This window comes from Thamnophis sirtalis, unplaced genomic scaffold, assembly GCF_051295495.1.
Source record: "Thamnophis sirtalis isolate CommonGarterSnake01/CBP01778 unplaced genomic scaffold, rThaSir2_p1.2 scaffold_4, whole genome shotgun sequence".
Taxonomy (NCBI): domain Eukaryota; kingdom Metazoa; phylum Chordata; class Lepidosauria; order Squamata; family Natricidae; genus Thamnophis; species Thamnophis sirtalis.
Genome location: NW_028261384.1, coordinates 6,819,531 through 6,880,478, shown reverse-complemented (window position 1 = coordinate 6,880,478; position 60,948 = coordinate 6,819,531). Strand labels below are relative to the sequence as shown.

The window sequence follows — 60,948 nt, the reverse complement described above, 5'->3', positions numbered from 1 at the left end:
TATTTGAGCGATTTGTGCCCCATTTTTATGACGTTTCTTGCCATTGTTTTTAAGTGAATCACTGCAGCTGTAAGTTAGTAACCCGAGTGGTAAGTGAATCTGGCTTCCCGCTGAGTTTGGTTGTCAGGTCGCTAAAGGGGATCATATGACCCCAGGACCCTGAAACGGTCATAAATATGAGCCAGTTTTCCTTGCCTCTGAATTTTGATCACATGGCCATGGGGATGCAGCAAAGGCTGTAAATGTCAGTCACTTTTTTCCAGTGCCGTTGTAACTTCGGATGATCACTAAAGAAGTAGTTCTAAGTCAAAAACTACCTGCAATGAATAAAGTTTTGGCTAAGTCTGTACTTGGCAGCAACGTTGCAGTATTACCAATGAGCATTAAGCGTGGTTGAATATCATACAAATATTAGCAAAATTGCATGACAGACTTCAGAAAGCTTGATGGCCCGTGTTATGTAAATCAGCCTAGCTACCTTCTAAAGAAGATGGGTGATGTGTGAATGCAACAAATAATAAAATGCAATAAAAACACGCAGGCTTGTGTTCTTAAAACCGCTTTGTTAAGCTTAGAAGCACCTACAGACATACAATATTTCCAAACTTGTTCCCAGGAACAGACAAGAACAGGAGACAGAAAGCCACAAAAGCAAGCAAAGAACAATTATTCAGAAAAAGCAGGGAAAAATGTCACCTTGGTATTTCACCTGAGAATTCTGTTTTAATGCAGGACAACGCTAAGAGGCTCTGGCATGGAGAGTTAACATTTTTCTAAAAAGGCAGTCCTCAACTTACAATTGTTTATGGTTGTAAAATGAGTCACTGACCTGATTCTATGTCCTTTCTTCGCGTGCTAATCATTAGGTTAAAAACCCATTGTTTGCTAAAAAAAAACAAAGCAGCAGCAAAGTTTTCAGAAAGATCGCCATAAAGCTGTGGTCATGTGACTGCAGGATGCTGCAAATGGCTAATTTGGGCCGGTTGCTGAGCATCGACATGCGGCCATGTGACTGGAGGGCGGAGGGGTAGCTGTCAGAAATTCAGAACTAGATTGTAAATATTCCTGAGGGTCTGTTTTAATTTCAAATAACCAGTTAATCAGTTAAAAGCCAAGAAATATCTTCAGGTTGAGAAGCGAACTGATTTTATTTATTTTTTAATCCCTTAATTTTTTTTTTAACAAATAAGGTGGCAAACATACCCAACATACCTTCCTCTTATTTTCCCCACAACCACCACCTTGTGAGGCGAGTTAGACTGAGAGAGAGTGACTGGCCCAAGGTCAGCCCACCTGGCTTTCAAGGCTAAGATGGGACGTGAAGTCTTGATTCTACCTTTGTGTCTTAAGCACTAGACCAGGGGTCTCTAAACCCGATGGCTTTAAGACGAAGTTCAACTCCCATAATTCTCCTGCCAGCATGGCCAACTGAGGAATTCTGGGAGCTGCAGTCCACAAGTGGCCAAGTTTGGAGACCCCTGAACTAGAACAAACTGGTGGCCTCTTTTACACAGAAGAGACTTGACGTTAAAAGAACCTGGCATGTCTTAAGCCATTTTAATTGGGGTTATTGGGGATGGGAGTTAAAATCAGGCAGAGACCAGGGACTGGATAACCAGGGGGCCCTGGGTGTGCGGACAAAGCCATGTCAAATAAAACACATCATAAAACTTCTATTAACGCGGACAATTAAAAGTGGACTTCATGAGGAGGTTTCCTTCCCGGCATTAGCTTCAGACCTCCATCGCGTCCTTTCTCCCTGTCTCTTGACCCTCGAAGGGAGGGTACCTGGCCTCCACGTCAGCCCAAGTTATGTTGCCATTGGCCAGGTCGCCCACCAGGACTGGCAGCTTTGAGATCTAAAAGCAAGAACAGGTGAGATACTGATCAAGCCAGGATTGAGCGTCCATGTCCTTGAGATTCTTTCAGAATGCAGGGAAGTCATGCAAAGGGAATTGTCCAGTAGGGGGCGTTTCTCCACACCGAGCCAGACACAGCAAGGCAAACATACATATCAGAGAGAACACAACAGTGCTTTTCCAAAAGGCAACTGAGCTTTTGCCTTTGAAAACGTTTCGCTTCTGATCCAAGAAGCTTCTTCGCTTCCAACTTTGGTTCTTCAGTTAGAACTGAAGAAGCTTCTTGGATCAGAAGCGAAACATCTTCAAGGAAAAACAAAACAAGCCCAGTTGCCTTTTGGAAAAGCATCTTTGAGACCTGGATGATTGAGGGCAAGGGTGTATTTTTATTTTATGCAGATTTTACTCCCCCAACCCGTGCAAAAGCTGCCTCTTTTGTCTGTATTCCCCTTCCCTAGTTGAGTTGTGAGCCGCCCTGAGTCCCCTTCGGGGGAAAAGGGTGGCATATAAATGAAATAAACTGAACTGAACTCTTGCTGGCTGCCCACAGGCCGCCTTACCTCAGCCCGTATCTGCCGCATGGAGTCGCGATCTCTTAAGGTGGCTGTGTGGGGGTTCTTGTTGACGGTGTCAAAGTCAACTGTGATCCCGAACGCCACCCCGATTTCATCCGTCCTCGCATACCGCCGACCGATGGATCCAGAAGAATCATCCACTTTGTGGGAGACCCCATTCCTGGTCAGAGCTTCAGCTGGTTAAAAAAAAAACACGGTGTGGCAGGAGGAGGGGAAAGAAAGATTAATTCATTATTACATGCATAGGACCTTGCTGATTTGTCTAGTCTGAAAAAGCTTACAGGTAGTCCTTGACATATGACCATGTTTGAACCTAGAATTATGGGCTATCACATAATTATGCCTGGGCTAAGTGGGCTATCACATAATTATGCCTGATTTTTTTATATACATACATACATGCATGCATACATACATACATACATACTGGTAGTTAAGTGAATCGTTGCTCAGTGAATGCATGTTCTATAAGTGAATGCATTGTCCACAATGGGCAGTGTTTCCTAGAAATCATAAATAAATGCCAATTTGCAGCAAAAAAAATATATGTCATAAATCATGGCCACATTACCTGATTCTGCGAATAGCCATAAATGCAGGTCAGTTGCTGAGCAATCAATGATTGTGGGGGGACAGTAACCAGATCTTTAAAGTTACTGTAATAATTTTCTCCTAATTTTGAATTACTGCTAAACAACCGGTCATAAGTCAAGGTCTCTCTGTAAAGATGAATGCAGTACAAACCACTACATTACTGACTATGAATCTTAGCTTCTATAAGTTAAAGACAGTTTTATTTACAGGATGGTATCTTTAGAAAAACACAGCCCCTCTCGCGTCTCAAAAATACAGCATAAACTCTACACGATGTTTTAGAACTAAAATACGGAAAAATGAATTCCGCAAGGTCTCTCCAAATGGAAACCAAAATCGAAGCCCAAAATATCCTAAAAATCTATTTTGTATTTCTTGGCATCAAATGAAAGGACAGTTTAAGGACAGCTCCATTCAAGTTTTCGGTTTTCGGGGTGTGTTCAACTCTAGTGATTTTAATTGTGTTTAATTATGTTTATAATTATAATTCTATATAATATTTATAGCTATATATAATTCTAGACATTCCATATATTTTATTGCATCAGAAACCACCCGGAATCACTTTGGATAGCAAGATGGATGATATATAGGTTTAATGAATTCAAGATAACAATAAAATAAAATAATAAGAAATAAGAAATGAAGAGTTTTCAAAACAGTTTCCTCTCCTTCTCAATGAGGGAGAAGCTGGAAGAGCATAAAGAATTGGCCCACCTAATTTCCTATTCTTTGCAGGTCTCTAGTGTTGATAACACCATAATGCAGGTCAATACATCCAACGTGACTAATCTTTGTCAAAATCCAGACATACAATACTTCCATCCCCTTACAGGTAGTCCTCGACTTACAACCATTCATTTAATGACCATTCAAAGTTACAACGCCAATGAAAAAAGTGACTTATGACTCTTTCATCCTGACGACTGTGATCAAAATTCAGACACTTGGCAACTGACTATTTATGATGGTTGTAGTGTCCCGGGGTCACATGATCCCCTTTTGCGACCTGCTGTCAAGCCTAATTCACTTAACAACCGTGTTACTAACTTGACAACTACAGTGATTCACTTAACAACTTTGACCAGAAAGGTTGTGAAATGGGGGCAAAATTTTCTTAGCAAATGTCTTTCTTAGCAACCAAATTTTTTGGCTCAATTGTAACCGTAAGTCGAGGACTACGTGTAGGTCCCCTTTCCAGAAATAATTCATTCAAATAATATTTATTTACAGGGAAGCAGTTTACTTACAGAGTTCCTTCACAAACGGAATGAATTCCTGGTTCTGACTTAAAGGGAGAACTGAGCATTTGAAAGGAGCCACCACAGCAGGAAAGCTGAAGTACTGGTACAAATAGAAAACAACAATCAGGCATTCAGAAAACTGGAGCGTTCCGATTTAGGCCTGTGAGATCCACACAGTTTGAAACATTTTTCTTCAAGGAATGTTATTAAATTATATGATAAAACACAAATGAAAATAAAGATAAGGAAAAAAAAGGGGTGTAGGGGAAAAAACCCACAAAAGACAGTAACTTCCGATTCTTGTCAGTATGGTACAACAGTAAACAGCCTTAACTTTTTGCTCTGCATTTCTATACCATTTTGGTATAGTGGTTAAGATGCTGATTCAGAAACCTGAAGGCAGTGAGTTCTAGTCCTGCTTTAGGCATGAAAACCAACAGAGGGACTTTGACCCAATTCCCAGGAACAATGAGTTCTAATCCCACTTTAGCCTTGAAAGGCAGCTGGGTGACTTTGGGTCAATCACCAGGAGACAGGGAATTCTAACGTCGCCTTAGGAATGAAGCAGGCTAGGTGACTTTGGGCCAATCTGCCTCAGCCTAAGCCACCTCCCTGGACTACTGTGGGGAAATAGGAGGGGTAATAAGTATTTTCATTATTTTGACTCATTTATAAAGTAGTAAAAGCAGGGTAAAAATCTAATAAATGCAGGCAATCCCCAAATTACAACATTTCATTTAGTGATGGTTTGAAGTTACAGTGGCACTGAAAAATGTGACATGACCATTTTTCACACTTACGACTGTTGCAGCATCCCCATGATCACATGATCAAAATTCAGATGCTTGGCAACTGGTTCTTATTTATGACGGTTGCAGTGTCCCAGAATCATGTGATTCCCTTTTGCAACCTTCTGATCAAGCACTCAATGTGGAATACAGATTCACTCAGCGATCCTTAACAACTGCAAGGATTCACTTAATCACTTTTATGGCAAGAAAGGCCATAAAGTGTGATAAAATTCACTTAAAACTGTCTTACTTAGCAACAGAAACTTTGGGCTCATAATTTCTATTGCTAAATTGGGCTCAATTGTGGTCTTAAGTTAAGGACTAACTGTAATTCAGAGTTCCCTAGGTAAATGCCTTATGGATGCGAGAAATCCTACCGTTCGCTGTTCATCTCCTTCTCTGATGCGGAATGTATGCTCAAATATCGAATACATGATTCTTCCAAGCCCAAATGAAGGTTCAATCACGTTGGGGACAATCTCTTCCACTGGAAAACAAAAATCAAAGATCTAATGTTTGTGGGTCAGATTCAGTAAGTTTCCAAGTTTGAGACTGTTTTTATCATCAGCATCATTAGGAGGGGGGGGGGAGAGGGGGGAGGGGGAGAGAGGGGGGGGGAGGGAGGGAGAGAGAGAGAGAGAATTGTAACATTCTACTGCCCCCCCCCAAGGTGATTTTTGGCACTTCAGCTGAAGCAGCTCTATTTTTTGAACAGCTTTAGAGTGAAGATGACTTACCATGCAAGGTTTTCTGGAATCTTTTCACGCCGACCATGTCCTTTGTTACCTGGAAGGTTTTCCCTTCTGTCTCAATCGTAAATTCCCTGCCAAGGAGAGAAAGGGATGTCAAAAGGATGCTGAACTGTGGAGCTAAAGGGATATTTGGGAGCTACAAGTGGTACAAAACACAACAGTTCTGGAGGTCCCTTGAGTGGCTTGTGTGACACAGTGGTTGTGTGATTCGTACTGGTTGCTGATTTCCTTCCAGGTCCAATTAAAGGTGTTGGTTGGTTATCCCCTTGAAAGCCCTTTACGGCATGGGTCCAGGCTACCCGAGGAATGTCTCACCCCAATGGGATTGGCCCTGCCCCACCCGTGTCAGCAGAAGGGGCATGTCACGGTCCCTGTCAGTCAAGGAATTCTGGCCAGTGAATCCAGGAGCTTTTTCTCCCGTGGCTCCCATTCTCTGGGGCAGGGTCTCTTTTGTGGGGAGATCTGCCCCCACCTTTTTGGCCTGCCAAAGGAGCCTGGTTGCCAGTTGACTGGAGTCCTGATGGGCACATCCTACTCTGGAGTTTAGAAGATCCCGCCTCCATTCATGTTTTCATATTGGTCCCTTCTTGTCTAGGTTTTTGTTAATTTTAGTGCTTTAATTCTTATTGCAGAATTAAATTAAATATTAAATTTTAATATTGTTAATGTTTAGGGAAACTCTCAACCATTTAGCTCATAGTGGTCCCAAAGGTGCTTTTTACAAAAGGCACTTTGGACTTTGTTTTTTCTTTGAAAACATTTCGCTGTTCACTCAAGAAGCTTCTTCAATTCATTGATGAGGAGTGAAATGTTTTCAAAGGAGAAAAAAACTCAAGAAAGTCCAATTGTTTTTTGAGGGAAAAGCACCTTTGGGATGATGTTTTTATTGTTTTATTTATTTATGCTGCTATAAGTCACCCAGACTGGCTTGACAGCGAGATGGACAGATAGTTATTTAGTTAGTAAATTAGTAAATAAATAAACATGTAATAGGAAACTGGTGATGGAAGTTGCAATCCATGTATTTTAATGCTAAGAGGAAATTTTAGCTCTTCCAAAGCAAAGAGATTCCTATTAAAGATTGGCTGCACCAACAGACCCTCATTAGCTCTTAGGACTGTGCCTTGCACACCCGCCAGTTCACTTTTAGGTGGCTGCAAGTTTCTTTATAAGAAGATGCTCTTGCAAGTCACTTGGAAACTGCTGGTTATTGTTACTGGTTTAATTATCATTTCTCTGAAAGACAATCAGTCTTCTGAAGAAATTAGGCAGTTGGGTCTTCATCAATAAGTATTGTGAGATAAGAGAATGTTTTGTTTTTACAACCTCGTAATCCCTTGCATTGGGATGGAGTCGGGGCAACTTGAATGAAGCTTGAGCATTTACTGGCCAGATGCCCTTCCTGGCGCCTATATGGAGTTCACAGCAGATATTTTCTCCCTAACAGAGAAAAATATGTCTTGCTGCGTAAGATTGAACTTTCAACCTTCTGGGTGGAAGGCAAAAGTCTCTTGGCCAGTGATAAGATAATCAACTCCATAAAATCACACTGGATTTCCACATTAATTGGGTTGGGATGCTGGGTTTAAAAATCTTGACTCGCACGTCTCCCAAGGAGACCCAGTTCTGCCAGGCTCAGCTTACCCTTTTTCGTTCAGCTGCGTCTCCATCTCACTGATGTAACACTCGTCACAGATGGCGAGATACTCCATCACCAGCTTAGCATCCTTCTTGTACGCCTTCCCTATGGCTCCCTTGTTGGCTTCAAACTGAACAACATTGGCGATTCTGTACAGGTGGCACTAAGGAATCCAATTGCAAGTGTGTTTGTGCACATGTGATGCCACACATGGCAAGTAAATGCTTTTTAAAACTGGTCTTTCCCACCATTTTGGGGGGCATTTACAGGTAGTCCTTGACTTATGATCAAAATTGGGAGTAGAACTTCCGTTGCTAAGCAAGGAGGTTGCTAAGTGAGTCACACCCAATTTTACGACCTTTTCTTTACGCTTTTACAGGTAGCTTTCGATTAATGATGATAACTGGACCAGAATTTTCACTGCTAAGCAAGACAGTCATTAAGTGTGCTGCTTCAGTTTTAAGACCTTTTTCCATGGTTATTATGTGAATCACTGCAGTTGTTAAGAGAGTCATGCAGTTGTTAAGTGAATCCAGCTTCCCCCATTCTCAACTTTCGTGTTGGAACCCAGCTTGGAAGGTCACAAATGGTGATCATGATTCCAGGATGCTTCAACCATCATAAATACATGTCTGTTACCAGGCACCCAAATTTGGATCACGGGAGGACTAGTTGTAAATTAATTTTTCCACTACTGTTTTAAATATGAATGGTTGCTAAATGAATGGTCATAAGTGGAGGACTACCTCTTAAGATGCAAAACTTTGATTAGGGATTGTAACTTTCCTACTCAGGCCCTGGCTGTTCTGCAGCTATTCAGTGGTTTCACAAAAATTTAGCTTTCAAATCCTGAAGTAGCTGAAGCTGCCTCTTCTCTATGCAGTCTTTCAAAACATTTGACAATTTCAACTTAAAAGAACCGGATTAGCCTCTTAAAAGGCCACCGGAATTCAGGGAAGTGAGGCAAGAGCTAGCCGCAGCATAGGGCACAAACTAGTCCTCAACGTAAGACCAAAACTGACCCCGTAAGTTGTGATAATCATAAAGTGAGATACCACATGACCGTACCCAAATTTCAAAAACTTTTTTTGCAGTGGTCTTTGTTAGGAATATAATTTTAACGGTTGGATTGCCAATATATAAATCATATAACAATGTTGTACCTGTTTCTTTAAATCACACTGTAAAATGTGATTGGTTGCTGTTTTCCTCAATCGGCCATAAGAGGGAGCCAGAACGACTGCTAGTTCTCTCTCTGTTCGTTAGATGCTGATCTTATCTGAGTGTTTTTGGAAGCTGGCTGTTAGAAAGTGCCGTGAGCTATTGTAAGTTTTGCAACTGCTAGCAAACTTTGTGTACTGGACTGATTATATGATACTGGACTATGTTATTTGGATTATCCCTTAACTGAAAGAAGTTGATGACTGTCTTAACCGTGTATGACTTGGACTGTTTGATGGACTCTGATACCTCTATTTCCACGAAAGTAAAAGCCTATTTAAACTGCAGTGTCTCTGTATGCTGGTTTGTGTGTTCTCCAACACAACTCTCACAATGCTTCGCTGAACGTACTCGCTCTCCCAACGGGGAGCTTACTTAACACTCTTTAAGCAGTCGACAGATGTTAAGCGAAACCACTATGCACTATACAACTTTTTTTTGTTGCTGAAAACCAAAAGTAAGAAAAGTATTTTGCAGTCATGTAACCACAGGACGCTGCAGAAAATTTAGAGTGAGGGCCACATGCTGAGTGCCCAATATGCAGCCACATGATCTGAGGAGGCATAAACCATGAATCCTAGGTGTAAGCAAATTTTTCAGAGTGTGTTGTAATTTTGAATGGTCACTACAGAATTAGTTGTAAATCAAGGACTACCTGTATTGAGACAGTTGACATCTCATTTCTGGCATCACAGAACCCTTCCCCCACAAAACAGCTCTTAGCTCACAGCAGTTCCTTGATTTCATCCTAGTGGCCCCAAAGGCTTGTAAAGCTCATTCACACCAAAATGGATGGAACAGCCATGGTTTTCTTTCAGAAAAGGATATCGGCTCCTTCAAAAGCTTCTCAGCAACGAGAGGGACTTTAGTGGCTCTGGCGTGGCAGGAGAGGTCGTAGCAGGAGCGATCAGCGCAGCCAACAATTTCGATCCAGCCCTGGAAAAGTAAAAAAAAAAAAAAAAAATGAAGCCTTCACTTATAGACAAATCATGACATCCAAGCGATCCTGCACTGAGCCCAAATTCAATGCAGGACACCGCACCACAGCCAACTCGCCATGGGACAACTTAACAATTCAATTTAATTATTTAAAATAAACTTAAAATTGTTTTAATTTTTGTCATTCTCATTTCATTTTGTCCCTCCTTTTCAATCCTTTCTTTAATGATTCCATTCCATCATTTCTCTGATATTAGTGTAACTCTTGTCCTGCAGCGAGTTGTCCGGTGGTTGATTGGCTGTGTTGCTTTGTGGTGAGCTGGCCATAGAAAACTGGTGTAATGAGTTAGCCATGGTGAACTGTTATAAACCTGAGCCTAACCACAGAGAGCTGGGAGATAAGGACTGCATACAGGAAGGAGTTTAAAAGCGATTAGAAGCCATGTACTTCCTAAGGCAATCTGTTAAGAAGACCTACCTCCAGAATCTTTTATAAACACAATTTCAGAAGCATTTTAAAAGAGGAATTAGCAGATTTTCCTTTGGAGAGGCACCTCTTGACAATTCAACATCAGCTTTAATCACAAGATTCACCTTAAGATGTATGTGTGCATGCATGCACCTACACGCACACACCGAGTTGGGCTTTCCACTCAAGAACTCGAAAGCTTGGCATTTTGGTTGTGGCGCAGTGGTTAGAATGCAGTATTGCAGGCTAATTCCGCCATCTGCCAGCAGTTTGATCCTGACTGGTTCAAGGTTGACTCAGCTTTCCATCCATCTGAAGTCTATAAAATGAGGACCCAGATTGTTGGGGGGGGGGGGGAGGCTGACTCGGTCAACTGCTTAGAGAGGGCTATAAAGAACTGTGAGGAGACATATGCTACTGCTTACGTAGGAGGTTTTGGTCTCCGCATCCCAGCAGTCACAGGCGTAATGAGCCATCTCATTCTCCATGTGCTGCCGGAAACGAAGCTTCTCTGGAGAGATGCCAACTTTGATGAGGTAGAGGTAGATCCGGCCAATGAAGTATCCCAGGACGGAATTGTTGATCACACCCTGGGAAAGCAGAGAGAAGCAAAGAGGCTTTTCAAAGGAACAAAAACTGTAAGGAGGTATAAAGGAGCAGAAAACATTTCTCCAGAAAACTTCCCTTACTTGGCATCTCTAAGGATCCTGGCAATGCAATTCTGCAAATTCTTAGCCAGTACAATACAGAACAGAATAGGGAGGGATCTTGGAGGTCTTTTAGTCCAACACCCTGCTCAACAGGAGACCCTATATCCGGGATGGCGACCTATGGCATGCAGAGCCACTTGTCAGGGTATGCGGGGCGTTGCCCTATCAGCTGGCCAGCGCGCATGCGTGCAGTGGCCAGGTGAGTTCAGCCTTTTTTAAAGCCATTTTTCGCCCTCCGCAGGCCCCTGAGGCTTTATAGGAGCCTGGGGAAGGCGAAAAGACACCCCCCCCCCCACGAGGCCTCCAGAGGCTTTAGGAGCTTCCCTGAAGCCTCCAGAGCGCAAAAAAACGGCCCTATGGGCAAACCGGAAATTTGGGAACGGACACCGGAGGCTTCAGGGACCTTCAGGAGGCTTCCCTGAACCTGTGGAGGACTAAAAAGGACCCTACGAGCAAACCGGAAGTCACTTCTTGTTTGCTCGTAGGGTCGTTTTCAGTTCCACGGAAGCTTCCCTGAAACCTCCTGAAGGTCACTGAAGCCTCCGGAGGGCCTCCAGGGGGTGGGGTGGGGGAAGCTGTTTTCACCCTTCCCAGGCTCTTATAAAGCCTCTGAAGCCTGGGGAGAGCGAAAAAAGCATGCAAAAAATGGGGGAAGCGCCTCTCATGCACACATGCGCACTGGGGAGGGTCACACGTTGCATTATGGGTGTGGCATACCCGTGCGCGACCCCCCTGCGCTCCCCCCCTTAAGGCATGCGAGCCAAAATAGGTTCACCATCGCTGCCCTGTACCCTTTCAGACAAGTGGCTATCCAATCTCTTCTTAAAAACCTCCAATGTTGGAGCACCCACTCTAGTCAAGCCGTTCCACTGCTTAATTGTTCCTACTGCCCACTAAGAACATTCTACTTAGTTCTAGGTTGGTTGCCTCCTTAATTAGTTTTCATCCATTGCTTCTTGTCCTGTCTTCAGCTGCTTTGGACAATATGTGGATCCACTCTTCTCTGTGGCAGCCCCTCAAGTACTGGAAGATTAGCATCATGCCACTCCTAATCCTAGTCACCCCAACCTCCTCACCCTCCCCCCCCCCGGTTTCACTGGGAAGGGATTTCTGTATTTTCCCTCAACATTATGAAATCTTTTCGCAGATACATTTTATGTGGGCTCCTTAGGGCACGATGAGTATTCAATTATGACTATTTTACCCTCAGTGTTTCTCAACCGCCTGCTGCCAATTACCTCCAATAGACCCATTAGATCCCACAGAGTAGGCCTCCTCTGAATTCCATCCGCTGGCCAATGCCGACTGGCGACCACCCGGAGGAGAGCCTTCTCTGTGGCTGCTCCGGCCCTCTGGAACGAGCTCCCCGTGGAGATTCGAACCCTCACCACCCTCCAGGCCTTCCGCAAAGCCCTTAAAACCTGGCTGTTCCGACAGGCCTGGAGCTAATGAGCATTTGTCCACCCTCGAATGGTATGGTTGTTGTGTGCTTTTAAATTGTGGTATTGTTTTGTTCGTCTTTTTTATTCCTTATTTGTACCCGCCCCCCCTTGACTTGGGTTGTGAGCTGCCCTGAGTCCCCTTCGGGGAAAAGGGCAGCATAGAAATATAATACATTCAATTCAATTTAATTCAACCGAGGCAGCTTTGAGATGCGTGGACTCCAACTCCCAGAATTCCTCAGCCAGCCATGCTCTATCTTAAGCCTGCCAAGGAGCCTTCCCAGTGTGTTGCAGCCCAGGTTTCTCTGTACTTAAGTCCCAGTGGAAGATGGGTAGAGATTATGGGATTGGAAGTCCAACCCTCAGCAGGTACAGAGTTGAACCCAGCTGCTATAAATCAAACAGCTTGGCCGTTCCCATGAATTCAGGCGTTGTCTGTATCTGATTTCATTCTCCTTCCACACTGAATGTAACAAAGGGAGTCAAGAGGATTTCCTCTTGTTCACAAGAACGCCCCAGTCCTTACCTGCTCAACAGCATCCCCCAAACACATGACACGGGCTGGCTCCCCGCTGGTCTGGGCTTTGGAAGAATACAAGAGGATGCGGAGGTCGGCTACATTTTGAAACTTAGGATGACATTTTTCACTGGGGTCCACAAAATGTTCAATTTCTGCCATTGTGAATTCCCTGAAACATATAGAGAAATGTTTGAGATTGCAACTTCTCTCAATAAGTGAGCAAATCTTAGGGGGGGGGGGGTCTAAAGACAGTCCTCGATTTGCAACTCGCTGCTTAGCAACAGCTCAAAGTTATGACTTGTCTGAAAAAGTGGGCAAAGTGGATTTAAAATTTCAACAACCAACACATCTTTTGGTCATGTGACCACACTTCAGACGCTTGGCAACACAATCATTTGCAATTGTTTGCAGCAGCCTGTGGTCAAGTGATCGAGTTTTACAATGATTTTGAGGGGGGGGGGTGGGACTGGCAATTACTTCTGGGTTTTGGCAAAACCTTGCCTACCGTGGGCTTGCATTTATGAGCACATTCGCTTAATGAGCCGAGGTGGCGCAGTGGTTAGGGTGCAGTACTGCAGGCCACTTCAGCTGACTGTTATCTGCAGTTCAGCGGTTCAAATCTCACCGGCTCAAGATTGACTCAGCCTTCCATCCTTCCGAGGTGGGTGAAATGAGGACCCAGACTGTGGGGGCAATTTCCTGACTCAATTTGCTAAAAAATAATAATCTGTAAACTGCTTAGAGAGGGCTGAAAGCTCTATGAAGCGGTATATAAGTCTAATTAATAAATAATAAAATAATCATGGTGGTCACACAACCAACGCATTTTAGAATGCAGTATTAGGGGCTAACTGCCTCCTGCCCACTGCCAGGAGTTCAATCCTGACCAGCCGAAGGTTGACTCAGCCTTCCATACTTCCAAGGTAAGTAAAATGAGGAGCCAGATTCCTGAGGGCAATAAGTTGCCTCTGCTTAGAGAGGGGACTATGACGTTTGCCATGGCCAACTTGCTGTGAGAAAAGGGTTACACTAACATCGAACAAATAGTGGAATAGACTCATTAAAGAAAGAATGCAAAAGGAGGAAACAGAATAAAATGTGAATGGAAATAATTAAAATATTTTTTATTTATTTAAAAAAATTAAATAGAATTGTTAAATGGACGCCAGTTGTGCCACAGCTTTTTGGCTGTGGCAAGTTGTCCCATTCCATTAGAGAGGGCATTCTTTCTTTAATGAGTCTATTCCATTATTTGTGGAAGCGTTATGTAAATCTAAGTGCTACTGCTATCTGCTTAACGACCAGAAAAAAAAGTTGCGAAGTCGGGTCAATATGTGACCAACCTGTTTTACAAATGTTACGATTTATGAATAGGCAGGTTGTAACTCAAACACTATGTCTTCAAAGAGCCAAATATTCAGTGTCTTCTTTGTCACACACAAAAAAAGCCTCCCCAATGCTGCTATTCTCTGGGATGTATGATAACAAAATATTAAAAAACAAACTCGGCACCTGCCAAGACAGCTGAGAGTGGGGATTTTTATCACTGGAGGGGAACATGGGGAGATGCAGATTCAGGCTGATAGCAGGAAAAGTGGAATTGGATGCACAAGTGCATTCTGAGGAGAAGGAGGCATTTGTAACAAAGATTATCAGTTAGTCATGTTGATCTTTAAATCTTACAGTCTATGAATTACCAGGTAGACCACAGCTTTATAGGTAGTTAAGAGCTAGTCCTTGACTTACAACCATTCCTTTAGCAAATGTCCAAAGTCACAATGGCCTGGAAAAAGTGATTTATGATCAGTCCTCGTACTTTGCAGCGTTCCCCCATGATCATGTAATCAAACTTCAGAAGCTTGTGCAAGTAGCATATATTTATTTATTCTATTTATTTGCTGCTCATCTTGCTGCAAGGCTACTCTGGACAGCTTACAACAATAAAAGCAACAGAGGTAATCTTCAACTAACAACAGTTCACCTAGGGACAATTTGAAGCTACAGCAGCACAGGAAAAAAAGTGATTTATTATCACGGTTCACACTTAATGACCATCGTGGCAAGACAAGTCATAAAATGGGGCAAAGGTTTCTCGTCTGTTAGCAACAGAAATTTTCGAAGACTACTTGTATATTATTTTAGCTTTTGTTGTGTGCCACTAGAGTCCCTTGATTGTGAGACGGGTGGCTGTAGAAATAGGATGAACCAATAAAAACAAAATAAATACACCTATCAAATCCAGTGAGGACCATATTTCCCCCCCCCCCCCCCAATCTCAAATTTTCAGAGCCATTACCTGACCCTGATGAGACCTGAGCGAGGAGAGATTTCATTCCGGAAAGAATTGCCAATCTGAGCAGCAGCAAAAGGCAGTTTGCCTTGGTTGAATTCCAAAAGACGTTTGAAGTTCAGGAAGATTCCCTGGGCGGTTTCTGGCCTCAAATATCTATCAGAGGGGGTGGGATGTGGGAAACAATAATTGGGAGAAAGGAAGCAGGAACGCTTAGCAGCTGATAGCAAGACAAGACAGCCTAGCTTCCCAAATGTAGCCCTGTGAAAACCTCTCCTACCATGAGGAACTAAATAGTGGAACAGGTGGTCCTCAACTTACAAGCATTTGTTTAGTGACCACTCGAAGTTACAATGGCACTGAAAGTGACTTACAAGCACTTTTTGCACTTATGACCGTTGCAGCATCCCCATGATTACGTGATCAAAATTCAGGGGCTTTATTAGTGATGTTGCAGTGTCCTGGGGTTACGTGATTCTCTTTTGTGACCTTCTGACAAACTAAGTCAATGGGGAAGCCAGATTCACTGTTATAAACGTAACAACTGAAGTATTTCACTTAACAACTGTGGCAAAAAAGGTCGTATAATGGAGCAAAACTCACTCTACAGCTATCTTGTTTATACTCTATTGTGGTCTTAAGTCGAGGACTACCTGCAATAACAACTGCTCTGACAGAGCCCAGTAAATGATTCCCACTCTCACTTCGCTTTGCCCTGGGCCACTAAAGCAGAGTTCCTGAGACAAGTGGACTTCAACTCCCAGAATCCTCCTGACTATCTGAAATGTAAATCCCCTGGTATTAGCCTTGTTAGATCTTCCCAAAGCCCGAGGAAACTACAAGGCACAGTTTTGGAGGCTGTCCACTGGCACACCTTGCTGTTTCTTTCCTCTTTGGATGGATGGGCCATCCTGTCCACCAGAATGAAGCAACGATCCCCAGATTCTCCCTCAAATAAGGAAACTCAACCAGCTGGAATTACAAATGCAGGGACAAATTCAAATCCAGTAAAACCCAAGCACCCTCTTTCTCCCCCCCTCCACCCCATTTTCATATAGCCACATACCCAGCCATGTTTCCTCCTGGGCCAATAGAGGTCTTGAACATGAGATTGAAAGACACCGGAGCAGTGAGGTCATTTCCTGTTAGGGGGGACTTCACATTGTAATTGACAAACAGATCCGCAAGCTGTTCCTGATTGTAGTTGTCCAGCTAGCAAGAAAGAAAAGACCGTCTTATTTACCCAGGAACATACAATCCAGCCTAATAATGGTAGTCCTTGATTTAGAACAGTTCATTTAGTGACCATTCAAAGTTACAATGGGACTGAAAAAAGTGTCTTAGGACCAATTTTCCCCATGTGTGTCTGATGTAGAATCCCCATGGTCATGTGATCGAAATTCAGGCTCTCTTTGGCAAACTTCCGGTGGGCAAAGTCAATGGGGATTCAGATTAAGCCGGATTCGTTTAACAACCATGTGACTAAATTAACAACTGCAGTGATTCACTTAACAACAGTGGCAAAAAAGATAGTAGGAGTGGGAGAAAACTCACTTAAGAACTGTCTCGCTCAGCAAGAAATTTGGGGTTCAATTGTAATCATAAGTCAAGGACTACTTATGCTATTTATCCTTGTTCTCCTTTTTGGAAATCTATCTGTGCACCCCCCTCCCCCCACTTGGAAAGCAAGGGCCACTGAGGGCTTATTTAACTGACAGAAAAACCACATTACGCGGATGTTTTATAAAAGCCCTTTCGCAACAAAAAAAAAAACGTACGACCAGAAGCAGCTCCTGGGCTGTTTCAAAATATATGCTGTGCAGAGAGTCTCTCAGAGGTCCCTGGGATCACAACGTCTGGGCTACGAGAGAGCCATTTCTGCTTGCTGACTGACCTGCGTGATCACGCTCTCCATTTCCATCTTTTTCTCTGCGGTGCACTTCTTGTCTGACATCATCTTCTGTAAATGGGCTGCAAAAAGAGAGAAGGAAATAAGTCTCCATAAGTAATTTTTTCCCCCCTTTTAGTCAATCAATCGGAACAGAGCCAGAAGGGGACTCTGGAAGTCTTCTAGTCCAATCCCCTGCTCCAGCAGGAGAACATGTACAATAACTGGCTCTCTATAGGTTTTTTTAAAAAAAACTCCAGTGATGAAGCACCCACAACTTCTGAAGATAAGATGTTCCACTGGTTAATTGTTCTCACTATTAGAAATTTTTCCTTAGTTCCAGATTGCTTCTCCCCTTGATTAATTTCCATCCATTCCTTCTTGTCCTGCCTTCAAGTGCTTTGGGGAAGAAACAACAAATGGAAACTAATCAAGGAGAGAAGCAACCTGGAATTAAGGAGAAACTTCCTGACAGTAAGAACAATTAACCAGTGGAACGACACTGCAACAGGATAGTTAGAACTCGAACATTTACTGGCCGGATGCCACCTATGCAGAGTTCCCAGCAGAGATTACTCATTGCAGCCAGTGAGAGAACTATCTGAAGCCAGCTAGGATCAAACTCACAGCCTCCTGATTGCAAGACAAAAGCTCCACCTCTAAGCCACCATGATGCTCCCATAGGTAATCATGGAGCCTGCACAAATACTGAGAAGTGATATGCTTCTTAGACAAGTTTCTTAGATAAGAAATATCAGAGATGTTTTCTTCACAGGCCATTCTTCAACATACAGGTAGTCCTTGACTTACGACTAGAACTGAGCTCAAAATTCCCATTGCCAAGCAAGGCAGTAGTAAATTGGGGACTATGTGCTATCTTTTATCCCAAAGGTGCTTTTTCCCCCCCCAAAAGGCAACTGGATTGTTTTTTTCCCCTGAGGAAGAAGAAATTTTGCTTCTCATCCAGGAAGCTTCATTGGTTCTGGCAGGATGGTGAAGATTATGGATGGATTAGTTCTGACTGGACTGGGGATCGCATTTCTTTGCAGTCCTCTGGTCGTTAGTACTCTCCTCGAGAGCTCTTGAGGCCACTTGGGGCTTTATCTTTGCCCTCAGAATCACTTGAATCAGGATGCAACTAGAATTTTCTTAGGACTGCTGAAAGGGCTGCATTGTAAAGAGGAGACAGGTGGTGTCGTATCCCTCCTCCTGCTAACATAAATGGCTTCTTTCAAACCAGCAGTATTTTCTGTCCAGAACGTGGACTTTTTTGTCTTCGAAAGTATTCTTCCTCAAGGGGAAAAAAGCAAAGTCCCGTTTCCTCTTGAAAAAGCACCTTTGGAATGGTGATCTGGATGACTGAGACTCTCCAGACATTTTGCTGTCTTTTCATTCTTATCTGTAAGGTACCAACAGTTGCTGTGGAATGGAGTGGATGTTAGGACAACAAGAAGACACAGACAGATCCTAAACATCAATGTAAGCTGGTCTTATGATGGAATTAGACAGAGACAATGAAATAACACAAAGCATACCCTTCAGGAGGTGATCAGCTCGGAAGCATTCTCCACTTTTTACATCTTTCACCATGAAGTCTGCAAATTTGTCCACGTGTCCAGAGGTCCTGTGAGGAAAAATACCAATATTATCCAAAATAGAGTGAACACTAGTAACTTAAGACATTCATTCCCATGGCTTGTAGTCAAAATTCAGTCCCTTGGCAATCGGCATGTATTTATGATGGCTGCACTATCTTAGGGTCACATGACTTGTTTTCAAAAACACCAGCCCTAGGGCTTCTGGTTGGCAAAGTCAATGGGAGGAAGCTAGATTCACTTAACAACTGTTTGATTCACTTAATAACTGCAGTGGTTTTAAGAAGAGACAGGACAGCCACTTGTCTGAAATGGTATAGGGTCTCCTGCTTGAGCAGTAGGTTGGACTAGAAGATCTTCAAGGTCCCTTCCAGCTGTTATTCTGATTTGCTTAGCAATTGTGGCAAAAATGGTTGAAAAAGTGCCATGACTCATTTAACAACAGTCTTGCTTAGCAATAGAAATTCTGCTCCAACTGTGGTCGTTAAGTTGAGGACCACCTGAATTAAACTGTTTAACCAGGAGTTACTGATATTTCCTTGTACTTTAATAGCTACCGTGTTTCCCCGAAAATACCTGTCCTGAAACTAAGGCCTTGCCACATTTTTCACATGGGCAAAAATATAAGCCAGCCCCCGAAAATAAGCCCCCTGGACAACCCCTCCTCCGGCCAGGCAGAGCACCGCTCACCGACCTAGAGGTATCCCGAAGGTGCCAAGCCGCTGGAGCTGGCGGGGGAAGGGGGAGAAACGCGCTCACGTTGCTTGCCGCCTTCGGGATACTGCTAGGTTGGGGAGTGGCGTTCTGCCTGATCAGAGGAGGGGGGTTGCCAAGAGGTTGCTCCCTTGTGAGCAGGCTCCCAATGAGCCAGGCACAGCCTCAGGGGCGAAGCAGTCATGAAGTGACCACACTCATGAGCAGCCACCCGGCAAACCCCCTCTCCAGCCGGGCAGAGCGCCATTCACTGACCTAGGGGGTATCCCTAAGGCGGCAAGCCACATGGCGCTCTGCCCGCCCCCCAGTTCCCATGGCTTGGCACATTAGGAATACCCCCTAGGTCAGTGCCTGGAGCTCTGCCCAGCTGGAGAGGGCGGTTGCGCGAGCGCCTGTTCCGCTCTCAGCAAGCATGCCTCCCAGCCTCACTATGCTCTGGCCCAGTTCTTCCTGCAGGGCCAGGGCACCGCCGTCGCTGTGCTCCGAGCATAACTTCTTCTCTGGCTTCCAAACTCCAAAACTCAGCTGCCGAGTCTTCCAGCAGCGGCCACTCTAGGAGTGCACTCTATGATTGTGGGCTGGCTGCTGAAAGACTCTCTGTCCGGCAGCCGGCCCACAACCATAGAGCGCACTCCTAGAGCGGCTGCTGCTTGAAGACTCGGCAGCCGAGTTTTGGAGTTTGAAGCCGGAGAAGTTATGCTCGGAGCGCAGCATATTGTGGCTGGGAGACATGCTTGCTGGGGGTGGAAGAGGCGCTCATGCAACCCTTCTCCAGCCGGGCAGAGCTCCAGGAACTGACCTAAGGGGTATCCCTAATGTGCCAAGCCGCGGGAGCTGGGGAGCAGCCAGAGCACCATGTGCCTTGGCGCCTTAGGGTTACCCCCTAGGTCAGTGAATGGCGCTCTGCCTGGCTGGAGAGGGGGTTTGCCGGGCTGTTACTCGTGAGTGTGGCCACCTCATGGCTGCTTCGCCCCTGAGGCTGTGCCCGGCTCTTGGGGAGCCAGTTCACAAGGGAGCAGCTGCCCGGCAACTCCAAAATAATGAGACCTCCCCCTATAATAAGCCCAAGGCCATATTTCATGGGGCAAAAAAAAATAAGACGCTATCTTATTTTCGGGGAAACATGGTACACTGTAGGTTGAAAGGGTCTTTTCCTCTTTAGTACCAATCTGCAGAAACACCTTTTAACAAAATTACCCCTGCTGCTTTTTTCTCTACATTTTAAAAGACATTAATTTTTCATTCATGTTTTTGTGACATTGGTTTCTGTATCAAGTCATGAATATGAATTGCATCTGCAGCATGATTTCTCTATATTTTAAGATATTAAATAGCAATAGTACATAGACCTATATACCGCTTTAGTGCTTATCCCTCTGTATAAGCAGTTTACAGAGTCAGCCTTTGCCCCCAATAATCTGGATCCTCATTTTACCAATCTTGGAAGGATGGAAGGCAGAGTGAGTCAACCTTGAGCCGCTCAGGATACAACTGCTAGCTGTGGCAGTGAGTTACCCTGAAATACCGCATTCTAACCACTGCACCACCAAGGTTCATAAATCATTTTTTTTCATGATATTTTGTGACACTGGTTTCTGTATCAACTCACAAATAATTTTTGCTAGGTTTATGTAACAATGACTATGCTGGCATGTGGGGAACACCAAGTTGAGGACAGCAGTCTTAGATATTTGTGTATATTCATAAGGAGCCTTACATAATAAAGAGCCCTGGTGGCAATTGCACTATTGCAGGCAAACTCTGCATTCCCACAGCCTGGAGTTCGATTCTGACCAACTCAAGGTTGACTCAGCCTTCCAAGATTGGTAAAATGGGGACCTAGATTGTCAGGGGAAATAAGCAAATAATGCTTTTACAGATAGTCCTCGACTTACAACCACAATTGCGCCAAAATCTTCTATTCCTAATTCAGACATTTGTTAAGTGGGGTTTTCCCCATTGTGCAACCTTGCTTGCCATGGTTGTTAAGTAAATCACTGCAGATGTTATGTTAATAATACCAGTAAATTAGTGAACCTAGATTCCCTATTGATTTTGCTTGTCAGAAGGTCACAAAAGATACTGCAACAGTCATAAATATGTGTCAGCTGCCAAACACCTGAATTTTGAGCACATGACTGTGGGGATGCTGCAACAGTCATAAGGGTGAAAAACACTCATGTCACTTTTTCCAGCGCCGTTGTAACCTTGAACATCACTATATGAACTGTTGTAACTTGCTTGCTACCTGTACAAGCACCCATAGACTGCTATAAAGGATCATAGTAATCCTTAGAAAGATCTGATCACAGGGACCCATATAATTTAATGCGAAACCAAGCATGAAATAAAAGTTATCAACTTAATGAAACTATTCCTGGAGAAAATCTATCTAAAATGAGGACCCAGATTGTTGGGGGGAAATAGGCTGATTCTGTAAACTCTTTAGAAGGGGCTTTAAAGCTAAGTGCTATTGTTGTTAATATTGCTTGGATCAGCCCTGCTGCTCATCCAATTCAGCAGTCTGCTCTTACGGGGACCCATCAACTGCTCCCAAAATCCACAAGCAGAGGGGCTTCAAAGGCTAATAACAGTCCTGGTCTCCTGGTCAATTGGTTCAATCCTTTTTTTAAGCCAATTAAACTGGTCACTATCAACGCATGGCACAGTAGTGAATTCTAAAGCTGAATTATCATTGTATTTCCTTTAGTCTGTCCAGATTCTCCCAGCATCCGATTTCACTGGGTCACTTCTGATTGCAATAGTTTTTGGAAGAAGAAAACAGCTTCTCCTTTTCCACTTGATCCCTATTATGCTTAATTTTGCGCACTTAAATCATGTTCCCTTTTGTCTGCCTCCTTTCCAAATTACAAGACTCAGATATTGCAATTTTTCCTCCTAGGGAAATTGCCTCAGTCTGTGGATCACCTGAGTTAGCCACCTTGGATCCATCTTTAGTTCTACTTCATGCCTTTGTTGTTGTGGCAACCAGAAAGATATATAATATTCCAGATGCAATCACATGATTTAATTTTAGGCCAGACAGATCACATTTTGTAATAGAGAGATAATTATTCTCTGAGGAGGAGAACTGGGTTTGTAAAAAGTTACAGTAGGAGATGATTTTAAAAAATGTTTAAAGAGATTGAGTATTTGCAAAGCTAGCTTTTACGCCAAGAAGGTCTGTGCTTACTTCAGAACAGCTTCAGGCGTCAGCATGGTGCAATCTATCTCAAAAATCTGCTCTTCTTGGATGAAGTGCTGCCTCCAGGCTTGTATTATGTTGTTCTTCAAAGCACAACCCACAGGACCAAAGTCATACAGGCCACTTACTCCTGCAAGACACAGAACAGGTAAACACAAATCCTCAAACACTGTAAATAGCATCTTCTGTTCAATCTGATGGAGGGAAGGGATAAAAGAGGAAGGAGAAGAGGAAGCGGGGAGTGAGGCAGAAGAGGAGGACTAGATGGGAGAGAGAAGACAAGGGGGGAGGGAGGGAGGATGGAGAAGAGGAAAGAGGCAGGAGAGAAAAGGAGGAGGAGAAGGAGGCAGAGAAGGAGGAGTAGATGGGACGGAGGGAGGTAACTACCTTTTGGAATACTAGGGAGTCAATCAGATTGTCAGAACACAAAACTTATACCTAGCCTTTATGCAAAGAGGTCTGTGCTTAGTTCAAGCTACAGGTGACAGAAAACTGAGCTTCTTCTATTGTTCTTATGAAATTATAACATTAAGAGTTTATATTATCTCCATCATTTTGTCTGTGAGGGAAAAGAAAAACATTCTGTCCCTACGTGCCTCTACCTCTTTTCGTGGGAAAAAGAAATCACTCTTTCAGGTGAGTCCAGCAGTCCAGCTTTAATGCATGGTTTCATTATTTCAAGGTTAATTTTTCCTTTGTGTTTATTTATTTATTAAACCAATTTATACAGCTGCCCAACTCACATACAGTGATATAGGGCAGTGTCAAACAATAAAATAAGTAATATAAAACAAAGTTTTTTTTAAAAAAAAAACACCTGTATCTAATATTTTCCCTTTCTTTGAGCTGGACTGAGAACATTAGAATATCTATTGCTAATTAAATATTTTCATTTATAAACATATTAAGTATTTTTTTTAAAAATAAATTACACACGTTATAAAACTGACAGCTAATTACAAGGAAGAATGTCACTGTGCTGTGGAGAGGTACAGTACCTCCATAAATAGAAAATGCTTGGTCGTAGAAAAATCTTCGTTTCAAGGTATCTTCCATTTTAAGCCTGTCCACAATGTCATCCTTAGGCTGCAGAGCCAGCTCCTAAAAAATCAAACACACAGAGGCCATGCGCACCCACGATATACAATTATACTTTACATACGTGGATAATTTGCAACATATCAAATGATGCCCAGAAAATCAACAGGGATAGAGCTAAAAAAAAATTGGGGGGGGGGGGGAAGGGAGGATGTTTGAGGGTGTTCCATAAGATGGGCATCATGGTGGAAAAAAACCATTTCCTGAACATCCTTAACAGACATCCTTATGACTTTTGCAGCATCCTCATGGTCATGTGATCAAAATCCAGATGCTTGGCAACTAACTCATATTTATGAAGGTTTCAGTGTCCCAGGGTCATGTGATGCCTTTTAGCGACCTCCTGAGAAGTCAAAGGGGAAGCCAGATTCACTTAACAACCGTGTTACTAACTTCATGATTGCAGTGATTCACTTATTAAATGGGGCAAAATGCACTTAACAAATGTCTCGCAGCAATAGAAATGTTGGGCTTAATTGTGATCGTAAGTCGAGGACTACCTGTATTTTCAGAAAGGGAGCATAGGAAACCTATTTCAAACAAGCAGAAATAGATAGAATACCAGCCAAAGTGGTATTATCTGATGGAAGTCAGGAAGCACCAATGGCTGCTGCAATCCTAAATTACAAGTTGAACACATGGGCCAGACGGAAGCTCAGAAAATTTTGTTTCTCATGTAACTAACTTCATCTCTTTCTTCCACTCTGAAAACCTGGATATTAGTTTTTATATGCAGTTATCAGGACTTGCCAATCTCAACCCAACTATAGGAGCTGTCTTATTTGCAACTGCCACAATTAAAATCAACGGGATTTTAGTGTAACTGTATTGCTGCCTATTTTATCCTGCTGATACGAAATTCTGAATTAACGTTTTATGGGTGAAATAACCCATTTGCTCTGGATAAAATGAAACAGGAAGTTTGAAGACTCACCTTGGCTTCTAGGAGTCTCTTCCGAGCTTTGAGCTCAGCCACAGCTTTGTCCACATCCATCTGAGGAGCCTTGTCATCCTTCAACTTTCGAACAAACTCTCCCTGGGGAAAAAACAATCGTTCAGAGATGAGGTTTAGGACATGGAACCTTAAGAGGTCACCTCTTGCGGGCATCAAGACGGGACAGAAAACATAATTCAAGGATCTGTGACTGATAGCTGTCTACCCTCTGCTGAAACACAGAACAATCCTATAAACTTGGTATGGGGGAGAAAGTGCACAGAGACCAAAATAAATAAATGCAGCAAGACAGATAGCAAAAAAATTAATAAATAACTTTCTAACTTTCTGATAGATGTGAAATAGAATAAAGAGCAAATCATGAAGGTGATTTCATTTTACAAATCAAACCCAAGACCTTGCTTTGAACTTTAGAACAATCATAGTTACAAGAGCACTGAAAATGTGACTTATGACCATTTTTCCTAGTCACGACCATTGCAGCATCCTCATCATCATGTGTTCAAAATTCTCACGCTTGGTTCATTTGCATGATGGGTGCTGTGTCCCAGGGCCACATGATTCTTTCTCCTTTTGCAACTTCCTGACAAGCAAAGTCAATGGGGAAACCAGATTTCATTTAACAACCGGGTTACTAACTTATCAACTGCAGAGATTCATTTAACAAAGAAAGGCGTCACTTAACAAATATTTTGCTTAACAACAGAAATTTGGACTAGAGGTTGGACTAGAACACCTCTGAGGTCCCTTCCAGTACTGTTCTGATTAATTGATTGATTGATGATATTATCCATTCAGTTATATCAGGCTCTTGGCAATTCTATGGCCTGGATCTCTCCACAAGAGGGCAACTCTGAATATGACAAACCACAAACCTATCAATGCAAGCTGGAAAGAAAGAAGTCTGCCAATTCTAAGAACTGCCTCTATTTTTTTAAAAAGCTGCCTTTGCAGGCAAACGTGGCAGGAGGGAGGGAACTGAAAGGTTTTTTTTTAAAGAGATTGATTGAAGGAAAGGAAAGACAAGCGTAGCTCTTGCAGGAATCAACACTGTAAATCCGCAGTGCTCTTTATAAGAGTGAAAGCAAAATCGAAGGGAAATCCTGGGTAAAGCATATGCCTTTTGAAGGGACCAGAGATTCTAAGATGTCTTCAAGCAGCAGAGAAAAAAGAACTGAGTGAAAAGTGGAAGGGGGGGGGTCATGGGACACCCCTTTTTTGAGAGCCCCGCATAGTGATGTGGCAAATTTTGTCCTATGTATAACAAGCAGAAGGATCCACCCTTTAAACAGTTTCTTATTGCAGCAGGCACCATTGCAGCAGGAAAACATTAACTCATCCCAATCACACTGATCTCTGATCAAGGAGATCCTCCTGGGTGGATTCAAAAGAGCTCTACTTCCTGCCCCACTGAAACGAGAAGGGTGACTTTACAGCAGTTCTTCTCAACTTTGGCAACTTTCAGATCGGTGAACTTTCAACTCCTAGAATTTTCCAGCGAGCATGGGGAATTCTGGCAGTTGAAGTCCACCCATCTGAAAGTTGCCAAGGTAGATAACACTGCTTAGAACAAAGACTGAAAACTCACTACAGATAGTCCTTGACTTATGACCATAATTGAGCCCAAAATTTGTTGTTAAATGAAACATTTTATGACTTTTCTTGCCACGGTTGTTAAGTGAATCACTGCAGTTGATAAGTTAAGTGAATCTGGCTTCCCCATTTGCTCATCAGAAGGTCATGAAATGGAAACACGTGGCCCAGGGAGATAGCAAAAGTCGTAAATATGAACCAGTTGCCAATCATTTGAATTTTATCACATGATCATGGGGATGCTGCAAAGGTCATAACAATGAAAAACAGTCACTAAACGAACTGTTGTAAGTCGAGGGCTTCATCTGACAGACCAAGGAGCCTCTCTTGGCAATGTTACATCACTGTGATTCTCCAATTCCATCCTGGATCAACCTGGTTTTTTAAAAAAATAATTGCCTTAACTCTGCAGGAAAAAAGCAGGAGTGTCTCTATGAAAAATTCATAGGCTTTCAAGGATTAAGCCCATTCTGTTCATTCTTCGTAGTGCTTCCAAGCTCTGATCCCAGCTCCTGTTTTGTTTTTTTCCTCCAAGCACTTCTTGTAGCTCAATCAGTTTTTGGGAGGTACATGATGATTCAGAAAAAGACAAAGCTTATTCCAATTAAAATGCTACCAATCCTGTTCCCTAAAAGACACCGATGCATTTTCCCCTCTGATTAGCTAAGCAAAAAATAAGAGGCACATGGGGGAATTCTACAGGAACAGAACTATCCATTTAACTAAATGTAAATCTTAAATAAATAAATCTACAGTTTCTAGTTCTCAACTTGTGATGGTTCAAATTTACAATAGCCTTGGAAAATGTGACTTATGACCCCTACACCTCTCTCTACAGTCATGCAATTGCAATTCTGGCTCTTGGCAACCTGCTTACATTTACGACGGTTACAGCATCTTGCAGTTACTGATTAAAATTAGTGACATCCCCAGTCTGACAAGCAAAATCATATGGGAAAGCATATTCACCCAAAGACTGTGTGACCCATTTAACAACCACGTAAAAAAAACAGGTCTAATGACATGACTCACCTAATGACATCTGACTGAAATTCCAGTCCCAAGTAAAGTCATAAAACAAGGGCTACCTGCATAGTACCCTTTGCTTAGGTGTCACACTTGGCAGTCAAGCAAACCCAGCCTTTTTAAGAGTAGCAATTACTGCCTGAGAGGCTAGGTTAAGATATAAAAAGCAGATCCAAGGAAAGGAAATTTTATCCTAACAATTGGAAAAGGCCATTTCTCTCTCAAAGAAAACAAAAGGCTACATCAGGAAAATGGATGAAACGCAGCAAAACTTCAAGAACACCTACAATTCTGGGGGTAGATTTCTGAGGTCAAACTTAGAAACCGAGCAAAGGTCACACAGGGAGATCAGTTACGGAGAAGACAGAAGCACATTATCAACATTATCTTCCAAGCCCAAGAAGCCAATTCACGATTATATACCCAGGAGCACAGAAAGGGAGCAGTTCTGATGGGGCCAGCCAAGTCAGCCTTTTTTCAATAAAAGCCATTGGATTTGCTCTTCGGAAGTGACCCTGACTGACCCTGGGGAGGTGAGAGGACCTCAAATGACAGATAAGGCACTGCAGAAGCCGAAGAACCACAGGATAGCCATGACCCAAGGAAGGGCAAGCAAAGGGAAGGGGGGAGGGAAAACAGTGCTAACAAAGATAAGATTTATTTCTAGCAACTATCCCGCTTCATCAGAGCAGGTCAATCGGATTTAATGGGAGGGGGGAAGTGTTACCAATTGGCCCATTTCAAGAAATAAAATGGTAATTATTTAAGGAGGGGGGTGGGATCTCCCTGAAAGCCTTAAGATCCAGCTCCCTCCCCCAAATCATGCAAATTTGTTTTTTTATTTTGTTTTAAGCAAGGGCAGAAGATTTTTTTTTAACTTTAACAAGTTGGAAAGGGACCTTGGAGGTCATCTAGCCCAACCAAGCAAGAGACTTTATTCCATTCCAGACAAATGGTTGTCCAGTCTCTTCTTGAAAACCCTCCTGTTGGGAGGACCCAAACGTTATGGAGGTTCCTTGATTCAGAACCTTATTTGCCCCCCAAAACTCATTTCTTAGCATATGGCCTCCCAGGGACACATAGCTGACTCCAACTCCCATGTTCCCCAGCCAACGCGGATGGGAGCTGTAGCCTGCCACATCTCGAGGGGAGGAGCCCCTTTGCATAAGGGGAGGGGGGGAGCCGCCTCAAGGGCTTACGTAGACCAGTGTTTCTCAACCTTGGCAACTTGAAGATGTCCGGACTTCAACTCCCAGAATTCCCCAGCCAGCGAACGCTGGCTGGGGAATTCTGGGAGTTGAAGTTCGGACATCTTCAAGTTGCCAAGGTTGAGAAACACTGACGTAGACTTTCCTCCCGGTGAGACCCCTGAGGGGGGGAGGGGTTGAGGTACATCCCCTCCCCCCGGATGTGATCGGAGGGAGGGAATCCTCAGATCAGGGAAAGGCCCATCTCCCCCGAGTTCCCCCACCCACCCAAGATCGGCGGGGACTTCCGCGCCCATCCTCCACAGACGGGATTTTCCCCCGCCAGGCGGCCTCACCTGCTGCCGCACCGCCTGCCTGAGCGGCGCCAGGAGCGCTTCGGCGGCGGGTCCGTCCATGCTGGAGACGATGCCGGGGCCGGGATCCGGCGGGGTCGGGATCCGGCGAGAGAGGGGCCGGGTGCTGGAGGTTGCGGCGGCGGCGGAGGATGAGGAGGATGGGCGGGCCGCGTGGAGCGAGGCGCGGGGCAGGAGGGCGGCCACAAGGCGGGCGCTGCTGCTGCTGCTGCTACTGCTGACGAGGAGGAGGCGGCCGATCGAGACACTAAAGCGCCACGGCATGGAGCGGCGCGGCCGAAGGCGGGCAGGCGGACCGAGGGGCAGGCGCGGCCCTCCGCATGATGAAATCGCGGCCTCCTCAGCTCCGCCTCAGCCGGCGCAAGGGGGCGGAGGTGCGCATGCGCGGGGGGGGCGCTCGCGGCCCAGCGGCGGTTCCTGGGCGGCGCGCGGGCCAGCCGCAGGAGAGGAGGCGGGGCGCACGCGCGGGAGCGAGAGAGAGAGAGAGAACGGGAGGGAGGGAGAGCAAGCCCCGCCCCTCTTCTGCGCCCCTCCCCGCCTTAAGAGAACAACAGATCGTCCTCGACTTACGACCGACATTGAGCCCACAAATTTCTGCAGCTAAGCCAGACACGTTACATGAGTTTTGCCCCCCCCATTTTACGACCTTGCTTGTCACAGTTGCTAAGCGAATCACCGCAGTTGTTCATTTAGCAACCCAGCGGTTAAGTGAGTCTGGCTTCCCTGTTGACTTTCATTGCTGACCAATGTATTTTTTTCTTTTTATGTACACTATTCTTTGCCTTTCAGAAGGTTGCAAAAGTGGATCACGTCTCTCTCTCTCTCTCTCTCTCTCTCTCTCTCTCTCTCTCTCTCTCTCTCTCTCTCTCTCTCTCTCATACACACACACACACACACACACACACACACACACACACACACAGACGGCATTGCAACCGTCAAAAACATGAACCAAGAGTCTGAATTTTGCTCACAGGACCATGAGGATTGCAGTGGTTATAAGTGTGAAAAAAATGGCTGTTAAGTCATTCACCCACCCACCCACCCACCCCGGTACTGTTGTAACTCTGAATGGTCCCTAAACGAATTCTGATAAGTTCGAGAACTACCTGTACAGGTTGGCAAAGCTTTTCCATTGCTTATATGCGAATCGGCCACTAGGGGGCGATCACTCACCACCCTTGAATATTCAACCTGGGAAGGGTTCTGGAAGGCCATCCAGCCAAAAGTTTCCCAACTTTTCCCAGTTGGCAGCAAGGAAGGCAGGGGAAGAGGAGATGGTTTTGTGAGAGGAGCAGGTGCACACGCATGCACAGTTTTCATTGTGGAGCTGTGAGCCCCAGCACCCATCACACACACACACAAGTTAGGCTGCAAGCAAGACAGCCCAGTTGCAAATAGGGTTGGGTAGCTGTGATCTAGCCCAGTGTTTCTCAACCTTGGCTACTTGAAGATGTCTGGACTTCAACTCCCAGAATTCCCCAGCCAGCGAATGCTGGCTGGGGAATTCTGGGAGTTGAAGTCCAGACATCTTCAAGTGGCCAAGGTTGAGAAACACTGATCTAACCCAACACCCTTCCATCCACACACAGGGCAGAAATCCAACCCTGCAGCATTATTTATTGATTTATTTCAAGGCTAATAAGGCTAATCAACTCAGGCAAAGGAGGGGAGGGGAAGGGAGGGAGGAAAGAAGGAAGGAAGGGGAGAGGAAGAGGAGGGATGGAGGGAGGAGACAAAGAGATAAGAGGAAGGAGAAAGAGAAAAGAGAGTTGAAGATGGGAAGGAGAGGTTTTATGCATTTACTATTATTTTTTTCTAAAAAAATACAAAGTATGCACACATACAAGCAGAAAGAAAAGGAAGGAAGGAAGGTTAGGAAGTTATCACCCAGCCTTCTCCCAGAAAAAAATGAAATATCCTAGGAAATATCGTGACCCGTCAAAAGCGCGGACGGCAAAAGCGCGATCGACAAAATCGCGCCTTTGACGTCATCACAGCGCGACGAAAAAGATCGAAAAATTCAAATAAAAATTAATAAAAATTAAATTAAAGCAAGCCGATTCACATAAAGGTAAGGGTTAGGGTTAGGGTTAGGGTTAGGGTTATGGTTAGGTTAAGGGTTAGGGTTAGCTTTAGAGCGTTAGCGTTAGCGTTAGGGTTAGGATAAGGGTTAGCGTTAGGTTTTTCGTTACTTTAACGGTTGGGTTTAGGGTTAGGTTTAGGGTTAGGTTAAGAGTTAGGTTTAGGGTTAGGTTTAGGGTTAGGTTTGGGGGGCTTAGGGTAAGGTTTTCGCTTTATTTTTACATTTTTCGATCTTTTTCGTCGCGCTGTGATGACGTCACAGCGCGCTTTTGTCGAGCGCGATTTTGTCCTACGCGCTTTTGTGGTGGAACCGGAAATATTGAAAAGGCAGAATATTTCTCTGGATGTGAAAAGAAAGAAACATGTTTTAAAAGACAGAATAGCTGCCTGCAGCTTCCTGCCCATCTCCCTTTATCGATGAGCCATTAAAGCCTGAGCTAGTCCACTTTACATAATAAAGAGGTCTCCCCTTCAGGTCCACGTGGGATGGGATTAAGGCATGATAATATTGGCCCTTTACCCAACTGGCCACATGGCATCTGAGAACTCAACCAAACCTGGATTCAAAACGTAGCCTAGAGAATTGCCCCTGCATGGCCCCATGGGAGTCTGACAACCAATCAGAACACAAGCTGAGGATCAAAGGCCAGGGGGGGAATAAAACCAGGGATTCAGCATCTCAGTCCTTTCTTCTCTTCTTCTCCACCAACATTGAAGCCTGTCATCACCTTTTCTGTTCAGGGCTCCAGCCATGTGGTCCTGTCCACCATTAAAACCATCTTTCCAAGCAGCCTCTATGTCTCCAGTGTCCTTTTCCCCACTTGGAGCCAAACCCAGAACCCAGACATTTCTTCCAACAAAAGAATGGGTGGGAAGGAAGGAAAATGAGAGGAGGAGGAGGGAGGGAGGAGACAAAGGAAGAAAGAAAAGGGAGTTGAAGATGGGAAGGAGAGGCTTTATGCTTCTTATTTTTTCTAAGAAAAACAAAATGTGCACACTTACAAGCAAAAAGAAAGAAAGAAAGAAGAGGGAGGGAGGGAAGGAAGGAAGGAGAAAGGAGGGGAAGTGGAGTCAGAGATGAGAAAGAGTTTTTTGCATATTTCCTATTATTTTTCTAAGCAAAAGTAAGCCCACAAACGGTGGGAGAGAGGAAGGGAGGAAGGAAGGAATTATAGTTCCCTTCTTTTGGGAGCCCTTCTTTTCTAGGAAAAAAGCAGCTTCCACAATTTTAGGTAAAGCTAAAGGTTCCCCCACACATGTTTGCTAGTCGTTCCCAACTCTAGGGGGCGGTGCTCATCTCCATTTCAAAGCCAAAGAGCCAGCGCTGTCTGAAGACGTCTCCGTGGTCATGTGGCTGGCATGACTCAACACCGAAGGCGCACAGAACGCTGTTCCCTTCCCACCAAAGGTGGTCCCTATTTTCCTACTTGCATTTTTTACCTGCTTTCCAACTGCTGGGTTGGCAGAAGCTGGGACAAGTCACGGGAGCTCACTCCGTTACGCGGCGCCAGGGATTCGAACCGCTGACCTTTCTGATCAACAAGCTCAGTGTCTTACCTACTGAGCCACTACGTCCTACATAATATATTTTATATCCCCCTTTTTTTGTTTTTCCATGTTTTTCCCCTTTGGAAAACAACTCTTTCCCAGGGTTGATTATGCAACCGCAGATGTGAAGCAGGGTTTTGTGTGGCCAGAAGATGGCACCGGGCCTCTTTCGGTTGCCTCCTCTTCTTCACCGTTAGCAAAGCTTCTGTTGACAGTTTCTTAGCATTTTCTCCTACACACACACACACACACACACACACACACACACACACACACACACACACCTCCTGCCCAGCTGTGATTCTGTTCCCCAACTTTCCTGAAACCTCTAAAGAGACCAAAGACTATGGTGTGGCCCCAATTAATCAAGATCAGATGAAGTGTTAATACCACTTTATAATGCCTTGGTAAGGCCACACTTGGAATACGGCATCCAGTTTTGGTCGCCACGATGTAGAAAAGATGTGGAGACTCTAGAAAGAGTGCAGAGAAGAGCCACAAAGAGGATTAGGGGACACTGGAGGCTAAAACAGATGAAGAACGGTTGCAGGAACTGGGAATGTCTAGTTTAATGGAAATAAGGACTAAGGGAGACATGATAGCAGTCTTCCAATATCTCAGGGGGTTGCCACAAAGAAGAGGAAGTCAAACTATTCTCCAAGGCACCTGAGGGTAGAACAAGAAGCAATGGGTGGAAACTAATCAAGGAGAGAAGCAACTTAGAACTAAGGAGAAATTTCCCGACAGTTAGAAAAATTAGTCAGTGGAACAGAATTTGGCTCCAGAAGTTGTGAATGCTCTCCAACACTGGAAGTCTTTAAGAAGATGTTGGATGGCCATTTGTCTGAAGTGGTGTTAGGTCTTCTGCTTGAGCAAGGGGTTGGACTAGAAGACCTCCAAGGTCCCTTCTAGCTCTGTTATTCTATTCTATTCTAATCACAACTGGCAAGAAAGCAGAGAAAATCATTTTGTAGGATTGCTTCTACCCACCACTCTTCCTTCTAAATGCAAATATGTTGGGAAAGAACAACTCCGACCTTCCTTCGAGACTTGACTACGCTCCAGGATCTCCTGGTGGTCCCCCATCCCAGGGTTAAATCAGGCTGATCTGATCTCGCTTTCTCGGATAAGCCAAGTTCACCTCAATGCTTTCATTTGAATGCACATTTGAATGGATTAAACAAATAGTAACAGTGCGGGAGGAATTAAGCCTACCTATATTCTAGAATCTAGACAGAATTAAGAGCCTACAGATCAACCCCTAAATCTGGTTAGGAATCTATGGAGTTACAAGTACTATAGGCAACCCTTGACTTACCACAGTTCATTTAGTGACCATTCAAAGTTACAACGGCACTGAAAAAAGAGACCTATGACCATTTTTCACACTTATGACTACTATTGCAGTATCCCCGTGGTCGCAGGATCAAAATTCAGATGCGTGATCCCCTTTTGCGACCTTCTGGCAAGCAAAGTCAACGGGGAAGCCAGATTCATTTAACAACAGTGTTACTAACGTAACAACTGCAGTAATTCACTTAACAACTGCGGCACAAAATTTTGCAAAATGGGGCAAAACAAATGCCTCATTTAGCAACAGTTTTTTTTGGGGGGGCCCAATTGTCGTCGTAGGTCGAGGACACCTGTACTTTCTATTCAACGTTTCTCTTTCTGGTTTGCGCCAAATGTAGAGTCCTACCCTCTGTCCTGCTCTATCCCCGTTGTTTTGATCCAGTTTTTCTCAACTTCAGCAATTTTAAGCTGTGTGGAATTCAACTCCCAGAGTTTCCTAGCCAGTATAGCCCGCTTGGAATTCTGGGAGTTGCAGTTCACACAGTTTAATATTGCTAAGGTTGGGAAGTACTGTTTTAAATCTACCCTCACAGTTGCCAAAAGCTGACAACATTGCTAAGCTTGGAGTGCCTGGGTGTTATATTTTGATTGTGCTTCTTGGATTTGTGTTCTTTAATAAACTTCCTCCCTGTTTGGTTTGGGGGCAGCAGAGCCTCAGATAGAAAGTCCATACAGAGAGTGGTGAGGACAGCCGAGAAGATTCTAGGAAGCTCTCTTCCTGTCACTCAGGATTCTGCTTCTAAGCACTATGTACTTAGAGCTCCAAGTATTGTGAGAGACCCCAAACACCCACTCCGTGTTCTTTGTTTCTGTTGCTCCCCTCTGTGAGGGGGGTTCCAAAGTATTTCTAGCAGGGCTACCAGATTCTGTAACAGCTTTGTTCCCTCCATCAGTCTGGAAAACTCGGCAAGATTCATTTTTCTCACCATGTACATGTACGCATCCAAAATAGATCGTTGCTTCTTGGAATCATATAATATATGTGGTTATAGAGGAGAGAAGAAAGATAGGAAGAGAGGGATAGGAGAGAGGGTAATGGGGGGAAGATGAGGAGAATAAGGAGGAGTGGAATGAGGAGAGAGGAGAAGGAGAAAGGAAGGGGAAGTAGAGTAGAAAAAGATGATGGAGGGAAGAAAGGAAGTAAGGAGGGGGAGGAGAGAGGCAGAAGAAAGTGGTGTATGGAGAGCAGAAGAGCCAATAATTGGTTTAGTTTTGTTTTTTTTCCCCCTGGGAGTTGATGGCAAGATGAACTGATGTAATTATTAACTAACACAATATGATATTGGCTATGTAATAGTATACATGTGATTATATGTTATGTAAATGGAAAATAAAAAAGTATTTTTTTAAAAAAAATGTAGTTATATATGTACATGCATAATGGTTATCTTTTAACAGCTGAATGCAATAGATTTCATTTTAATGCAATGTAATGATTAGTGTACATCTAAAGAGACAATAACGTTTCTATTCTGTTCTATTTTCTATTCTATTCAGAATTTTATTCTATCCTGTTATTCTATTCTCTCTTCTCTTCTCTCTTTTCTCTTCTCTCTTCTCTTTTCTCTTTTCTTCTCTCTTCTCTATTCTATTCTCTCCTCTATTCTATTCTATATTCTATTCTATTTTCTCTTCTCTATTCTATTCTCTCTTCTCTTCTCTATTCCCTTCTCTATTCTATTCTCTCTTCTCTTCTCTTCTCTCTTCTATTCTATTCTATTCTATTTATTCTATTCTATTCTTTCTTTTCTTTCTTTTTTTTCCTCTCTATTCTCTCTTCTCATCTCTATTCTATTCTCTTCTCTTCTATTTTCTCTTCTCTTCTCTTCTCGTGCACGTGAGCTCTCTCTGCTCCAAACGGTAGTGAAGGTAAGGAGATTTCATGCCTGCTAGCAATTAATTATGCAATTGAATTCCAGCGATGCAATTGACAAATGTTAGCTATGGTGTTTCCTATTATTTCAAGGCAGAGAATACAGAAATTTCAGTTTAAACTGCTGATCAGTGTTTTTCAAGCTTATAATCCTGGACTACTAATAAATAATGCAAAAATGAAGGACCACCTTGCTACTATTTCCTTTTAAGAGGATGGGAATTCACATTTTTTTTCAGTAAACAAGGATTGCAGCTGTATGTATGCATACTTTCCCATATTTTTTTATTTTTAAATATCTTTAAAAATAAACCTTTTGTATCCCAGCCCCAAGTACAGGTAGTCCTCAAATTGACCACAACTGAGCTCAAAATTTCTGTTGCTAAGCAATAGTGAGATTTGTCCCATTTTACGAACTTTCTATGTCCCTCTCCCTCCCTCTCCCTGTCCTTTTCTCTTCTCCTTCTCCCTTTCTCTCTACCTCTCCTTCTCCCACTCCCTGTCCCTCTCTCCCTCTCCCTTTCTCTCTCCCTCTCCTCCCCTCCCTCTCCTTGCCCTCCCACTCACCTTCCCTCTCTCCCTGTCCTTTTCTCCCTCCCTCCCTCCCTCCCCATCCCTCCCTCCCTCTCCGTTTGTCTCTCCCTCTCCTTTTCACCCTCCCCTCTTCCTCTCCCTGTCCCCCTCTTCCTCTTTCCCTCCCACTCTTCCCTTCCCTCTCTCCCTCTCTCTGTCTTCTAACACACACACACACATTGGATACAATATTTGATTTTGTGTGTGTGTGTGTGTGTGTGTGTGTGTGTGTGTATCAAACTTGAGTCAACTTTCTAAAAATAAGATTATGACTCTTTTTGAATGGCAGCCACTAGTTCTTTGGAAGGACAGAATGGGCTGCGGTAATGAATGAGCACTTTGGCACATTAATTCCACCTGGCATAATTCATTGTGCCAGTGCTGCACATTATCAGGGCTACTATAAATGATGGAGGAGGATAGAAAACTGTGAAAAGGTCTAAAAATCTGGGGAAGAATTCGCACTAAGAGCTGGAAAAATTGGTAGTTGCAAATTCAATTTCGGGCTCCGGAATTTGGGGACGAAGAAGTGCCTACCATCTTCTCATCTATTAAAAATAAAATAAAATAAATAACAAATAAAAACTTATAGGCTGTCCTTAAAGAAAGGCAATAAGATGTTGCCGAACTCACTGAACGGCTGAACTCACGAAGCGACAGAAATTTGAAGTTTGTCGTCAAAAGTTGAGGAACACTTGTATTGAAGGACTTGAAATGATCAGAGTTATGTCTTGATTCTGATTTACAGCCAACATCTTTTGCACATGTCCTTCTGACATTTCAGAAGATGGCTTCTGGGCACCTACAAGAGAGATGAGTTTTCTGCAAGCTGCCAAGATAGGAAGTTTTAAAGTTGTATGTTTTGGAATGGAAAAACTGTCCTTTTCATTAAGAGATATTAGCCAATTAGAAATAGCCCATGCCTGTTATACTCCCAGATGACATTTACAAAACTCTGAAATTAAAACCACTCAAAAATATTACCAGGAAATTGGTAGGCATTAAGACTGATCTGAAGGCCCCCCGCTTTGAAGCGTACATACATAATTTATACAGAAATAAGCATTTATGTGTTGGTAATGCGAGCTGAAACATTTTTCTACAGGCAAAGGTGTGAAATTAAATTAGTTTGGAGACAAATGTTTTAGCAATGTTTCCCAGCCTGGGCAACTTTAAAGAGTTGTAGACTTCAGCCTCCAGAAAACAGGTAGTCCTTGACTTATGGCCACAATCGAGCCCAACATTTCTGCTGCTAAGTGAGACGTTCGTTAGGTGAGTTTTGCCAAATTATGTGACCATTTTTGCCCTGGTTGTTAAGTGAATCACTGTGGTTAAGTTAGCAAAACGGCTGTTAAGTAAATTTGGCTTCCCCAAAGGTTGCAAAAGGGGATGACGTCTCCCCCCCCCCCTCTCTCTCTCACACACACACACACACACACACACACACACACACACACTGGGACACTGCAACCCTCAGAATTTTGATCATGTGACCATGGGGATGCTGCAATGGTTTTAAGTGTGAAAAAGAGTTCACATCACTTTTTTCAGTGTTGTAACTTCAAACAGTCACTAAATGAACTGTTGTAAGTCAAGGACTATTCCAGCCCCGGCATTGCAGAGTGGCAGAATTAATTCTGCATGCTGAAAAATCCCATGCTCAAACTCACAATCTCCCCACTGATTGGAGAAATTCCAGCCTGCTAAATTACTAACCGCTCTGTTAGTCACTGATGATGGTAATGAATTACTGAGCAATTCTTGGTTTCTCAGAATAATTTTCTGTTTGCCTTCTGTTAGATTAGCCCATGGTGCCCCAGCCTTTGGCAACTCATAGATAGATGGATGGATGGATGGATGGATGGATGGATGGATGGATGGATGGATGGATGAATGGATGGATGGATTTAGAGATAGAGATACTGATAGAGATAGAGATAGAGATAGAGATAGAGATAGAGATAGAGATAGAGATAGAGATAGAGATAGATAGAGATGGATGGATGGATGGATGGATGGATGGATGGATGGATGGATGGATGAATGGATGGATTTAGAGATAGAGATAGAGATAGAGATAGAGATAGAGATAGAGAGAGATAGAGATAGAGATAGAGATAGAGATAGAGATAGAGATAGAGATAGAGATAGAGATAGAGATAGAGATAGAGATAGAGATAGAGATAGAGATAGAGATAGAGATGGATGGATGGATGAATGGATGGATTTAGAGATAGAGATAGAGATAGAGATAGAGATAGAGATAGAGATAGAGATAGAGATAGAGATAGAGATAGAGATAGAGATAGAGATAGAGATAGAGATAGAGATAGAGATAGAGATAGAGATAGAGATAGATGGATGGATGGATGGATGGATGGATGGATGGATGGATGGATGAATGGATGGATTTAGAGATAGAGATAGAGATAGAGATAGAGATAGAGATAGCGATAGAGATAGAGATAGAGATAGAGATAGAGATAGAGATAGAGATAGAGATAGAGATAGAGATAGAGATAGGGATGGATGGATGGATGGATGGATGGATGGATGGATGGATGGATGGATGGATTTAGAGATGGAGATGGAGATGGAGATGGAGATGGAGATAGAGATAGAGATGGATGGATGGATGGATGGATGGATGGATGAATGGATGGATTTAGAGATAGAGATAGAGATAGAGATAGAGATAGAGATAGATGGATGGATGGATGGATTTAGAGATAGAGATAGAGATGGAGATAGAGATAGAGATAGAGATGGATGGATGGATGGATGAATGGATTTAGAGATAGAGATAGAGATAGAGATAGAGATAGAGATAGAGATAGAGATAGAGATAGAGATAGAGATAGAGATAGAGATAGAGATAGAGATAGAGATAGAGATAGAGATAGAGATAGAGATAGAGATAGAGATAGAGATAGAGATAGAGATAGAGATGGATGGATGGATGGATGAATGGATGGATTTAGAGATAGAGATAGAGATAGAGATAGAGATAGAGATAGAGATAGAGATAGAGATAGAGATAGAGATAGAGATAGAGATAGAGATAGAGATAGAGATAGAGATAGAGATAGATGGATGGATGGATGGATGGATGAATGGATGGATTTAGACATAGAGATAGAGATAGAGATAGGGATGGATGGATGGATGGATGGATGGATGGATGGATGGATGGATGGATGGATGGATGGATTTAGAGATAGAGATAGAGATAGAGATGGATGGATGGATGGATGGATGGATTGATTTAGAGATAGAGATGGAGATGGAGATAGAGATAGAGATAGAGATGGATGGATGGATGGATGGATGGATGAATGGATGGATTTAGAGATAGAGATAGAGATAGAGATGGATGGATGGATGGATGGATGGATGAATGGATGGATGAATGGATGGATTTAGAGATAGAGATAGAGATAGAGATAGAGATAGAGATAGAGATAGAGATAGAGATAGAGATAGAGATAGAGTTTAGAGTTTTAGAGTTTTATTAGTATTTGTAGGCCGCCCTTTTCCCTGAGGGGCTCAGGGCGGCTCACACAAAACCGGGAAGGGGGAATACAGACATTAAGATAGAAACATATAATAAAATAGTAGGCAACATACATTCATCATTCGGGAGGGGTAACTATCATTATCCCCAGGCCTGACGGGCGAGCCAGTTCTTCAAGGCTATGCGGAAGGCTTGGACGGTGGAGAGGGTACGAATCTCCACGGGGAGCTCGTTCCAAAGGGTCGGGGCTACTGCTGAGAAGGCCCTCCTCCTTGTAGTTGCCAGCCGACACTGGCTGGCCGATGGAATGCGGAGGAGGCCTAATCTATGGGATCTTATTGGTCGCAGGGAGGTAATTGGCAGAAGGCGGTCTCTCAAGTATCCAGATCCACTGCCATGTAGGGCTTTATGGGTGACTAATAGCACCTTGAAGCGCAGAGATAGAGATAGAGATAGAGATAGAGATAGAGATAGAGATAGAGATAGAGATAGAGATAGAGATAGAGATAGAGATAGAGATAGAGATAGAGATAGAGATAGAGATAGAGATAGAGATAGAGATGGATGGATGGATGGATGGATGGATTTAGAGATGGAGATGGAGATGGAGATGGAGATAGAGATGGATGGATGGATGGATGGATGAATGGATGGATTTAGAGATAGAGATAGAGATAGAGATAGAGATAGAGATAGAGATGGATGGATGGATGGATGGATTTAGAGATAGAGATAGAGATGGAGATTGAGATGGAGATAGAGATGGATGGATGGATGGATGGATGGATGGATGGATGGATGGATGGATGGATGAATGGATGGATTTAGAGATAGATGGATGGATGGATGGATGAATGGATGGATTTAGAGATAGAGATAGAGATAGAGATAGAGATAGAGATAGAGATAGAGATAGAGATAGAGATAGAGATAGAGATAGAGATAGAGATAGAGATAGAGATAGAGATAGAGATAGAGATAGAGATAGAGATAGAGATAGAGATGGATGGATGGATGGATGGATGGATGGATTTAGACATAGACATAGAGATAGAGATAGAGATAGAGATGGATGGATGGATGGATGGATGGATGGATGGATGGATGAATGGATGGATTTAGAGATAGAGATAGAGATAGAGATAGAGATAGAGAGAGATAGAGATAGAGATAGAGATAGAGATAGAGATAGAGATAGAGATAGAGATAGAGATAGAGATAGAGATAGAGATAGAGATAGAGATAGAGATAGAGATAGAGATAGAGATAGAGATAGAGATAGAGATAGAGATGGATGGATGGATGGATGAATGGATGGATTTAGACATAGAGATAGAGATAGATGGATGGGTGGAACGATCTACCTGCAGAGATCCAGACCCTCACCACTCTCCCGGCCTTCCGTAAAGCGACCAAGACCTGGCTGTTCTGGCAGGCTTGGGGCTGTTGATTAATTTCCAGCCCCACTTGATGGAATGCAATAGCAATAGCAATAGTTAGACTTATATACCGCTTCATAGGGCTTTCAGCCCTCTCTAAGCGGTTTACAGAGTCAGCATATTGTCCCCAATAACAATCCGGGTCCTCATTTTACCCACCTCGGAAGGATGAAAAGCTGAGTCAACCCTGAGCCGGTGAGATTTGAACAGCTGAACTGCAGAACTGCAGTCAGCTGAAATAGCCTGCAGTGCTGCATTTAACCACTGCGCCACCTCGGCTCTTTTAATGGATGTTGTATTGATTTTAATTCTGTATTTTTTAAAATATTTAAAATGTTTTTACTAGTTGTGAGCCGCCAAGAGTCCCTAGGGAGTGGGCGGCATACAAATTCTATTAAAGTTTAAAGTTTAAAGTTTAAAGTTTAAAGTTTAAAGTTTAAAGTTTAAAGTTTAAAGTTTAAAGTTTAAAGTTTAAAGTTTAAAGTTTAAAGTTTAAAGTTTAAAGTTTAAAGTTTAAAGTTTAAAGTTTAAAGTTTAAAGGATGGATGAATGGATGGATGGATGGATGGGTGGGTGGGTGGGTGGATACATGGATTTAGATAGAGATAGAGATAGAAAGATAGATAGATGATTGATAGATAGATAGATAGATAGATAGATAGATGGATGGATGGATTTAGATAGAGAGATAGATAGACAGACAGACAGACAGACAGACAAGATATACAATAGTAGCCAAAATTGTGAAAACGTTAGGGAAAAGTACACTATTTTTGAGGTTGATGGCTAATAACGCCACATTTTTTGTAGTATCATAACATTATATACCAATAGAAAGATAATATAAACAAGAATGTAACGCAGTAACTTTTATTAAGGATTTGGTATTAGAATAAAAGCTATAAAGAAGAAAAGTGAAGCACATAGAAAAAATGAGATAATATAAAAAATTATCACTGTCAGTTAATAGCTGGGTAACTTTTAACATGAATTGCGGCCTTACCACGTCTTCCTGTGGAGTGAACCAAGTCTTTTTAGTTCTGCAGCTGTTGTAATGTGAAACCAAGATTGAATGATTGTTTCTATTAACTGGGTTTTATTGCTGGCTATATTTGGCTATAACTTTTCATAGAATACAGATAATTGAACAATCTTTGCTGCATTACATTGCATTGATTTAATTATCTTTCCACTGACATATAATTTTATAGTGCTGCTCCAAAGAAAGTGGTGTTATTAGCCATCAAACCTCAAAAACACACTTTTCCCAAAAGGTTTCCACAATTTTGGCCACTACTTTGGATGGATGGATGGATGGATGGATGGACGGACGGACGGACTGGCAGATGGAAGGATAGATGGACAGACTTCAACTCCCAGAATTCCCCAGCCAGTTATACTTTCTGGGGAATTCTGGGACTTGAAGTCCATAGATCTTAAACTACCAAGGGCTGAAAAAAACACTAGACTAGGAAGTAAAACTAAGCAGAATTATGGATCCTGCAAAATTATAATGTATGTGTTGTATCATTCAGGGCTGAGATATTCAGGTTTAGTTACAGCTAGTCTTATGACCATAATTGAGCCCAAAATTTCTGTTGCTACATCAGATAGCTGTTAAGTAAATTTTGCTCTCTTTTATGCCCTTTCTTGCCACAGTGGTGTAGACAGAGGGACATAGCAATATGAAAACACTTGCCAAATGATTGGCTAAGTGATTAACCCCTGTTTTAAGACCTTTCTTGCCACAGTTGTTAAGTGAATTACTGCAGTTGTTAACATAGTTGTTGTGTGAATCTGGCTTCTCCGTTGATTTTGCTTGTTTGGAAGGTCACAAAAGTTGATCAAATGACCCCAGCAGAGGTGGGTTCCTACCAGTTCGCACCTATTCGGTAGAACCAATTCGTCAAATCTACCGAACCGGTTAGAAGAGGTTCCACCAGTGGACCCGGAAAGCAGGCCACACCTACAGAAGAGGTTCCAAAAAGTTTTGAAACCCACCCCTGGTCCTTGGATATGATTATTCTACACTGTCATGCTCATATTTATAAAACTCAGTGCCTCTGGGAAAGGTAAGGCTGACTACTGCGTTTGTGGGGCAATCAGAACATTTCGTGTGTTGAAGTTGTTTTAACGCAAACCAAAAATGCCTTTTAAAAAACATCCTATTCTTATGCACGCCAGTGCTTTGTGTGAGGTAATTTAAGGTGGTTAGGACAAGTGTCGTCGGCATCTTCATATCCGGTCACATGGGCGGCAAGCCACTCCCATCCGGTCACATGGGCGGCAAGCCACTCCCACAAAGGAGGCCACACCCACAGAGTAGGTTTGAACAATTTTTGAAACCCACCACTGGACCCCAGGAAACTACAATGAAAATATGAGTCAATTGCCAAACATCTGAATTTTGATCACATGACTGTGGGGAAGCTGCAAGTATGAAAAAATGGTCAGAAGTCACTTTTTTTTTGCTATTGTACAGTCACTAAACAAACTACTCTAAGTTAAGGACTACCTGTATTGCAGCTCTTTGGAAAATCTACTTGGAGGCTAAAACATATACTGTATGGAACAGTTGCTGGAAGTGGGTTTTCCTGATGAAGAGTGACATAACAGCAGTCTTCCAATATTTGAGGGGCCATAAAGAAGAGGGAGTCAAACTATTCTCCAAGGCACCTGAGGGCAAAACAAGAAGCAATGGGTGGAAACTAATCAAGGAGAGAAGCAACTTAGAACTGAGGATAAATTTCCTAACAGTGAGAAGAATGAATCAGTGGAACAGAAATTGCCTCCAGAAGTTGTGAATGTTCCAACACTGGAAGTTTTTAAGAAGATATTGGACAGTAATTTGTCTGAAATGGTATAGGGTCTCCTGCTTGAGCAGAGGGTTGGACTAGAAGACCTCCAAGATCCCTTCCAACTCTGTTTATTCTATTCTATTCCATTCCATTCCATTCTACTTTTCCTTATTTACTAAATACCAATCCATTCTTAGCTTCTTCTTGTTATCTGCACCCACTTTTTAAACTCCTCCTTCCCACCGTATTTAACTTGTTTTTATGCCCCCCCTTCACACTCTCAATCCTCACTTCCCAAGTGGGCAGAATCCCATTCTTATAAAAGGCTGTTTTCACTTCTCCTGGCTGTCATTCATTAATTGCCACGGGCCCCATGCTGTCCATTAACCTTCTACCAGCCTTTGGACATCCTAAAATGCCTCCATCCATTTCTCTCTGCCTAGTAAATGTTTCACCCCCTGAAGCCTTGAGAGTAGGCATCTCACACCCTCTAATTTATCCTGCCTGGTAAACATTTCACCAAAGAACACCGATTTCTCCCCCCTTGCCCTAGTTTGTTGTCATTTCTGCATAATTTGCAATCATCCGCTCCATTTTGCTGTCAGATGCTACAGCTTTGCTTTGATGCCTCAATGCTCAGGTCTCTGCTTCATGCAACTGTTCAAATTCTTAGGGAGCCACACAGCATCTGCCCCCATAGGAAAGGACCTGTGGCTTCGTCTCCTGCCTCACCTCACCACCTCTTTGACAAAGCATTAAAAACAAGGCTTTGCTATCAGGCATGGGGCCTGGATAGTTTAGCGAAGAATGTTAGGTACCAAAACACGTAGAATAGAATAGAATAGAATAGAATAGAATAGAATAGAATAGAATAGAATAGAATCGGGTAGGGTAGGGTAGATAGGGTAGAATAGGGTAGGGTAGGGTAGGGTAGAATAGGGTAGAATATGGTAGGGTAGGGTAGGGTAGGGTAAGGTAGGGTAGCATAGACTAGACTGGACTAGAATAGAATAGAATAGAATAGGGTAGGGTCAGGTCGGGTAGGATAGGGTAGAGTAAGGTAGGGTAAGGTAGGGTAGGATAGACTAGACTGGACTAGAACAGAATAGAATAGAATAGAAAAAATAGAATAGAATAGAAATGAACAGAAAAAAATAGAATAGAGTAGGGTAGGATAGGATAGGATCGAATAGAATAGGGTAGGATAGGGTCGGGTAGGGTTGGGTAGATAGGGTAGAATAGGGTAGAGTAAGGTAGGGTAAGGTAGGGTAGGATAGACTAGACTGGACTAGAATAGAAAAGAATAGAATAGAATAGAAATGAACAGAAAAAATAGAATAGAATAGAGTAGGGTAGGATAGGATCGAATAGAATAGAAAAGGGTAGGGTAGGGTAGATAGGGTAGAATAGGGTAGAATAGGGTAGGGTAGAATAGGGTAGATAGGGTAGGGTAGGGTAGAATAGGGTAGGGTAGGGTAGGGTAGGGTAGATAGGGTAGAATAGGGTAGGGTAGGGTAGGGTAGAATAGGGTAGATAGGATAGATAGGGTAGGGTAGGGTAGAATAGGGTAGAATAGGGTAGGGTAGGGTAGAGTAGGGTAAGGTAGGGTAGCATAGACTAGACTGGACTAGAATAGAATAGAATAGGGTAGGGTCAGGTCGGGTAGGATAGGGTAGAGTAAGGTAGGGTAAGGTAGGGTAGGATAGACTAGACTGGACTAGAACAGAATAGAATAGAATAGAAAAAATAGAATAGAATAGAAATGAACAGAAAAAAATAGAATAGAGTAGGGTAGGATAGGATAGGATCGAATAGAATAGAATAGGGTAGGGTAGGGTTGGGTAGGGTAGGGTAGATAGGGTAGAATAGGGTAGGGTAAGGTAGGGTAGGATAGACTAGACTGGACTAGAATAGAAAAGAATAGAATAGAATAGAAATGAACAGAAAAAATAGAATAGAATAGAGTAGGGTAGGATAGGATCGAATAGAATAGAAAAGGGTAGGGTAGGGTAGATAGGGTAGAATAGGGTAGAATAGGGTAGAGTAAGGTAGGGTAAGGTAGGGTAGGATAGACTAGACTGGACTAGAACAGAATAGAATAGAAATGAACAGAAAAAATAGAATAGAGTAGAGTAGAGTAGGGTAGGATAGGATCGAATAGAATAGAATAGAATAGAATAAAAATGAATAGAAGAGAGAAGAATAGGGTAGGGCAGGTTAGTGTAGGGTAGGATAGGATAGACAAGACTAGAATAGACTAGAATAGAATATAAATGAATAGAAAAAATAGAATAGAATAGAAATAAATAGAAAAGAATAGGGTAGGGAAGGGTAGGGATGGGATGGGATGGGATGGGATGGGATAGGATAGGATAGGATAGAAATGAATAGGAAAGAATAGAATAGAATAGAATAGAATAGAATAACAGAGTTGGAAGGGACCTTGGAGGTCTTCTAGTCCAACCCCCTGCTTAGGCAGGAAACCCTACAACCACTTCAGACAAATGGCTATCCAACATCTTAAAGACTTCCAGTGTTGAGGCATTCACAACTTCCAAGGCAACTTCTGTTCCACTGATGAATTGTTCTCACTGTCAGGAAATTTCTCCTCAGTTCTAAGTTGCTTCTCTCCTTGATTAGTTTCCACCCATGGCTTCTTGTTCTACCCTCAGGTGCCTTGGAGAATAGTTTGACTCCCTCTTCTTTGTGGCAGCCCCTGAGATATTGGAAGACTGCTATCATGTCTCGCTTAGTCCTTCTTTTCATTAAACTAGACATACCCAGTTCCTACAACTGTTCTTCATATGTTTTAACCTCCAATACACTAATCATCTTTGATTAGGCAAGTCACCACTACAGGTTTGCCCGAATCAGTCCGAACAGGCTGAATACCACCACTGGTATGAAGGGAGAGAAAGTTTACCTCCTTAACATTCAAGAAGATTTTTTTTTTTTTTTTGCAAACAGCTCATTTTTTTTTTTTTTGAATGGTTTTTCTCTCCCAGAAGGAATAAAACTTTTGATTAGGGTGTTGATTGTGTTTCCTATCTGCCGAAAAAGTGCTAATTAGATTTCTTTTTCTTTTAACCGGGGATATGTAGAGCATGCGTTATAGAATAAAAAAAAACCTGTGTTCCCTCAAAGATTCTCTTTAATCTCATTGAAAATTATCCCAGGAATAAAATGCTAAACCTATAGGGAAATTAATGTGTTTCTCGTTTTCTTTCTATTATCAGGATAAAGCTAACATCAACAATAACGGTTAACATCAATGGAAGTGCTGAATGAAAATATCTGCTTCTTCACTCTTACTTCTAAAGCTGAACTGGAGAACAGTATAAAAGTGTTTAAACGTGATTATTTTTTTTAAAGTTAAATCAGGAATCCCTAATTTACTTGTTGTCTCAGTTATATGAAAGACAAATGAAACAGTGGTGGGATTCCAAAAAGTGTATTACCGGTTCTGTGGGCATGGCAGGGGAAGGCTACTGTAAAATCTCCATTTTGGAGGAAATTTTGAGTAGTTCGGAGAATCAGTAAATGCCACCTCTCACTTGCCTTGCCCCCATCTATTCTCTGCCTCCTGAGTCCCAGCTGATAGGGAGGAAATGGGGATTTTGCAGTAAACATCCCCTGCCATGCCCCCAAGCCACACCCCCAAGCCACATCACGTCCACCAAGCCACGCCCACAGAATCGGTAGTAAAAAAAATTGAATCCCACCACTGATATAAGACTTTTCTTCCTATTTTCTCTAAAATAATAAGTCTGTGAGGTGCTTTGGGCTGAAGCAAAAGGGTTCCACCACAAAACCACGTTCGACTAAAGCGCGCTCGACGAAACCACGTAGCTGACGTCATCACAGCGTGACGAGAAAAGCACACTGTAAAAGCTAAAGCTAAAATTAAACCCTAAACCTAAACCTAACCCTCCTAAACCTAATCCTAAACCTAATCCTTAACCTAACCCTAAACCTAACCCTAACCCTTAACCTAACCCTAAACCTAACCCTAAACCTAACCCTAAACCTAACCCTAACCCTAAACCTAACCTTAACTTGAATCGGCTTGCTTTCAAAGCGCTATTTAAAGCACCCTTTTTTCTCCGCTGTCGCTATTGTCACCCTGCTGATGACGTCAGCGACGCAGTTTAATCAGGCGCGCTTTAGTGGAGCGTGGTTTTGTCGTGCCACGAAGCAAAAGGACTAAGCCAAAGTCACCCAGCCATTTTCATGCATCAGGAGGGACTAGATCTCTCCTGGTGATAGGCTCCAGGTAAGATTACCTACTCATAGAGAAATCCTGACGATTTCTTGGTGATTCGCCTTTATCTTCTTCCCAAGGGAGAGCAACTGCATCAAAGTCACCCAACTATAGCAGGACTAGAACTCACAATCTCCTGGGTTCTAAAGGTGGAATCGTGGCAACTGGACCAAACTTTGTAAATCTGAGATGTTTCAATGCTCATCAAAGCAACTACCTCAGTCAGAACAACAATTAGTTAGGAAGAAAGTCAGAGAGTCGTTGAAATCTACCAACTCTTGCTACACAAACATTTCACATTTACAAAGTTTGTTTCAGTTGCCATGATACAATCTCTAGACACCTTTGGCCTGGATGATTGAGTCTTCATTGACATAATCTCCTGGTTTCCATATGGTTTCTCTCTCTCAAAATTGCTGTGTTTTTTTTTTTTTTGAGAAGGTGTGCAAGGCAATTGATCCGCAGCCAATCCATCTATGTAAAGTTTAGGGAAAGGCTCTGTAAAAAAGAAAAAAGAAAGAAAGAAAGAAAGAAAGAAAGAGAAAGAAGAAAGAAGAAAGAAAGAAAAGAAAGAAGAGAGAGAGAAAAGGAAAAAGTAAGGAAAAAATTGAATTTTTCCGTTCTTTCAATCAAATTATTGCCATCTTACATTTTCCCGTGTCCTCTTTAACTCTTTTTAATCCCCAAATCCATAAATCATTAATTCAGTCTTTTCTTTCTTCAGTGAAAATCCATACATGGCTTCAATTCCCCCCCCCCAAAAAAATACTTTATTTTTCTTCCCTAGCAGTTTATTCAGCTAATTTTGAGATATTTAATTCAACTTCTCAATCTAGTCTTCAGCTGCGAGATTTCTAAGTGGTCTCCCATCCCACTAATAACCAGTCGATGACCGACTTAAGTGAACACAATTGAGCCCAACATTTCCATTGATACACAAGTCAGTCTTAAGTAAGTTTTGCCCCCTTTTTACCACTTTTCTTGCCACAGTTGTTAAGTGAATCACTGCAGTCATGGCATCAAGTTTCTTGTTTGTTGGAAAGTTGCAAAAGGTGATCCCGTGATCCAGGGACACACAACCGTCATAAATGCAGGCCAAACCACTGAATTTTGATCTCATGACCACAGGGATGCTGCATTGGTCATAAGTGTGAAAAACGGTCATGTCAGGTTTTTTTTTTCCAGTGTCATTGTAACTTCGAGGGGGTTCTCTAAATGAATGGTTGTAAATTAAAAACTACCCAGTGGTGGGATTCAACCAGTTTGCACTACTTCGGGAGAACCAGTTGTTGACTCTCTGAGCAGTTTAGTGAACTGGTTATTGGAAGAAATCATTAGGGCAGAGAAACCGGTTGTTAAATTATCTGAATCCCGCCATTGAAACTACGTGTATTCTTTGCAAATACATTTTTAGGGATTGCAGTGGATTTTATCAGAGTTTCAATAGCACATTCCTTGTTGGGGGAAAGAGACGGTCAGCGGAAGGCAGAAGGCAAAATATCTGCGAGGGAGAACAAGGTGAGTCAGAACAAGTGCTGAATTTCGTCAAAACATCTCAAGTTCAAAGAAAACGACGATGGTTTTGGATTACTCACAAAAACCACCAACCCATTCGGGTACTCCTGCGTAAATATCAAAGAGCGTAGCATCCAGAAAATAAAAGTTATCTCTCTGCACCCGAGCCTCTCTTGCAGACAAAGAAGAAAACTCAGACAAAATATTTAGAAGGTGGCATCAAAAAACTCTCTCTTGCAAACTTACTTTCAAGGATTTGTAAATGTCTCCGTAGGAGTAAATTGTGGTCATTGCTGGACTTCAAAAAAAGGAAAGAGTTTGTTTTTTTTAGCCAGCAGAATACTTGCAAAAAATTTTGATTTGATATTTGAGCAAAAACACAACAAGCCTGATTCGTATTTATGACAGTTGTAGTATTCCAGGGTCACATAAGCCCCTTTTGGGAACTTCTGACAACAGAGGAACCAATTTATTTAACAGCCCTGTTAAAGGAGAAATTTCCTGACAGTTAGAACAATTAATTAGTGGAACAACTTGCCTCCAGAATGTGAATGCTCCAACACTGGAAGTTTTTAAGAAGAGATTGGATAACCATTTGTCTGAAGTGGTGTAGAGTTTCCTACCTTAAGAGCTGCAGGGATTCACTTAACAACAACGGCGAGAAAAGTCATAGAACGGGGCAAAACTCACTTAACGACTGTCTTGCTTGGCTTTTGGAGGATTACCTGTATTTTCATGCACATCCCATCACAAGATGCTTTTAAAAAATAGTTAATTTCAGGCCAGTAGAAACAGATCAGATTTGAAACGCCACAGCAGAGAAATTTCGGACTTCTCTGTGTAAATTTGTAGCGCTACAATGAGCCCAAATATCACTGTCAGAAAACATGAGTAGGCCGTTAAAAATCCTGCAGCCAGAAATTAACAAAAGCATCACGATTTCTGATAGATTAAATGGGACGGGAATTTTTTTTACTCAGACTAGCAACTGAAGAGAGAGAATGAGGCACTGTTTGGACACAAAAACTACACCAGTGATGGTGAATCTATGGCACACAGAGCCATCTCTCTAGGCACACCAGAGGAGGTTGCTCTTCCGGGTTCCAGCGTGCATATGCGCGCTGGCCAACTAATCTCGGTGTGTGCATGCACTCCAGAAACTGGAAGCCCAGGTGACTGGTGCACATGTGCACACCAGAAACCTAAAGCTCAGCTTCCCGGTGCATACATGCACACTGGAAAACTGCTCTTCTGGTTTTGGCACTCCCGTGGGTGCGGGCCAGGGAGCTGCACTTCCTGTTTCTGGCACTTCCCTGCCCCACGGGTGCACTCCCGTTTTTCACTCGGTGCTGAAAAGGTTCACCAACACTGAACCGTGACCCGTCAAAACCGCGGTCGACAAAACCGCGCTCGACGAAAGCGCGTACCTGACGTCATCAGCAGCGCGATGAAAAAAATTAAAAAATAAACTAAATTAAAATTAAAATTAAATTAAAGCAAGCCGATTCACGTAAAGGTAAGGGTTAGGGTTAGGGTTAGCGTTAGGTTAAGGGTTACCGTTAGGTTTAGCGTTAGGTTAAGGGTTAGGTTTAGGGTTAGGTTAAGGGTTAGGGTTAGGGTTAGGGTTAGGGTTAGGGTTAGGTTTGGGGGGGTTAGGGTAAGGTTTTCGCTTTAATTTTAAATTTACCGCTCACAGCGCGATGTTTTCGTCGCGCTGTGATGACGTCACGTACGTCCTTTTGTCGAGCGCGCTTTTGTCTACCGCGGTTTTGTGATGGAACCACACTGAACTATACAATCTCTGTTGGCATTTGAATTCCGTTCTGAATGAATAATCGCTGAATTTGGTCAGTGGATATGAAACTGCTTTGAATGTAGCATAGAGGACTTTAGCTTCGGTGCCTTATCCCTCCCATCGAAACAGATTTTAAAACTTGGTAAACAGGTGACCAAGAGGAACGAAGGAAATTTATAGCTAACCGCCATAAAGAATGTTTTCCTGACCAATCTTATTCAGAGCAGCAAACCTGAGGTTTAAGAATAGATAATCCCCGACTTATAACTAGAATTGAGGCCAAAGTTTTCCTTGCTATGTAAAACAGTTGCTAAGGGAGTTGTGCCCCATTTAACAACGTATATTGCCACAGTTGTTAAGGGAATCACTGCACTTGTTTAGCGTGTTAGTAACACGGTTGTTAAGTGAATGTGGCTTCCCCATTGACTTTGCTTGTAGGAAGGTCGCAAAATGGGATCACATGACCCTGGAACACTGCAACCGTCATAAATATGAGTCAGTTGCCAAGCGCCTGAATTTTCAATCACGTGACCACAGGAATGTGACCCCAGCCCTAAGAACTTTTTCTCAGTGCTCTTGCAGGTTCGAATGGTCACTAAGCGAATCGTTGAAGGTCAAGGACAACTGGCTGACTGGGAAATTGTTACGGGACAATTAGAACCAGGTTCATAATCCCTGGATAAAACAATCAAGTTGCCATCATGTCTTTTCTCATGTAAAATTATGAATATGAGAGTTGGAGACTATGAAATGAATTAAGTCTTCAAGTTATTTCAAATCAACCATTGGACATTGATGTGGTTTCTGCAGCTATGTTTTCTGCATCTTCTCCTAAAGGTTAGCAGCTTTCAAAGGGTGAGAGCTAAATGGGACAACATTTTTTATAAACTAAACCTGTAGTAGTTATGGTGAGAGGGATCTTGGAGTCCTAGTGGAGAATCATTTAAATAGGAGCCAGCCGTTTGCAGCAGCTGCCAAAAAAGCCAACACAGTTCTAGGCTGCATAAACAGAGGGATAGAATCAAGATCACGTGAAGTGTTAATACCACTTTACAAGGCCTTGGTAAGGCCACACTTGGAATACGGCATCCCGTTTTGGTCGCCACGATGTAGAAAAGATGTGGAGACTCTAGAAAGCGTGAAGAGAAGAGCAACAAAGAGGATTAGGGGACTGGAGGCTAAAAGATATGAAGAACGATTGCTGGAATTGAGAATGTCTGGTTTAATGAAAATAAAGACTCAGGGCAGTGGTGGGTTTGCACCAGTTTTACTACCGGTTCACTCATGTGCGCTCTTTCTCGCTCTCTCTTGTGCGGTGCTTCTGCGCATGCGCAGGCCGATGGCCGGAGCCTCCCGCCACCACTACTACCAGTTCAGTCGAACCAAGACCGACCCATCTCTGACTGAGGGTGACATATGTTCTAATAACTCAAGAAAATAGGGTCAATTTATTCTCCAAAACACCTGAGGGCAGGATAAGAAGCAATCTAGAACTAAGGAGAAACTTCCTGACAGTTAGAACAATTAATCAGCGGAATGATTTGCCTCCAGAAATTGCAAATGCTCCAACAGTGGATGTTTTAAAGAAGAGATTGGACAACCATTTGTCTGAAATAGTATAGGGTTTCCTGTTTAAGCAGGGGGTTGGTCTAGAAGACCTCCAAGGCCCCTTCCAACTCTGTTATTCTGATATCCTGGTATTTCTCAACTTTAGGACTGTGGGTATAATTCTTGTCCGTACCCCTGCTGGTAACCCTGTTTAAACTAAGGTTTTTCAAACAGGGTTTTGTGGAATCCTGGATTTTAATAAAGCCTTCACAGGAGTCTGTGAGCAACGAAATGGGGGACAAAATGTTCACTCAAATGCGTCCCAATTTTTATCACTATTCTTTTGCCTCTTGGTTAAGCAAGGGGTGGTTGTGTCTTTCTTTGTTTTTTAACTAACAGGTTCCTGCAAATGTTTGGAAATTCCTGGCCTAGGCTGAAGATGCGATTGTCCTATGCGGTGTACTCTTTCTTATCTCTAGCCCAGCGTATCTCCACGTCAACAATTTAAAGACATGTGGACTTTCCAAAGCAAGCATGCCGTAATCAAGCAACAAAGGAAAGCTTATCACTTGAAATGGCTTTATGCTTTTATTTTCCTTATCATTCCGGCTGAAGTCTCTTGTTGCTTTCAAAGGAAGAAACAGAATGAGAGCTACCTTTTATCTGCTATTTTAAAGAATGTTATGGCTTCCTGGCGGGAAAAGGACGGAGGGAGTTGAGAACGATAGTGGACGTGAGTGAGTCTGAAGGCTTTTCTTTCAAAAAGCAAGAAAAATATTTTCCCTTTTAGCACCTGAAGTATTTGGCCATGGGGGCAGAACATCTATCTACGTGATTGCTAAGAGTCAACATCAAGCTTAATGCTTCTGATCTGGCAGTCGGTTGTTGGAGGTTAAAATCTTAGGTCTGCAGAAAAAGTAGAGACGGTTGGGGATTTAATGCGGGAAAGAGTTGGGGGAGGTGTGCATTTCCAGGACAAGGGGGTCAAAAGAGAACGTCCTATAAGATGAAACTACAGGTAATACTCAACTTACAACACAGTTGTGGCCAAAAATTTCCATTACAATACCAGAGTTGGAAGGGACCTTGGAGGTCTTCTAGTCCAACCCCCAGATTAGGCAGGAAACCCTACACCACTACAGACAAATTGATGTCCAACACCTTCTTAAAGACTTCCAGTGTTGCAGCATTCACAACTTCTGGAGGCAAGTAGTTCCACTGATTAATTGTTCTCACTGTCAGGAAATTTCTCCTCAGTTCTAGGTTGCTTCTCTCTTTGATTAGTTTCCACCCATTGCTTCTTGTTCTGCCCTCAGGTGCCTTGGAGAGTAGTTTGACTCCCTCTTTGTGGCAACCCCTGAGATATTGGAAGACTGCTATCATGTCTCCCCTGGTCCTTCTTTTCATTAAACTAGACATACCCAGTTCCTGCGATCGTTCTTCCTATTGCTAAGCCAGACAATTGTTCAGTTACTTTTGCCCCATTTTACGACCTTTCTTGTCATAGTTGTTAAGTGAATCACTGCAGTTCTTCAATTAGTAATATAGTTGTTAAGGGAATTTATCTTCCCCATGGACTTTGCTTCTCAGAAGGTTAAAAAATGGGATGATGTGACCCTGGGAAACTGCAACTGTCATAAGTACATGCCAGTTGCCAAGCATCTAAATTTTTATCATGCAACTACAAGGGGGGTGTTACGGTCGTAAGTGTGAAAAACTCACTGTTTTCAATGCCGTTGTATCTTTGAACGGTCACTAAATAAAAAGGTTATAAGTCAAGGACTACCTGTATTTTGTTGATACGACCAGAATCTGCCCATTTGCTTAATCATATAGAAGGGACAGAATTAATTGCAGGAGAGATGTTCCATTAGATGACCTTATACAAGTGGTTCTCAAGTTATGACCATAATTGAGTCCACAATTACAGTTTGTGGCAGTCATTAAGCAGGTCACCATATGACCCCACAAATTTTATGATCTTTTTTGCAGCAGTAGCCATTAAATGAACCCATTGCTTGCTGCAGGATGATTTCTGCTGGATATTAGAAGTAAATAAATTCTGGTTTCCAGCAAAAACATCACATATACAAAAATCGCAATCACATGACTACAGGATGCTGCAAAATTATTGAACACGTGGACTGATTTCTGAGTGCCCAAAATGCAATCACATGATTTTGGAATGGAGGCACGGGTGTTGGAACTTTGAAACTGGGTTATAAGTCCTATTTTTGGATTTGGCCATAACTTCAAAGAGTTGCTAAGTGACCAGTCATAAGTCAAGAGCTACCCATACACAGATCATGCTTTAAAATGCCTTCCCTATGCAACTAGCATTATTTAGGGTTCTCTCCATTCTTTGGGGGTTGTCTATGTTATTTTTTTGTAAAGTTTTAATTTTTCCTGGTTATATTTTTTAAACGACTGTTTTTATATGTTTGCTTTCTCTGACAATTGCACATCACCCAAAGTCACTCGCTCTACATGGGGCAGCCTTTGAAGAGTATTCGGAACTACAACTCGTCCAGAATGCAGCCGCGCGAGCGATTGTGGGTGCACCTCGGTACACCCACGTTACACCTATCCTCCGCGAGCTGCCCTGGCTACCGATCGGTCTCCGGATACGCTTCAAAGTGCTAGTCGTAACTTATAAAGCCCTTCATGGTATTGGACCTGGGTACTTGAGAGACCGCCTGCTGCCAATTACCTCCCACAGACCCGTTAGATCGCACAGGGTCGGCCTCCTCCGGGTTCCGTCTACCAGCCAATGCCACCTGGCTACCACCCGGGGGAGGGCCTTCTCTGTAGCAGCTCCGGCCCTTTGGAATGAACTCCCCGTGGAGATTCGGACCCTCACCTCTCTCCTGGCTTTCCGAAAAGCCGTCAAAACCTGGCTGTGCCGGCAGGGGTTGATGAGTTCCCCTCCCCTCTCGACTTGTATGGCTGTATGACTCTTGTGTATTTTAATTACGTGTATTGTGTTTGTATCCCTTTTTCCCCTTTTGAGTTGTTCGCCGCCCTGAGTCCCTCCCGGAGAAGGGCGGCATACAAATAAACTAAATCTTAATCTTAATCTTGTGAAATGGGTGGTCATATTAATTTGATAACTCAATAAAATATGTAAGAAATAAAATATTTTGAAGATAACATACCAGCAAAAGGAAGAGTTTTTTCAAGCTTGAAAGTTTAAAGATGTGTGGACTTCAACTCCCATAATCCTCCAGTCAGCATGGCAAAGTTACCATGGTTGAGAAACTTGCTCTATTGCAAGCAACACGATTTTGAACACATGACTACGGGGATAGTGAAATGGAATTCTTGGGAGCTGAAGTCCATCAATGCTGCCCGGGAATTTCTAGACATTATTTCTGAAATCCGACTATGCTAGTTGCAGAATCCTGGGAGTTGAAATCCATCTATTGCCTTCTTTGACATAGTGACTAATTGATCATGGAAGTGCTGTGGACATAGTATACGGGGATTTCAATAAGGCATTCGACAAAGTAAACCACAGCCTACTTCTTGCTAAGATTGAATGATGTGGGAGGGTTTCAAATTTTTTTAGAACCTCTTCTGTAGGTGTGGCCTGCTTTGTGGCCGTGACTTGCTGGCCATGTGACCAGGTGGGAGGGGCTTGCCAGCCATGTGACTGGGTGGGCGTGGCCAACTTGTAAAACGTGGTGAAACTCACTTAACGTTCTTGCTTAGCAACCAAAATGTTGGCTCAGAAACTCTGGCATTTGAAGCACGCAAGTCTTAAAGCTGTCAAGTTACAAGACCCTTGCACCCCTGACCCTTTAGAAAAAAAAACCCAGGGGTGTTCAAACTTGACAGCTTTAAGACTTGTGGACTTCAACTCCCAAAATTCCTTCTCCAGTCATGTTGGCTCAGGAACTCTGGCATTGAAGTGTGCAAGTCTTAAAACCGTCAAGTTATAAGACCCTTGCACCCCTGACCCTTTATAAAAAAACTGAGGGGTGTTCAAACTTGACAGCTTTAAGACTTGTGGACTTCAACTCCCAGAATTCCTCCTCTCGCTCTTCATCTTGACGATGTGCGGACGGACGAGGGGAGGGAACTGCAACCGGTTCTAAACAGCACTGAAGATTTGTGGAACCTCTTCTATAGAAGAGCTTAGAACTGGCAGGAACCCCACCCCTGGATACACTGTGCCACAATGGCTTTGTAGTTGGCTGACCAACCACACCCAGCACATAGTCCTTAATGAAACTACATCTACATGTAGTTGTAGAAGCATACACTGGGCTACCTAAAATTTCTGCCTTGGGCCAAGAATTCTTCAACATCCTCATAAGTTATCTAAATGAGGTGGTAGAAGGGGAACTCATCAAATTTTTAGATGACACCAAGCTATTAGGAATAGCCAATAGACCTGAAGACAAACTTCAGATCCAGAAGGATCTCAATAGATATTGGATGATAGCAGTGGTGGTTCTGGCCGGTATGGCCCTTTACAGCTGTATGGCCATACGGCTGTTACGGCTGGTAGTAGCTGGAACAGCTGACAGCGTACCAGTACGGTGGCTCATTTGGCCCAGCTGCCCACCCGCATTCTATACCGTTTTTAAAGCAACTGGCCAATTGCGCATGCATGCACAGCATGCGGCGTCTACGTCAGCTCCGACAAGCAGCAGGGTGTCGCAGGGGCAGTGGAGTGCACATGCGTGTGCAGCACGTGTGCACGAAAGGACGCGCAGCCCTGTGAGCACCATACCGGTAGCAACGAGGAGAGGAACCCACCACTGGATGATAGCTAACAAAATGAAATTTAACGGTGAGAAAATAAAATCCTACAATTAGGCGGGAAAAAGTAAACACATATAGAATAGAATAAGCAGTAACTGTGATTAGTGGACCATGGTTTATGTATGAACCAGCAGTGCCAAAAGAGCCAATGCAGTCCTAGATTTCACCAACAGAAGAATGGAATCAGGAGAAGTGATAGTAGCACAATGAAGAGGACACGACAGGTATATTCCAATACTTGAGGGGCTGTCACAGAGGAGAGGGGGGGTTGTCAATCTATTCTTCAAAGTACCTGAGAGCAGTACAAGTAGAGGTTGCATTCAGCCAGTTCTGACAGGTTCTGGAGAACCGGTGGAGGAAATTTTTGAGTAGTTCAGAGAACCGGCAAGTAGGCTGGCCCGGCCCCCGCTGCCTCCCAGCTTCTTTTGTTGCCCTGAACAGGAGAACGGAGTTGGAAAGCAGGTTAGTGGGGTGGGGAGGGAATGGGGATTTTGCAGTATTCGCAAAGGTGGATTGTGGCCGGTTCAGCCCAGATCAGGCGAACTGGTAGTAGCGTCGGTGGGAGGCTCCGCCCAACTGCCCGGACGCTTTTGCGCATGTGCAGAAGTATTGCGTGCGAACCAGCAGTAAAAAAATTGGGAATCCACCTCAGAGTATCCTCCCCTGCCACGCCCACAAAGCCACACCACGCCCACAAAGCCACACCACGCCCACAAAGCCACACCACGCCCACAAAGCCACACCCACAGAACCGGTAGTAAACATTTTTGAATCCCACCGAGTACAAGAAGTAATGGTTGGAAGCTTGTTAAAGAGAGAGATCCAAAAACCTAGAGAAAAGGAGAAATTTCCTGTCAGTGAGAACAGTGAATCATTGGAACCTCTTGCCCCCAGGAGTTGTGGGTGCTTCATTTTAACAAGAGACTGGACAGAATTTCACGCATATCGGCTGAGGAATTCTGGGAAATGGAGTCCACCGTTTTAAAGTTGACGTCCAGATTTCCTCAGCATACCACCCTCCTAAATGGAGGTGGAGGTGGAAGTTATTTACTTCCCTCTGACTGGAAGTGTTTGAATAAATTTCACTTCAGCCACGATCAAGTTCTGTCTTCCCACGCACACATCTCCAAAACGAATTGTTCCGAATATTATTTTTCATTATCCATTGTCCTATAACGGTGTAGCTGGAGGTGGGGATTTAAAACATTATATAGCCATTTCATTACTGAAAGCTGGAGGTGCGTGCCTGCACTTGTGTTTTAAATGTACTTTTATTATTTAGCAAAACCATTCCTTCCTCCTTTCTTTCTTTTAATTTTTGAAAGGACGCATACCATCATCAGCCATGAGAGGAAAGCTTATCATTTGAAGAAACTTCCACCCTCCTCTTTACTTTCCTTATCATTCAGGCTGAAGAGTTTTTGTTTTTCAAACAGGACAATTTGTCACGGCTATAAAAATGTTATGGCTTCTATGTGGGGGGGAAAAATATGGAAGGAGGCGTTTTGAGGAAGATAGAGGATGAAGGCGATAGGGTGCTTCCTTTTAAAAAGTGAAAAATGTCTTTGCCTTTAGCACCTGAAATGTTTGACGGTGGGTGGAGAAAATCTATCCATGCAATTGCTAAGAGCTTTAATGTTCCTGATGTATGTCAGTCGGTCATTGGAGGTTAAAAATCAGCCTGTCTCAAATCTTCAAAAAAATAAAAAAAAAGCAGGAAGGGTCAAAACTTTGAGGATTTAATGGGGAGGGGGCTGGAGGAGGCCTGTATTTCTAGGACAAGGGCGTCAAAAAAAGAGAAAGTCTCGTAAAATGAAATTACAGATAACCCTGAATTTAAAGTCACATTGAGGCCAAAAGTTCCGTTGCTAGGCAATGCTAGGTCCGCCCCATTTAACGACCACAAATAGTTGAAAATGTGGGCCAGTTGCCTCGCCTGGACTACTGTAATGCTCTCTACATGGGGCTGCCCTTGAAGAGCACCCGGAGGCTTCAATTGGTCCAGAATGCGGCTGCGCGGGTTATTATGGGGGCACCTAGGTGCTCCCATGTTACATCCCTTTTAGGCGGCCTGCACTGGTTGCCGGTTGTCTTCCGGGTGCGATTCAAGGTACTAATTATGACCTTTTAAGCGCTCCATGGCTTAGGCCCAGGGTACCTGCGAGACCACCTACTTCCACCGGTAGCCTCCCACCGTCCAGTGTGATTCCACAGAGTTGGCCTCCTCAGGATGCCGTCGGCCAGACAGTGTCGGCTAGCGACCCCCAGGGGGAGAGCCTTCTCTGTGGGAGCGCCTTCCCTCTGGAATGAGCTGCCCCCGGAGCTTCGTATAATCCCCAACCTCTGGTCCTTCCGACGCGCCCTAAAAAGTTGGCTTTTCCAGCAAGCCGGCCTGGCCTGAACAAAACAAAATAAATGATTGATCATTGTTAATTTTAATTCGAATTTTTTTTTTAAAAAATGTTATTGTCAATTCTTATTGAGTTTGTTTGGGTTATTCTATTTATTTTTTTTTTAACTTTTGTATTATGTGTTTCTTTTAATGTTGTACGCCGTCCTGAGTCCTTGGGAGAAAGGCGGCATATAAATCTAATAAACCTAAACCTAACCTAATTGACCCAAATACAGTCACATGATCGTGAGGAGGGGGAAAATGGATGTCAGAACTTTAACAGTGGGTCCTAAGCAGAGGTGAACTTCAGCAGGTTCTGACAGATTCTGGAGAATCAGTAGCAGAAATTTTGGGTAGTTCGGAGAACCGGCAAATACCAATTCTGGCTGGCCCCAAAGTAGGGAGGGAATGGGGGATTTTGCAGTATCCTTCCCCTGCCACGCCCACCAAACCAGGCCCACAGAACCGGTAGTAAAAAAAAATTTGAATTTCACCGCTGATCCTAAGTCCCATTTTGGGATTCAGTCATTAAGTTCAAAGATTTGCAAGTGGCCAGTCATAAGTGAAGAACTGTCTCCCCTACACGATTGATATTCCCGCTTGCCCGATGCTTTGAGGTTGTATATTTTAATTTTTTGCAACGTTTCCATTTTTCATAATGGTAGTTTGTATTTTTACAACTGTTGTTTTTATATGGACGGCTTATTTGACAAATCGGGCAAGAAGAGACGCAAAATTGGACAAAACGTGTGTGTGTGTGTGTGTTGTATTTGTGCTGATAAATAAATAAAGGGAGACTAGTAT

The 60,948-nt window shown here is 43.1% G+C and overlaps 1 protein-coding gene across 1 annotated transcript; it reads right to left on the bottom strand.

Annotated features, from left to right (window-relative positions):
* Positions 1-543: 543 nt before the first annotated feature.
* On the bottom strand, positions 544-29,050 carry LOC106551200 (glycine--tRNA ligase). Its single transcript, XM_087712427.1, has 17 exons — positions 28,663-29,050; positions 24,480-24,581; positions 23,446-23,548; positions 22,436-22,577; positions 18,469-18,557; positions 16,940-17,016; positions 16,112-16,257; positions 15,052-15,201; positions 12,762-12,924; positions 10,509-10,673; positions 9,504-9,611; positions 7,460-7,605; positions 5,801-5,886; positions 5,441-5,550; positions 4,279-4,372; positions 2,420-2,610; positions 544-1,859 (listed from the first exon to the last, which is right to left on the bottom strand). Exons 1-17 carry the CDS (start codon positions 28,942-28,944, stop codon positions 1,734-1,736), a joined length of 2,280 nt encoding a protein of 759 aa, XP_087568553.1. The 5' UTR covers positions 28,945-29,050; the 3' UTR covers positions 544-1,733.
* Positions 29,051-60,948: the final 31,898 nt, after the last annotated feature.

Coding starts and splice junctions, on each gene's coding strand:
- LOC106551200 (XM_087712427.1), bottom strand. CDS start 28,944: ATGCCGTGGCGCTTTAGTGTCTCGATCGGCCGCCTCCTCCTCGTCAGC. Junction 24,582..28,662: donor GGCAGGCGGTGCGGCAGCAG/GTGAGGCCGCCT, acceptor TTTTTTCCCCAG/GGAGAGTTTGTTCGAAAGTT. Junction 5,887..7,459: donor ACGCAGCTGAACGAAAAAGG/GTAAGCTGAGCC, acceptor TCTCCTTGGCAG/GGAATTTACGATTGAGACAG.